Source organism: Pristiophorus japonicus, unplaced genomic scaffold (assembly GCF_044704955.1).
Source record: "Pristiophorus japonicus isolate sPriJap1 unplaced genomic scaffold, sPriJap1.hap1 HAP1_SCAFFOLD_147, whole genome shotgun sequence".
Lineage (NCBI taxonomy): Eukaryota > Metazoa > Chordata > Chondrichthyes > Pristiophoridae > Pristiophorus > Pristiophorus japonicus.
In genome coordinates this window covers 1,057,925-1,130,013 of record NW_027251144.1, presented here as the reverse complement: position 1 = coordinate 1,130,013, position 72,089 = coordinate 1,057,925, and the positions used below count along the sequence as shown (strand labels likewise).

General features: G+C 47.4%; 5 non-coding genes across 5 annotated transcripts; 3 read left to right on the top strand and 2 right to left on the bottom strand.

The window, feature by feature from the left end:
- Positions 1-24,068: 24,068 nt before the first annotated feature.
- trnap-cgg (transfer RNA proline (anticodon CGG)) lies at positions 24,069-24,156 on the bottom strand. The gene is given in 2 exon segments: positions 24,069-24,104; positions 24,121-24,156. It is a non-coding gene; the product is annotated as a tRNA-Pro (tRNA).
- Positions 24,157-37,461: 13,305 nt separating this feature from the next.
- Positions 37,462-37,533, top strand: trnaq-uug (transfer RNA glutamine (anticodon UUG)). Its single transcript has one exon. It is a non-coding gene; the product is annotated as a tRNA-Gln (tRNA).
- A 1,250-nt stretch (positions 37,534-38,783) lies between these two features.
- On the top strand, positions 38,784-38,857 carry trnan-guu (transfer RNA asparagine (anticodon GUU)). The gene has a single exon. It is a non-coding gene; the product is annotated as a tRNA-Asn (tRNA).
- Positions 38,858-53,789: 14,932 nt separating this feature from the next.
- trnak-cuu (transfer RNA lysine (anticodon CUU)) lies at positions 53,790-53,862 on the top strand. The gene has a single exon. It is a non-coding gene; the product is annotated as a tRNA-Lys (tRNA).
- Positions 53,863-55,842: 1,980 nt separating this feature from the next.
- On the bottom strand, positions 55,843-55,916 carry trnan-guu (transfer RNA asparagine (anticodon GUU)). The gene has a single exon. It is a non-coding gene; the product is annotated as a tRNA-Asn (tRNA).
- Between the last annotated feature and the right edge of the window lie 16,173 nt (positions 55,917-72,089).

Here is a 72,089-nt window from a genome sequence, read left to right as displayed (position 1 = left end):
GGTGCTCCCACAGAGCTGTTAGGGAGGGAGTTCGAGACTTTTAACCCAGTGACGATGAAGGAACGACCGATATATTTCCAAGTCAGGATGGTGTGTGACTAAATCTAACAATGGCTGGTGTCACAGGCACAAAACATTTTAAAGCAATGTCCTAAAATGCAGTGTGCAAAATGAGACAAGATAATAATTCATAGAAACATAGAAACATAGAAAATAGGTGCAGGAATAGGCCATTCGGCCCTTTGAGCCTGCATCGTCATTCAATGAGTTCATGACTGAACATGCAACTTCAGTACCCCATTTCTGCTTTCTCGCCATACCCCTTGATCCCCCTCGTATTATGGACAACATCAAACTCGTTTTTGAATATATTTAGTGAATTGGCCTCAACAACTTTCTGTGGTAGAGAATTCCACAGGTTCACCACTGTCTGGGTGAAGAAGTTTCTCCTCATCTCGGTCCTAAATGGCTTACCCTTTATCCTTAGACTGTGACCCTTGGTTCTGGACTTCCTCAACATTGGAAACATTCTTCCTGCATCTAACCTGTCGAACCCCGTCAGAATTTTAAACGTTTCTGAGATCCCCTCTCATTCTTCTGAACTCCAGTGAATACAAGCCCAGTTGATCCAGTCTTTCTTGATAGGTCAGTCCCGCCATCCTGGGAATCAGTCTGGTGAACCTTCACTGCACTCCCTCAATAGCAAGAATGTCATTCCTCAAGTTAGGAGACCAAAACTGTACACAATACTCCAGGTTCGGCCTCACCAAGGCCCTGTACATCTGTAGTAACACCTCCCTGCCCCTGTACTCAAATCCCCTCGCTATGAAGGCCAACATGCCATTTGCTTTCTTAACCGCCTGCTGTACCTGCATGCCAACCTTCAATGACTGATGTACCATGACACCCAGGTCTTGTTGCACCTTCCCTTTTCCTAATCTGTCACCATTCAGATAATAGTCTGTCTCTCTGTTTTTAACACCAAAGTGGATAACCTCACATTTATCCACATCATAATTCATCTGCCATGCATTTGCCCACACATGACATGCAAAGCAGGGAAAGTACTGTCGAAAATGGGGCTGTATAAAATTAACGTGAATATTTTTCTGCCTGACAGGGTTTTGGAAGCAGATATAATAGTAACTTTCCAAAGGGAAATATAGTTGAAAAAGAAACATTTGCAGGGTGCTAGGGAATGGGACTAATTGGAACCTTCTTTCACAGAGCCAGCACAGATAACAACATAAGAAATCGGAGCAGTAGTAGGCCATACGGCCCCTCAAGACTGCTCCACCATTCAATAAGATCATGACTGATCGTCGATCTCAACTCCACTTTCCCGCTCGATCTCCCGATCCCTTGATTTCCCGAGACTCCAAAAATCTATCGAACGCAGCCTTGAATATATTCAGAGACTCAGCATCCACAGGCCTTTGGGGCAGATAATTCCACAGATTCATAACCCTCTGAGTGAAGAATTCCTCCTCATCTCTGTGTTAAATGGCCGACCTCTTAACCTGAGACTGTGCCCCCTCTCCAGATACTCCAGACCGGAGGATAAAACCTCTCAGCATCTATCCTGTCAATCCCCTTCAGAATATTGTGTGTTTCAATGAGATCACCTCTCATTCTTCTAAACTACCGGAGAGTATAGTCCCATTCTACACAATCTCTCAACTTAAGACAGTCCTCTCATCCCAGGAATCAATCTGGTCAACCTCCGTTGTACCACCTCCCAGGCAAGTGTATCCTTCCTCAGATAAGGAGACCAAAACTGTGTGCAGTATTCCAGGTGTGGTCTCACCAGGGCCCTGTACAATTGTAGCAAGACTTCCTTACTCTTGTACTGTGGGCTATATATTCGGTACTATGGGGCAACTGCAAACAGTGCTCCCTGGTAGTCTCGTGGTTAGGGTTTGGTGCTCTCATTGCTGTGGTCATGGTTTGAGTTTCGGTCAGGGAAAGCATTGTTACAGAGCAAGTTGATTAAAAATAATTCAAGTCGGTGAAATACTGAATAATTGTTTCAATCAGCATTAATGCACCTACATAGAAACATAGAAACGTAGAAACATAGAAAATAGGTGCAGGAGTAGGCCATTCGGCCCTTCTAGCCTGCACCGCCATTAAATGAGTTCATGGCTGAACATACAACTTCAGTACCCCATTCCTGCTTTCTCACCATACCCCTTTATTCCCTTAGTAATAAGGACTTCATCTAACTCCTTTTTGAATATATTCAGTGAACTGGCCTCAACAACTTTCTGTGGTAGAGAATTCCACAGGTTCACCACTCTCTGGGTGAAGAAATTCCTCCTCATCTCGGTCCTAAATGGCTCACACCTTATCCTTAGACTGTGTCCCCTGGTTCTGGACTTCCCCAACATTGGGAACATTCTTCCTGCATCTAACCTGTCTAACCCCATCAGAATTTTAAACGTTTCTATGAGGTCCCCTCTCATTCTTCTGAACTCCAGTGAATACAAGCCCAGTTGATCCACTCTTTCTTGAGAGATCAGTCCCGCCATCCCGGGAATCAGTCTGGTGAACCTTCGCTGCACTCCCTCAATCGCAAGAATGTCCTTCCTCAGGTTAGGAGACCAAAACTGTACACAATACTCCAGGTGTGGCCTCACCAAGGCCCTGTACAACTGTAGCAACACCTCCCTGCCCCTTTATTCAAATCCCCTCGCTATGAAGGCCAACATGCCATTTGCTTTCTTAACCGCCTGCTGTATCTGCATGCCAACCATCAATGACTGATGTACCATGACACCCAGGTCTCTTTGCACCTCCCCTTTTCCGAATCTGTCACCATTCAGAGAATAGTCTATTTCTCTGTTTTTACCACTAAAGTGGATAACCTCACATTTATCCACATTATACTTCATCTGCCATGCATTTGCCCACTCACCTAACCTATCCAAGTCGCTCTGCAGCCTCATAGCATCCTCCTCGCAGCTCACACTGCCACCCAACTTAGTGTCATCCGCAAATTTGGAGATACTACATTTAATCCCCTCGTCTAAATCATTAATGTACAGTGTAAACAGCTGGGGCCCCAGCACAGAACCATGCGGTACCCCACGAGTCACTGCCTGCCATTCTGAAAAGTCCCCATTTACTCCTACTCTTTGCTTTCTGTCTGACAACCAGTTCTCAATCCATGTCAGCACACTACCCCCAATCCCATGTGTTTAACTTTGCACATTAATCTCTTGTGTGGGACCTTGTCGAAAGCCTTCTCAAAGTCCAAATATACCACATCAACTGGTTCTCCCTTGTCCAATCTACTGGAAACATCCTCAAAAAATTCCAGAAGATTTGTCAAGCATGATTTCCTTTTCACAAATCCATGATGACTTGGACCTATCATATCACCTCTTTCCAAATGCACTGCTATGACATCCTTAATAATTGATTCCATCATTTTACCCACTACCGATGTCAGGCTGACCGGTCTATAATTCCCTGTTTTCTCTCTCCCTCCTTTTTTAAAAAGTGGGGTTACATTGGATACCCTCCACTCGATAGGAACTGTTCCAGAGTCAATGGAATGTTGGAAAACGACTGTCAATGCATCCACTATTTCCAAGGCCACTTCCCTAAGTACTCTGGGATGCAGTCCATCAGGCCGTGGGGATTTATCGGCCTTCAATCCCATCAGTTTCCCCAACACAATTTCCCGACTAATAAGGATTTCCCTCAGTTCCTCCACCTTACTAGACCCTCCGACCCCTTTTATATCCGGAAGGTTGTTTGTGTCCTCCTCAGTGAATACCGCACCAAAGTACTTGTTCAATTGTATTGCACACTGAAGGAAATACAAATATATTTGCCCAGCGACTGTTGAATTTTAATAACTTTTTATACAACCGTAGAATCAGCAGAAAAACAGGATATTCGCCCATAGTACTTATCTGAGGAAGGACACACTTGCCTTGGAGGTGGTACAACAGAGGTTCAACAGATTGATTCCTGGGATGAGAGGACTGTTCTATGATGAGAGATTGTGTAGAATATGCCGATTCTCTCTGGAGTTTCGAAGAATGGGAGGTGATCTCGTTGAAACGGACAATATTCTGAAGGGGATTGACAGGGTAGATGTTGAGAAGCCCGGCTAGCTCAGTCGGTAGAGCATGAGACTCTTAATCTCAGAGCCCCATGTTAGTCGATTACTGTTCCTTAAAATTTATGTTGCTTTCATGGGAAAACATCATTAATGAACCCATAATCTTCTATTATTTAGAGATATTTAGAGGGCTTCTTTCAATGCTTCACAAAACTATTCCTTTCGTTACAGCCACCCGGGATCGTTTCCCGGATTGGGAAGTAACTTTGATATCACCGTCTGGAATTGAAGTGGAGTAATTTTATGAAGTTCGATGGATGTCCAAAAGCTCTTCAGAGTGGTGTCAAAACAAATGAGTTTGCAATTAAAAACACTGAATGTCAGGAGTGGGATTTGAAGCCGTTGGGTTGAGCGGTCTGTTTCGTCGCCTCACAGTCGAGTTGGGCGGTTGGTTTTTCAGGTGTTGTGCTGGATCCAACTTCGGGGCCATGAGGGATGTCGATCGCTGGAGGTTGGAGCTATTCCCAGCTCCAAGTGATCTTTTTCATCCACCTTCTTACTAATAGCTTTGGACCATCCCCAGCAATGATCCACAAAGGTAACCTCTGCATCTCGCCGCCATGGGACACCTGGACATCCACGCTGCCAACGACTGGGATGTATCGTTTGTGGAGGTGAGCAGTTTCACTTCGATCGGGATCATTTTAGGTCGTTCGATTGGATTGTCCCAGAGTTTCTCAAAGGCCGCCTGATTCATCAATGACTGGCTCACCCCTGTGTTCACCTCCATCGTGACTGGAACATAGTTGAATTCAACTTCCATTTTCACCAGGGAACTCTCGGTGGTGCAGGTAAACACTCCGTATACCTCATCGTCGCTGGACTCCGGATGATCAGCCAACTCTTCATCGACTCGGTGAGTATGATTTCTCTTGCATATTCGCTGGATGTGGCCCTTCATGTTACAGCCTTTGCAAGTATAGTCTTTATAGCGGCACTGGTGGGCCCTGTGATTTCCTCCACAGCGCCAGCATGGGGTTGGCCGGTTGGCCCCATGTGGCGGACTCAGGATTGTGGGACTCGGGGTTCTGTTCTCTCTTCCCTGAGAGAGACTGCGAGCAGCAGCCCTGCCTCTAAAAGGCAACTTTCGGTTCACAGTACTTGCTGGGTTAGAGTCCTGGGGGTGAGACATCCACTTGGAATCACAGGCCGAGATCATGAACGCCTGGCTCACGTTAATTGCCTTCTGCAGGGTGACCGTGGTGTCTGCAGAGAGCAGCCTGTAGAGAAGGCCCTCGTGACCGATTCCAATAACAAAGATGTCCCTTCGTGCTCTCAGGCTGGCTGACACACAAGACAAACTCAAAACAATCACCTAAACATTACTGCAACATTACCCTCAATTCTAAACTAAACCTTAAAATGTAAAATGGTGCAGTCAGCTGCCTTAGACTAAAAATTAGACCTATGTACAACCGCCACCTGTCGCCGGGTGGCCTGGTTAGTCCCTGTCAGGCCCATGCCTTGTGCGGCCTGATAGCTGCCTGGATGCTAGGGTTTCCCTGCAGCCGGTGAGCTGGAGACCATTGTCTCTGGGACAGCTCGATGATGCTGCTCCTGTGAGACCCTCACCGCTGGAGGCGGCTGGCTGGGGGTCCCTACTCTGAGCGGCCTCTGTACTTCTGACCTTCGGCCTTTCCTGTCAGGCTGCCCTTCTCCTAGGGTAGAATCGCTGAGGCTCAGATGCCGGTGACCACGGTATTTTAGGCCGTGGTTTACGGAGGGTCCTTCTCAGGGCTTGGGTTACTGGGGGTGCGTCCGAATCCCAAACGATGGGTGGGATAGCCCCTCCAGTACTGCAATTCACCGTCCCTATAGGCACGGTTTCTGAGCCTGCCACATTCCCTGTGGGCCCTCCACCGTCGGGGGCGGCCAACGGAGGATCCCTGTCCTGAGGACAGTTCACACATCCCGGCTGCCCTCTGTGCTTGGCTGACCCTGGGTTGTTCAGCTTGCACTGGTTGATGTGGAACCACTTAGTACAGCGGGGCAGCTTTATGGCATCGACCATCGGGCTTGCCTTGTCGAGAATGCTGTATGGCCCCATATATAATGCTTCAAAAATCCCGACCCGAGCATGGTTCCTCACCATGACCTGGCCTCCTATCTCCCATTCGTGGTGTTTGCTGGGTTCTAGCAGCAATCGGTTACTCTGATGCTGTCTGCCCATGTTACTAGCAGCCTGCCAGTGAATCTGTTTGAGGTGTTCAAACAGGTTCCTGACAAACCAGTCCCAGTTCACCTCTCTGAACTGACCTTCTGTGAGCACCGGGGCTAGGACATGGGTGGGGTCCGCATGATCCGGCCAGTCATAAGCTCGCATGGGGAATACCCCGTGCTCTTTGACTGGCTGGCTCGGATCCCCATTAGGACCAACGGTAAGACCTCCACCTACTTTTGGGGTGAGTCCCTGTCTCCTTCCGCAGCCTTTCTTTAATGGTGTAGTTTAAAAGCTCCACATTACTCGATGACTGTGGATTGTGGGCAATGTGCCATTTCCCCTCAATGCCGAGCACCTTAAGGGTTGCCTGCAATAACTGCACGGTGAAATGGCTCCCCTGGTCCGACTCCACATACTGTGGGAGTCCCCACCGGGAGAACACTTCCCTTACTAGAATCTTAGCTGTCCCTAGTGCGGTGGCTGTTCGGCAGGGCAAGGCTTCAACCCATTTTGTGAACACGTCCACCAGGACTAGGCAGTATTTGTAGCCTCCCTGGGCGGTGGGTAGGGGCCCGATGGAGTCAATTTGGATTGACTGCCATGGTCCCTCTACCCTCCTGACGTGTCCTAGAGACTCCTTCCTTTTCTGGGGGTCAGGGATGTTCGCAGCACACACCAGGCAGTTCACACAGAACCCACGGACATCCTCCCTGAGTCCCGGCCACCATCCTGCCTGTTCCACCCGTTGCCAGGTGGTCTTAGGCCCGGGGTGTCCCGCTCCTGGACCCTCACAGGCCAGTTTTAGGAATTCCCCCTGGTGCTTCTGTGGCACGACCCATTGTCCCTCTTTTAACAGCATGCCTTCCTTAACGGTAATGGCTGCTGTGCCGTACGGACCTTCTACTCTCTCTCCTCTAGCTAGCGCGTTCTGGACAGCTTTCAGGACCGGGTCCTGTGCCTGAACTGTTTTTAAGTCCAGGGCCAAAGCTATCCCCGTACTCCCTGCTGCCCTGTTCTTATTCTTGACCGCTGCTATGCGGCCAGTGTCATAGGGGTCCCAGAACTTTACCGTGCGGGCACTTTCTTTGGCCAGTTTGTCAGCCTGTTGGTTTCCCTCTGCACGGGGTTCGGTTTTTGAATGGTCCTTCACCTTATGTATGTAGACCTTTCCTTCTTCCCTCACCGCTGTCATGATTTTCTCCAGCAGGGGCTTGATTGCCAGGGGTCTCCCGTCAGCGGACGTGTATCCGCGACGGGACCATATAGCCAGGTACTCTGTACACGAATTGCAGGTGAACATACTGTCCGAGCAAATCGTGTACGGGATAGGGAATTCCTCGGGGTGGGACACCACGTACATTACGGCGGACAGTTCAGCATGCTGGGCGCTCATGATGCTGCGGAGCTTGATTACCCGGGCAATACCTGACCTTGGGTCATCGGCTTCGCACTCAGTGAGTCGTTTGCCAGCAGATACCATGCTGGACCCGTCCACGTAGATGTCCCGGCCTGTAGGGTGTAACCCAGCCCGAAGGCAAATGTTCACCTCCCATACCACTTCTATGGAGCACCTGTGGGCTTTCCCTGGGTAGATTAGGTTGGCTGCGAGCCTTGGCTTATGGGGACCTTCTACTCTGAGGTCCATCTGGGAGAGGAGCAGGGTCCAGCGAGCAATGCGGGCAGTGCTCACGTCCCGTCCTTAATCATCCCATCTAGGAGCATCTGAATAGGTGTGTGATGGGTTAGGAGTGTTAGAGGAGACACTCCCGTGAAGATCAAGGATCTTTTCACTGACAATGTGTGGCTTGGAGGTGTCTCTCACAGTTGGAGTACCCCTTCTCCACATCTATGAGGATCCTGGAGTTGTAAACCACCGGTCTCAGCTGGCCGTGCCGCTCTTGAAGCAGCACTGAGCTCAAACTGTCCCCGCTGGCTGCCACCTCCAGGAAAAACTCCTTTCCTACATCTATCGCTCCTGAGGCTGGTGCGGTCTGCAAGTCCTTCTTGAGCTGATTAAATGCTGCCTCGCAACCCTCATCCCAGTCCCACTCTACCCCCTTGTGTAGGAGCCTGAGCAGAGGGGCTGCGGTGGCTGCATAATCCTCAATGAAGTCTCTGCAGTACCCAGTGAGCCCTAGAAAGGATCTTACCCCTGTCACTGTGTTGGAGGCTGGTAACTCCTGTACTGCCTCCCTTCTAGCCTTGTCTATGGCCCTTTCCCCAGCGCGCACAGTCAGCCCCAGGAATTTGACTTCCTTCTGGCCGATCTGTGCCTTATTCGGGTTTACTTTAAACCCTTCTTCTTTTAGCAGCTCCAGCAGCTCAGCCAGCAGTGGGCCATGCTCCTCCCCCTGATCGGTGAACAGGAGCAGGTCATCCACATACTGCACCAATTGCTGGGGTCTGCTAAAGCCCTTTAAACAGTTCGCCATGCATTGGTGAAAAATGCTGGGCTGTTGTGGAAGCCTTGGGGAAGACCGTTCCACGTGTATTGTTGGCCCTTAAATGTAAAGGCGAACTTGTACTGGTCCTCCCGATTTAAAAGAATGGACCAGAACCCATTTGAAATGTCCAACACCGTGAAAGTGGTCGCGGATGCTGGAATACTCCCTCTGAGGTCCGCTACGGCTGCTACCGTGTGTGCACAGGCAGGGACATTCTTATTTAGCACTCGATATTTCACGGTGGCCCTCCATGAGTTGTCCGGTTTCTTAACCGGCCACAATGGAGAGTTCACATGGGTTGCTATCGGTCTTAACACCCCTTGCTCTACCAGTGATCCCAGCGCCGTTGTCAGGACTACCTCTGCCTCCCTGGGGAAGTTATATTGCTTTTGTGGTTGGGTCATGGGGTCCCCTTCTATACTAACTTCCACCCCCGTTACCCTGCCACAGTCATGTTTGTGGGTGGCGAATGCTGCAAGGTGTGCCCGTACATATGCCTGGTACTCCACTGGGGTGTTACTGACCAGTAATTCCAAGTCATAACCCTCCTTTGGCTTCACGGTACACAACGTTCCCTTGGCCTCTTTTTCTGGGATCACCGCCACCACACCTTCCCTGTCTGTCCCTGTGGCTCCCCATCGACAGTGGTTCCTCAGATCCAAAAGGATCTAGTGGCTAATGATAAAATCAGCCCCGAGGATACATTTTCCCTCCTGCTCCCATTTCATCAGGACACACTTCCATTTGGTTTTGAGTGTCCCTAACTGAATGGTGAGCGCGATGGGAAACGAACCAGTTTGCTCGTTGCCTGTGAACCCCACTAGACTGTACGGGACCCCGTTCGATAGAGGTGAGGTAGCTGGGTTATCTGCATGTACAAGGGTGCAGGAAGCACCAGTATCTAGCAGGTAGGTCCCGTTCACTTTCTCCACCTCCATTGTAACGCACGGTCTCTTCCAGGCATCGTACTCCAGGGAACACAGGTACAAAGGCTGCGCTGGCTCCAGTCATACACATGGGTGGGTTGGAGCAGAGGGATTTACCGTACCGGCTACTGTACCGGTTGCGGTAGTTACTGCTCCCAGTCCGTTTACAAGTGTCTGTAGGGTGGCTACGAGTGTTTCATATGAGTCGGGTGTTCCTGCCCCGGCCTTACGGGCTGGGGCTGAAGTGGCCTTTCCCTTAGTCTCTTTCCATGGGTTCCTACAGTCCTTCCTCCAGTGCCCACTTTTCCCACACCCAAAACATTCACCCCCTTTGTGGGGAGGGTTCCCACCTTCCTGATGCCACTCTCTCTTGCCTTGGCTGGGTTTAATCGGATGGACCTTCCCGTTCCGGTAAGCGAGGGTCAACTGTCCGACCACTGTCTCCTCGGTGGTTCTGGGATCTCTTGGATCGAACCAGACCTGGGCTTTTGCCTTTACTCCAGGTAAGCTGTTTGCCACCAGGCTGCGGAGCCAGTGAGCCAGCTCGTTAGGGGCCAGGTGGGGCCGGTCATGAACCCCACTACAGGCCCTTTCGTAGACCGGCCACAACCTGTCGGCGAAAGCCTGTGGAGTCTCCCCATGGAGCTGTACTGTCTTCTCCACTCGGGAGAAAGAACTCCCGTCGTTCATACCCATGGCCTCTAGAACCTCCTCCTTAACCGGAGGGTACGTGTTTCGCCCCTTTCTGCTGTCTGCAGAGAGGGAATGGCACAGCTTGGTGTCTAGTGAGAGGAGCAACAGCTTAGCCTGCTCTGAATCATTGCACCCGTTAATATCCCCTGTGTGTTCCACTTCCAGGAAGTGTACCGAGGGATCCCCCTGTTGGGTGAGCTTACTGAGGTGGCCTATCATAGCGCTCAGTTTTTGGGTGTCATGGGGCCTATGAAATTGCTTACGAGGAGTCCTGCTGCCCCATTTGCACCAGGTGGGCCAAACGTCTGCTGCCGGACCGAGTGCATTGGCCCTGGTTCCAGCCCTCCTTGTATTGGCTTGCCTGCTTCCCCCTGCTACCGAACCGATTTAAAACTCGGGGCCGCCGGTGTTGGTAGTTCGCAATCGTTACCTGCCCTGCACTCTGGTTGACACCCCCGCTGCTCTGGGCTGTTCCCGGGAACTGCAGGCGGTGACTGCGGGGTTTCTCCTTGCTCTACCAGGTATTCCTGGGCTAAACCCGGGTTTATCAGGCACACCATGCCTTTCGCCCGAGATAGAGCAAGGTTCAAGCCTTGGATTAGCTGCTGGCGGGGGCCATGGTCACCAGCCTCAAATTCCCTGGTACTGGCTACCTTATAGGCTACCTGGATGTCTTTCACCCTCTCCCCATAATCTTTAACTTGCTTGGCGAGGCAGGAATTATATTCCCGCAATGCAAGTTCGCTATTCTTGGCTTCAATAATCTGACACTGTAAAAGGTCCACTTGGGTTTTGTGCCTTTCTTTAGTGAGCTCTCTACTTTCCTTTCACTGTCCCACCTCAGTCCACAGCCTTTCCCCGACTGTGTCCCTTGCACTGGACCTCTCTTCTGCCTTTCTCAATACTCCCTTTAATTTCTCATTCTCCTCATCTAGAAGCCGGATCTGTCGCTGAAGGCAAATTAGCCAAATGGCCTTCTGCATTGACTTTTTATGGTCCTTGCTCTCAGTCCATTGAGCTGCAGCATCTTCTGGACGCTCAGCATACAATAGATCGAGTACCCACTCCTTAGCCACATTTACCCTCTTAAAGACATACGAGGAAATTCCCTCTTCCTTTTTGCTTCTTTTCATGAAACCACTCTCTCTCTTATCACGTCCCTTGCACCAGAGGCCCTTGGTGGTCACCATTATGTAAGGGGTGGTTTTCGGAGGGTCAGCTTTCCCTTCTGACCTTAAATGAATCGCTCCCACACCCTTGGTTCTAGACACTTGAATTATAAAGGGGCTGTGACAGACTTGGGCAAAAAATCGGTTTCAAGGTAGGAAGCAGGTATGGCTTTATTGTGTTTAAAAGGAAGTAAAAGGCACATCTTTAATAACACACACAGAATAGTAATAGCAATAGACACTAAGGGGTACAACACGTTGAATAAATTGTCAACATACAGCCTATGGGGAAAAGAATACAGCTTAAACTCTAAATAGGGTAAAGAGGAGAATGCAGATACATTGACACAAGTTATCCTAGCCTCCCCCGCTCTCAATTCCCCTGAATAACTAAGTTATAGCTCTGGGGGTTCAGGAGCTATGCTCACCAATCGCTTTTGACAGTTGCCGGTGAATCGCGGTTTCGGGGTTCACTGCACTTGGCCTTCTAGGCGAGCCATATCCCGGACGGAGGAGAGGACTTCGGACTGCGTAGTCTTCAGTTGGGGTGATGCGGTAAGTTGCATTTTAGATGTATGGAGTAAGTACCCACTTTCTTTGGTTAGGAATAGTTTTAGTTAGTCCTTTTTGGTAATTTCTCACCCGTTGGTCGTTCAGAAGTAGATTGTAGAGTGGAAATAAATGTCGATTCTTCGGTTTTTGCTGAGTTGGTTTCGGTTGGTCGTTTCGCTGGTTGTGGGGGCCGGGTTGTCAATTTGGTTACTGAAAACCTTCCGTTTCTTGGGCCTCGTGCTGTTTGCATGCTCGGTCGGTCCTTGATGATTTCTTGCAGTTTTCTCCACTACTCCATTTCTTCACTCCCCACCTCCGGCTGCTTGTGTTCTTTTCCTTGTAAAACTGGGAATAGATATATCCCAAAAAGGCTTCCTTATCTCCCACCAAATCTGGCCCAGCTCTTTGTTTCAAGGGAGCTGCTCATTAGTTTTGAGCTCTCTTCTTTGTCAGAATTTGTCGGGCTTGTTCAGCAGTAATTTGATTGAGTTGTGTCATTTAGATAATGGTTGGTAATTTGATTATCTCTTAGGGGGTGAATTGGTGTTGCATGCTACCCCCAGACAGTCTGGGAACCTTAATACACGAATTTGCTTCACAGAGGTTAGCCCCATGTCATGTATTCGGTAACTCTTTTTTCGCAGCCAAAATGTTGTAGAATCTTAAAATTGATATGCTGCTTCCCAGAGATGTTTAGGGGATCTCAGGCTTCTGTAATTTAGGTACAAATTAAATTCTCTTTCTTATGAGTTAAAACACTGTGGGGGCTCCATGAATGCATCCCCTTTTATCCCCTGCAGGCCTCGTCTTCCTCTTTAAACTCATTTGTGTCCCGAAGTTTGTCCTTCCATTTTAAAAGTCCAGAAAGGGATTCTTCTCCTCTGCAGGGGAACAGGTACAAGGAATCTTTGCGAAATATTGGTAAATTCTACATCTCCAAAGCAAGTAAAGCAGTATTAAACATGGAAACCAAAACTGCACGCAGTATTCCAGGTCTTGCCTTACCAATCTCCTTTATAACTGCAACAAGACTTCTCTGCTTTTCTACTCCATCCCCGTTGCAATAAAGGCCAAGATTCCATTGGCCTTCTGATCAATTGCTGTACCTGCATACTAACCTTTTGTGTTTCATGCACAAGTACCCGCAGGTCACGCTGTTACTGCAGCACTGTGCAATTTTTCTCCATTTAAATAATAACTTGTCTTTGATTTTTTCTGCCAAAGTTGCACTTTCCAACATTATACTCCATCTACCAAATTTTTGCCCACTCACTAAGCCTGGCTATGTTGTTTTGCAGATTTGTTGTGTCCTCCTCACACATTGCTTTTCCTCCAATCTTTGACTACGTTACACTCGGTCCCTTCTTCCAAGTCGTTAATATAGATTATAAATAGTTGGGGTCCCAACACTGATCCCTGCAGCACCCCACTAGTTACTGTTTACCAACCAGAGAATGAACCATTTATTCCGACTCTCTGTTTTCTGTTAGTTAGCCAATCCTCTATCCATGCTAATATATTACCCCCAACCCCGTGAACTTTTATCTTGTGCAGTAATCTTTTATGTGGCACCTTGTCAAAATGTCTTCTGGAAGTCCAAATACATCACATCCCCTGGTTCCCCTTTATCCACCCTGTTCATTACATCCTCAAAGAATTCCAGCAAATTTGTCAAACATGACTTCCCTTTCATAAATCCATGCAGACTCTGCCTGACTGAATTATTTTTTTCCAAAAGTCAGAGGAGCAGTGACCGGAGGAGGTGTGAGCAGCGGCCTATAAAGGCCCAGCGGGAGTCCGGGATCGGCGGCAGCCGGAGGAGCAGCGGCAGGAGGAGCAGCGAGCAGCGAGCTACAGCTGGTGCAGGATCAAAAGTAAGAAAGAAGTCACAAGCAATCAAAGGGTGACGTCACAGCCAAGAGGGTAAGTGATTGGCTGGTTGAGTGGTGAGTAGTTTTCTGTTGCTTTGTCTTTCTTCTTGTTCTTAACAGCAAGAAACTTTTGGCATGTTGCCAAATTAAGTAATCTAATGGTTAAGTCATGGCAGGAGAGCTCGGACACGTGTCATGCTCCTCCTGTGCTATGTGGGAAGTCAGGGGCGCTTCCAGTGTTCCTGATGACTACATGTGCAGGAAGTGTATCCAGCTGCAGCACCTAACAGGCCGCATTGCGGCATTGGAGCTGCGCCTGGTGTCACTCTGGAGCATCCGCGATGCTGAAGATGTCGTGAATAGCACGTTTAGTGAGTTGGTCACTCCGCGGGTAAAGGTTACTCAGGCAGATAGGGAATGGGTGACCATCAGGAAGAGCAGTGGAATGAAGGTAGTGCAGGAGTACCCTGGTGTCATCCCCCTGCAAAACAGATACACCACTTTGGGTACTGTTGGAGGAGATGACTCATCAGGGGAAGGCAGCAGCAGCCAAATCCATGGCACCAGGCGTGGCTCTGCTGCACAGGAGGGCAGGAAAAAGAATGGGAGAAATAGAGTGATAGGGGATTCTATTGTAAGGGGAAAAGATAGATGTTTCTGCGGCTGCAATCGAGACTCCAGAATGGTATGTTGCCTCCCTGGTGCAAAAGTCAAGGATGTCTCGGAGCGGCTGCAGTGTATTCTGGAGGGGAAGGGTGAACAGCCAGCTGTCGTGGTACATATAGGTACCAACGATATAGGAAAAAACGGGATGAGGTCCTACAAGCAGAGTTTAGGGAGCTAGAAGTTAAATTAAAAAGTAGGATCTCAAAGGTAGTAATCTCAGGATTGCAACCAGTGCCACGTGCTAGTCGGAGTAGAAATTGCAGGACAGCTCAGATGACTATGTGGCTTGATGAGTAGTGCAGGGGGGAGGGATTCAAATTCCTGGGACATGGGAACCGGTTCTGGGGGAGGTGGGACCAGTACAAACCGGACGGTCTGCACTTGGTCAGAACCGGAACCAATGTCTAGGGGAGTGTTTGCTAGTGCTGTTAAGGAGGGGTTAAACTAATATGGCAGGGGGATGGGAACCGATGCAGGGAGATAGAAGGAAGTAAAATGGGTGCAGAAGCAAAAGATAGAAAGAAGAAAAATAAAAGTGGAGGGCAGAGAAACACAAGGCAAAAATCAAAAAGGACCACATTACAGCAAAATTCTAAAGGGAGAAAGTGTATTAAAAAGACAAGCCTGATGGCTCTGTGCCTCAATGTGAGGAGCATTCGTAATAAGTTGGACAAATTAACTGCATCAACAGCAATTAACAAATATGATATAATTGGGATTACAGAGACATGGCTCCAGGGTCACCAAGGCTGGGAACTCAACATCCAGAGGTATTCAACATTCAAGAAGGAGAGACAGAAAGGAAAGTGAGGTCGGGTAACGTTGCTGGTTAAAGAGGAAATTAACGCAATCGTAAGGAAGGACATTAGCTTGGATGGTGTGGAATCAGTATGGAAAGAGCTGCAGAATACCATAGGGCAGAAAACACTCATAGGAGTTGTGCACAGACAACCACACAGTAGTAGTGAGTTTGGGGACAGCATCAAACAAGAAATTACGGATACGTAAAGGTACAGCAGTTATCATGGGCAACTTTAATCTGCATAGACATTGGGCTAACCAAACCGAGAGGCGGGAGTGCATGGTTGGTGAGGCCTATAAAAGGCCCAGCGGCAGCGAGAGGCGACGGCAGTCCGAGAGGCGGGAGTGCGTGGTTGGTGAGGCCTATAAAAGGCCCAGCGGCAGCGAGAGGCGGCGGCAGTCCGAGAGGCGGGAGTGCATGGTTGGTGAGGCCTATAAAAGGCCCAGCGGCAGCGAGAGGCGGCGGCAGTCCGAGAGGCGGGAGTGCATGGTTGGTGAGGCCTATAAAGACCCAGCGGCAGCGAGAGGCGGCGGCAGTCCGAGAGGCGGGAGTACATGGTTGGTGAGGCCTATAAAGACCCAGCGGCAGCGTGAGGCGGCGGCAGTCCGAGAGGCGGGAGTACATGGTTGGTGAGGCCTATAAAGACCCAGCGGCAGCGAGAGGCGGCGGCAGTCCGAGAGGCGGGAGTGCGTGGTCGGTGAGGCCTATAAAGACCCAGCGGCAGCGATAGGCGGCGGCAGTCCGAGAGGCGTACCTCTGCAGCTGCAGCGGGGAGAGAAGGCAAAAAAGAAGTAGAAATAAATCAAAAGGTGACGTCTCAGCCAAGAGGATGAGTGATTGGTGAGTAGTTTTTCTCTTTTCTTTTTTCTCTTCTATATCAGTGAGTAACTTTTAACATTGTTGTTGCCAATTTAAGTGTATCTAAGGGTTAAGTCATGGCAGGAGAGCTCGGTCGGGTGTTATGCTCCTCCTGTACCATGTGTGAACTCAGGGACGTCTCCAGTGTTCCTGACGACTATATCTGCAGAAAGTGTATCCACCTCAAGCTCCTGACGGTCCGCGTTGCGGAGTTGGAGCTGAGGGTGGATTCACTCTGGAGCATCCACGATGCTGAGAATGACGTGAGTATCACGTGTAGTGAGTTGGTCTTACCGCAAGAGAAGGGTCCACAGCCAGCCAGGGAATGGAGGACCAGCAGGAAGAGTAGTGCAAGGAAGGTAGTGCAGGAGTCCCCTGTGGTCATCCCACTACAAAACAGATACACTGCTTTGGGTACTGTTGAGGGGGATGACTCATCAGGGGAGGGCAGCAGCAGCCAAGTTCATGGCAGCGTGGCTGACTCTGTTGCACAGGAGGGCAGAAAAAAGAGTGGGAGAGCGATAGTGATAGGGGATTTGATGGTGAGGGGAATAGATAGGCGTTTCTGCGGCCGAAACCGAGACTCCAGGATGGTATGTTGCCTCCCTCGTGCAAGGGTCAAGGATGTCTCGGAGCGGGTGCAGGACATTCTGAAATGGGAGGAAGAACAGCCAGTTGTCGTGGTGCACATTGGTACCAACGACATAGGTAAAAAAAGGGATGAGGTCCTACAAAACGAATTTAAGGAGCTAGGAGCTAAATTAAAAAGTAGGATCTCAAAAGTAGTAATCTCGGGATTGCTAACAGTGCCACGGGATAGTCAGAGTAGGAATCGCAGGATAGCACAGATGAATACGTGGCTTGAGCAGTGGTGCAGCAGGGACGGATTCAAATTCCTGGGGCATTGCAACCGGTTCTGGGGGAGGTGGGACCAGTACAAACCGGACGGTCTGCACCTGGGCAAGACCGGAACCAATGTCCTCGGGCGAGTGTTTGCTAGTGCTGTTGGGGAGGATTTAAACTAATATGGCAGGGGGATGGGAACCAATGCAGGGAGACAGAGGGAAACAAAAAGGAGCCAGCAGCAAAAGACAGAAAGGAGATGAGGAAAAGTGGAGGGCAGAGAAACCCAAGGCAAAGAACAAAAAGGGCCACTGTACAGCAAAATTCTAAAAGGACAAAGCGTGTTAAAAAAACAAGCCTGAAGGTTTTGTGTCTTAATGCAAGGAGTATCCTCAATAAGGTGGATGAATTAACTGTGCAAATAGATGTTAACAAATATGATTTGATTGGGATTACGGAGACGTGGCTCCAGTATGATCTGGGCTGGGAACTCAACATCCAGGGGTATTCAACATTCAGGAAAGATAGAATAAAAGGAAAAGGAGGTGGGGTAGCATTGCTGGTTAAGGAGGAAATTAAGGCAACAGTTTGAAAGGACATTAGCTTGGATGATGTGGAATCTATATGGGTAGAGTTGCAGAATACCAAAGGGCAAAACACGTTAGTGGGAGTTGTGTACAGACCTCCAAACGGTAGTAGTGATTTTGGTGAGGGCATCAAACATGAAATTAGGGGTGCGTACAATAAAGGTGCAGCAGTTATAATGGGTGAATTTAATATGCACATAGATTGGGTTAACCAAACTGGAAGCAATACGGTGGAGGAGGATTTCCTGGAGTGCATAAGGGATGGTTTTTTAGACCAATATGTCGAGGAACCAACTAGGGGGGAGGCCATCTTAGACTGGGTGTTGTATAATGAGAGAGGATTAATTCGCAATCTCGTTGTGCGAGACCCCTTGGGGAAGAGTGAACATAATATGGTGGAATTCTGCATTAGGATGGAGAATGAAACAGTTAATTCAGAGACCATGGTGCAGAAATTAAAGAAGGGTAACTTTGAAGGTATGAGGCGTGAATTGGCTAGGATAGATTGGCGAATGATACTGAAGGGGTTGACTGTGGATGGGCAATGGCAGACATTTAGAGACCGCATGGATGAACTACAACAATTGTACATGCCTGTCTGGCGGAAAAATAAAAAAGGGAAGGTGGCTCAACCGTGGCTATCAAGGGAAATCAGGGATAGTATTAAAGCCAAGGAAGTGGCATACAAATTGGCCAGAAATAGCAGCGAACCTGGGGACTGGGAGATATTTAGAACTCAGCAGACGAGGACAAAGGGTTTGATTAGGGCAGGGAAAATGGAGTACGAGAAGAAGCTTGCAGGGAACATTAAGATGGATTGCAAAAGTTTCTATAGATATGTAAAGAGAAAAAGGTTAGTAAAGACAAACGTAGGTCCCCTGCAGTCAGAATCAGGGGAAGTCATAACGGGGAACAAAGAAATGGCAGATCAATTGAACAAGTACTTTGGTTCAGTATTCACTGAGGAGGACACAAACAACCTTCCGGATATAAAAGGGGTCGGAGGGTCTAGTAAGGAGGAGGAACTGAGGGAAATCCTTATTAGTCGGGAAATTGTGTTGGGGGAATTGATGGGATTGAAGGCCGATAAATCCCCAGGGCCTGATGGACTGCATCCCAGAGTACTTAAGGAGGTGGCCTTGGAAATAGTGGATGCATTAACAGTCATTTTCCAATATTCCATTGATTCTGGATCAGTTCCTATGGAGTGGAGGGTAGCCAATGCAACCCCACTTTTTAAAAAAGGTGGGAGAGATAACAGCGAATTATAGACCGGTCAGCCTGCCATCGGGAGTGGGGAAAATGATGGAATCAATTATTAAGGATGTCATAGCAGTGCATTTGGAAAGAGGTGATATGACAGGTCCAAGTCAGCATGGATTTGTGAAAGGGAAATCATGCTTGACAAATCTTCTGGATTTTGTTGAGGATGTTTCCAGTAGAGTGGACAAGGAAGAACCAGTTGATGTGGTATATTTGGACTTTCAGAAGGCTTTCGACAAGGTCCCACACAAGAGATTAATGTGCAAAGTTAAAGCACATGGGATTTGGGGGTAGTGTGCTGACATGAATTGAGAACTGGTTGTCAGACAGGAAGCAAAGAGTAGGAGTAAATGGGGACTTTTCAGAATGGCAGGCAGTGACTATTGGGGTACCGCAAGGTTCTATGCTGGGGCCCCAGCTGTTTACACTGTACATTAATTATTTAGACGAGGGGATTAAATGTAGTATCTCCAAATTTGCGAATGACACTAAGTTGGGTGGCAGTGTGAGCTGCGAGGAGGATGCTATGAGGCTGCAGAGCGACTTGGATAGGTTAGGTGAGTGGGCAAATGCATGGCAGAAGAAGTATAATGTGGATAAATGTGAGGTTATCCATTTTGGTGGTAAAAACAGAGAGACAGACTATTATCTGAATGGTGACAGATTACGAAAAGGGGAGGTGCAACGAGGCCTGGGTGTCATGGTACATCAGTCATTGAAGGTTGGCATGCAGGTACAGCAGGCGGTTAAGAAAGCAAATGGCATGTTGGCCTTCATAGCGAGGGGATTTGAGTACAGGGGCAGGGAGGTGTTGCTGCAGTTGTACAGGGCTCTGGTGAGGCCACACCTTGAGTATTGTGTACAATTTTGGTCTCCTAACCTGAGGAAGGACATTCTTGCTATTGAGGGAGTGCAGCGAAGGTTCACCAGACTGATTCCCGGGATGGCGGGACTGACCTATGAAGAAAGATTGGATCAACTGGGCTTGTATTCACTGGAGTTCAGAAGAATGAGAGGGGACCTCATAGAAACGTTTAAAATTCTGAAGGGGTTCGACAGGTTAGATGCAGGAAGAATGTTCCCAATGTTAGGGAAGTCCAGAACCAGGGGACACAGTCTAAGGATAAGGGGTAAGCCATTTCGGACCGAGATTAGGAGGAATTTCTTCACCCAGAGAGTGGGGAACCTGTGGAATTCTCTACCACATAAAGTTGTTGAGGCCAATTCACTAAATATATTCAAAAATGAGTTAGATGAAGTCCTTACTACTAGGGGAATCAAGGGGTATGGTGAGAAAGCAGGAATGGGGTACTGAAGGTGCATGTTCAACCATGAACTCATTGAATGGTGGTGCAGGCTAGAAGGTCCGAATGGCCTACTCCTGCACCTATTTTCTATGTTTCTATGTTTCTAAATACAGTGGAGGAGAATTTCCTGGAGTGTATTAGGAATGGTTTTCTTGACCAATATATGTCGAGGAACCAACTAGAGGGCTGGCTATCCTAGACTCGGTGATGTGGAATGAGAAAGGACTAATTCGCAATATTGTTGTGCGAGGCCTCTTGGGGAAGAGTGACCACAATATGGTACAATTCTTTATTAAGATGGAGAGTGGCACAGTTAATTCAGAGACGAGAATCCTGAACTTGAGGAAAGGATACTTCAATGGTATGAGATGTGAATTGGCTAGAATAGACTGGCAAATGAGACTTAAAGGGTTGATGGTGGATAGGCAATGGCAAACATTTAAAGATCATATGGATGAACTTCAACAATTGTACATCCCTGTCTGGAGAAAAAAATGAAACGGGGAATGTGGCTCAACCGTGGCTAAGAAGGGAAATTAGGGATAGTGTTAATTCCAAGGAGAGGCATATAAATTGGCCAGAAAAAGCAGCAAACCTGAGGACTGGGAGAAATTTAGAATTCAGTCGAGGAGGACAAAGGGTTTAATTAGGAGCGGAAAAATAGAGTATGAGACGAAGCTTGCAGGGAACATAAAAACTGACTGCAAAAGCTTCTGTAGATATGTGAAGAGAAAAAGTTTAGTGAAGACAAACGTAGGTCATTTGCAGTCAGAACCAGGTGAATTTATAATGGGGAACAAAGAAATGGCAGAGCAATTGAACAAATACTTTAGTTCTGTTTTCACGAAGGAAGATACATATAACCTTTCGGAAATACTTGGAAACCGAGGGTCTATAGAGAAGTAGGAAGTGAAGGAAATCTTTATTAGTCAGGAAATTGTTTTAGGTAAATTGATGGGATTGAAGGCCAATAAATCCACAGGGCCTGATAGTCTGCATCCCAGAGTATTTAAGGAAGTAGCCCTAGAAATAGTGGATGCATTGGTGATCATTTTCCAACAGTCTATCGACTCTGGATCAGTTCCTATGGACTGGAGGGGAACTAATGTTACAACACTTTTTAAAAAAGGAGGGAGAGAGAAAATGTATAATTATAGACCGATTAGCCTGACATCAGTAGTGGGGAAAATGCTGGAATCAATTATTAAAGATGAAATAGCAGCACATTTGGAAAGCAGTGACAAGATCTGTCCAAGTCAGCAAGGATTTATGAAAGGGAAATCATGCTTGACAAATCTTCGAGAATTTTTTTAGGATGCAACTAGCAGAGTGGACAAGGGAAAACCAGTGGATGTAATGTGTTTGAACATTCAAAAAGCTTTTGACAAGGTCCCACACAAGAGATTAGTTTGCAAAATTAAAGCATATGATATTGGGGGTAATGTATTGATGTGGGTAGAGAACTGGTTGGCAGACAGGTAGCAGGGAGCAGGGATAATGGGTCCTTCTCAGTATGGCAGGCAGTGACTAGTGGGATGCCACTGGACTCAGTGTTGGGACCCCAGCTATTTACAATATACATCAACGATTTAGATGGAATCAACGGAATTGATTGTAATATCTCCAAGTTTGCAGGTGACTCTAAGCTGGGTGGCGGTGTGAGCTGTGAGGAGGATGCTAATAGGCTGTAGGGTGACTTGCACAGGTTCGGTAAGTGGGCAAATACATGGCAGATGCAGTCTCGTGTAGATAAATGTGAGGTTATCCACTTTGGTGGCAAAAACGTGAAGGCAGAATATTATCTGAATGGTGACAGATTAGGAAAAGGGGAGGTGCAACGTGACCTGGGTGTCATGGTACATCAATCATTGAAAGTTGGCATGCAGGTACAGCAGGCGGTGAAGAAGACACATGGCATGTTGGCCGTCATAGCTGGGGAATTTGAGTATTGGAGCAGGGAGGTCTTACTGCAGATTTCAAGGGCCTTGGTGAGGCGTCACCTGGAATATTGTGTATCAGTTTTGGTCTCCTAATCTGAGGAAGGATGTTCTTGCTATTGAGGGAGTGCGGCGAAGGTTCACCAGACTTATTCACGGGATGGCAGGACTGACATATGAGGAGAGACTGGATCGACTGGGCCTGCATTCACTGGAGTTTAGAAGAATGAGAGGGGATGTCATAGAAACAAATAAAATTCTGATGGTACTGGGCAGGTTAGAGGCAGGAAGAATGTTCCCGATGTTTGGGGAAGTCCAGAACTAGGGGTCAGAGTCTAAGGGATAAGGGGGAAGCCATTTAGGACCGAGATGTGGAGAAATTTCTTCACTCAGAGAGTTGTTAACCTGTGGAATTCTTTGCCACAGAGAGTTGTTGATGCCAGTTTGTTAGATATATTCAAGAGGGAGTTAGATGTGGCCCTTAAGGCTAAAGGGATCAAGAGGTATGGATAGAAAGCAGGAAAGGGGTACTGAGCTGAATGATCAGCCATGATCTTATTGAATGGTGGTGCAAAACTGATACACAATATTCCAGGTGACGCCTCACCAAGGCCCTTTAAATCTGCAGTAAGACCTCCCTGCTCCAATACTCAAATTCCCCAGCTATGAAGGCCAACATGCCATGTGTCTTCTTCACCGCCTGCTGTACCTGCATGCCAACTTTCAATGATTGATGTACCATGACACCCAGGTCACGTTGCACCTCCCCTTTTCCTAATCTGTCACCATTCAGATAATATTCTGCCTTCTACGTTTCTATGTTTCTATGTCCTGCTGCTGCTTTTTAAATAATGGACGCCAACATTTTCCCAACCACAGACGTTAGGCTAACTGGTCTATAGTTTCCTGCTTTTTGTCTTCCTCCTTTTTTAAATAGGGGCATTAAATTTGCAGTTTTCCAATCTGCTGGGTCCTCCCCAGATACCAGGCAGTGCATGTCCACAGATCCCTGAAAGTAGCAGGCCAGGTCGATAAGGTGGTTAAGAAGGAATATGGAATGCTTGCCTTTATTATCCGAGGAATAGAATACAAGAGATGTGGTCGGTGGGGCAGGTTTGGCCACTGCTGGAGTACTGCGTGCAGTTCTGGTCGCCATTTTACAGGAAGGACATGATTGCACTGAAGAGGATACAGAGGAGATTTACGAGTCTGTTGCCGGGAGTGGAGAATCTTAGCCATGAGGACAGATTGGATAGGCTGGATTTGTTTTCCATGGAACAGAGCCTGAGGGGAGACTTCATTGAGGTGTATAAAATTATGAGGGGCCTAGATATAGTGGATAGAAAGGGCCTATTTCCCTTAGCAGAGGGGTCATCAAAAAGGAGGCATAAATTTAAAGTAATTGGTAGAAGGTTTAGAGGGGAAATTCCTTCACGCAGAGGGTTGTGGTGGTCTGGAACTCACTGCCTGAAAGGGTGGTAGAGGCAGAAACCCTCACCATATTTTAAAAGTGCTTGGATGTGCACCTGAAGTGCCGTAACCTGCAGGGTTATGGACCTAGAGCTGGAAAGTGGGATTAGGCTGGATAGCCTCTTGTTGGCCGACGCGGACACGATGGGCCGAAATGGCCTCCTTCCGAGCTGTAAACTTCTATGATTCTATGATCTCCTTCACAAAGAGTTGAGGTGCGTGTGAGGTGACTTGGGCACATCTTTCCTCACGTGACAACATTTCAAAGGCAACTCAACGACTGTAAAGCACTTTGGGGCATCATGAGTTCCTGACAGACGCTGCAGAAATGCAAGTCCTTCTTTGCAAAAGTTCGATGCAAATTCAAAATTCGCGGCAAAATGAGGGCTCGTCCGGGATTTGAACCCGGGACCTCTCGCATATTTCAAATAACAACCCCGAAGCGAGAATCATACCTCTAGACCAACAAGCCAACTGTGTAGTTTATTTGGAGATAAGGTGTAACCATTATTAAGCATTTTTAGTTTGTTGCTATTCCTGATTGGAGGAGCACATGAGACGGAATCAGTGACTTTGTCTTTTTGACATGTCTTCTGAAGTGCCGCACGGTCCCACTCCTGCAGTCAATGAGCTGTCGGGACGTTAATGTATCCATCATCATCATCATCATAGGCGGTCCCTCGAAACGAGGATGACATGCTTCCACACCAAAAAAGGATGAGTTCATGGTAGTATGGTGTTACTCCTCCCTGTACGATCCCCATGTTTGGCCAGGGAGCGTACAGCACCTTTGGTGCCTGACCTGATGGCCTCTGCATTTCACTCAACAAGTGAGACACCATAAGTAAAGAATAATCGCGAGTTGACAGACAACCAAAAAGTGGGAAGCTATTCTGATCCCGGCAGGAACTTCTATATTTCTGAAAATGTCCCACCAAGGTGGAATTGTGATCTCTAGAATCTTTCTCCCTATCTCAATTGTTTTCTGTTCTCGAGAATCGAAATGTTTTTGTGAGATTACTACAGCTGCTAGCAGAGCGGTAAGATGTTCGGGTAGTGGGGGAATTTCATCGCCAATTGAAGAAATAATCCTGCAGGTTTGTGATGTTTTCTCTCACAGTGAGGTGAACAGTGGAGGGTTCAGGAATGGGGACAATCCGTTCCTGGGTCAGTTGAACTTCTGCCTCGGGTTTAAAGCAAAAACTGCAGTCACTGACCGGACACCAGAAGTGTCCATGTTGGTAGTGGGGCGCACTGGTGGTGACACAATATGTCCCACCCCCGATGTATGCTCCCTGTGGAGGGACATGGTTTTGTGCCATTACCTCCATGGTACAGTTGATAGACTGTGCACCAGCAGCTTTAAACCCACACTGTGGTTTAGAATAGGTGTTCAAGTGCTGGGGACACAGTATTATGTGTGCACCCGGAGAGGTCAGTACCCGTCACAGCGTGTTCCCACTTTATGACATAGGGTGGGACTGCTGTGAAATGAACATGTGCACCTCCTTGAATGACTCCAATGTTCTCCACCCTGTATACAGTGTGCGAAGGGCTGTCCCACCCATGACCGACATCCTTAGTACTATCCCCATGATGGTGTGATTAGAACATCGCGATCGACTGGGACAGGGTAAGTTTCAGAAGCTAGGCCGAGCTGGCACAGGCTTCGTGATTAATGTACGGGTGGAGGGCTGCAAGCTGCTTGTTACTGATCCAGGAGGGGACTAAACCTTGTTTTAAATCCTCCAGGTTGTTGCGGCCCTCGCCCAACAACCATGCCCCGTACAGCACACACACCTCGTTCTGTGCAACCTGGTCAGAAGCATTCCTATCCTCCCGTATGAGTGCATTCCCTGTCTGTGCATGTTTTTCCAGCTCAGCCATGATTTCAATGGATCATCATAGCCTGGTCCTATTGTAGCTCTGAGCCTTCTCCTGTGTTTTCTTCTTTCATGATGTTTCCCAGTTGGTTCTTTCGACCATGTATCTGCATGTGTAGTTCTATATCGTCCAGGCTATTTATCACAGAGGATCCTGCATGATATGCAGTTAAAATGTCGTTCAAGGTGCCCCTTCTAGGTCTTCCCGTGCCCCTGGTGTCCCTAGCGTATAGGATGTATATATCTGTTTTGTCTACATTCTCAAATTCTAACTCATAAAAGTTCTTGAACATTTCTCTGAGTAGGGCCTGGTATAGCTGCTCTGTTTCCTTCGGGCACCAGTCAGGTATATGCACCTCGGTAAAGTTTAAAATATCTGAAGCTACTGCATAATGTAGCCCCTGGTATAACACCTTTTCGGTTGGTACCAATACTAATCTGTTCGCTGGTCACTTGGTGGTGGTCGGACACCTTTCTATTATTGTTCTCACTGACGGGGTCGTGGGCAGGGGTTTCTTAATGTGTGCTATAAGTTTGGTGGTGTTAATTGGGAGTGGGAAGTGTGGGACCACTCACCTGTGTAGGCTGGAATCCCACCCCATCCCTTCCCCCTCATCTTGCCATTGCCTGGCAAAGGCGATTGATATGCCTGCAGGACAGATCTCCTCTGTCCACCACATGAAGACGTAAATTCCCTGTTCAGACTCCCACCACTTGTTCTAACACACCTTGACTCCTCCCCATGTCCCCGTGATGGTACGGTACATGTCATTCCCGAGTCTTTCCCAGTCAGAGTGCTGATCCCCCACATCCTTGCTCAGCTTCCTGAGCCAGCACCATCTACCCAGGGGAATCTTTCCTTTACAAGTCAAACATACACGTTTTCCCTCCGTGACACTGACCCACGCAGCAACGACCCGTATCCTGAGGCATGGAACGGAGGCCCCCAGAGGTAAACCCTTCCTGGCTGGAGTAGTGGGTGGAATGAGACCCCATCCACCCTGGCCACCTTCCCTCGTGGGCGTACACGGCGAGCTCTTCCACACCCGGGGTGTCACCCGCTGCAGTCACGATCGGTGCTCTCTCTCCTGAGACCATAAATGGGGGATTCTTCCACGTCTCCTCAGCTGTCACTGCTCATCCTTATCAGGGTGAGCAGGAACAGGACCCTGTTCATGTTGTTATCGATCTTGTAGTGCCTCTTTTACTGCCGACAAGGTGGGGTCTTTTCCTTTCCCCAATACATATGTCACTATTTAGTCACCGGCTGTCGGCTGAAACTCTTAACTTCTATATTCATATAAACATCCTTATCCTATTCTACTCGTTTCACACCTTCCATACGTGTGGTTTCTTTTCGGTTGTGGTGTCCTGAAATCATTACATGCATAATAAACACTACGCTAGATTCTTACTAAACATACCTTAACACATATCGTATTATTTATGTACATCTGCCACCCATCTCCGGGTGGCCAGGTTAATTCCTGCCCTTCTCTTTTCTTCCCTGGCCTCTGTGTTTCCAGCGGGGCCGGTAGTAGGTCGGACTGTACCGCAGGACCTGGAGTGTCCTGACCGGAGGTGGGTCTGAGTCCCACACTATTGGGGGAATGTCCCCTCCGGTGATACAGCACACCGCTCCTTTGGGGGTGGCTGCCTGGTTCATTTTTTCCCCTGGGGGTTCTGCCTGGTTGAGGGCCGTGGGCTGGGGACCCCCAATTAGTGGCTGGTCCACCACTATCTCTTCTGGGGCTCCCTCGTCGCCCGAGGCTACCGGCTGGGTGTCCCTGCTCGCAGGCTGGTCCCTGATCTTAGGTACCCTTTCACGGCAGGTCCCTCTCCCGGGGCTGAACCACTTAAATTGGGGCGCTGGTGACCACGGTGCCTTAGGCCGTGGCGTGCGGAGAGTCCTTCTCAGGGTTTTGACCCCTGGGGGTGCGTCCAAGTCCCAGCTCCTCCAGTAACTCAGTCCACCGCCCCTCTGGGTACAGTCTATGGGTCTGCCACGTCCCCTGTGGGATTTCCACAGTCGGAGGCTGCTGGCTGTGGGTCCCTGCCTTTAGCACAGTTCCCTGTTCCTGGCTGTCCCTTACGTTTCGCTGCTGTCCCGGGGTTGAAAAGTTTGCACTGGTTTATGTGGAACCACTTTGTACGGCGAGGCATTTTCACGGCACAGATCATGGGGCTTGCCTTGTCGACAATGTGGTATGGCCCCATGTACAGTGCCTCAAAAACCCCTACTCGAGCGTAGTTGCTGACCATAACCTGGTCCCCTATCTCCCATTCGTGGTGTTTGCGGGGCTCGAGCAGCAGTCAGTTGCTCCGATGCTGTTTTCCCATATTGTCAGCAGCCTGCCAGTGAATCTGTTTAATGTGTTCAATCAGGTTCCTGACAAAGCTGTCCCGGCTCGCTTCCCTAAGCTGACCTTCCGTGAGTACCGGGGCTAACACATGGGTGGGGGTTCGCCTGGCTCTGCCGGTCATGAGCTCAAACGGGGAGTACCCCGTGATATTTGACTGGCTGGCCCGGATCCCTATGAGGACCAGTGGTCGGACCTCTACCCACCTCTTGGGTGAGTCCCCTGTCTATTTTCGCAGCCTTTCTTTGATGTTGCGGTTTAAACGCTTCACAGGCCCGGATGACTGCGGGTTGTGGGCGACATGTCATTTCTCTTTGATGCTGAGCACCTTAAAATCTCCTGCATCACCTGCCTGGTGAAGTGGCTCCCCTGGTCGGAATCCACGTACTGGGGTAGTCCCCATCGGGAGAACACCTCCCTGACCAGGATCCTGGCTGTTCCCAGGGCAGTGGCTGTTCGGCATGGGAAGGCTTCCACCCATTTGGTGAATGCATCCACCAACACTAGACAGTACTGGTAACCTCCCTGGGCAGTGGGTCGAGGCCCAATGTAATCGACCTGGATCGACTGCCAGGATCCCTCTACCCTCCTGATATGTCCCATAGACACCTTCCTTTTCTGGGGGTCGGGGTTGTTGGCAGCGCACACCAGACAGCTGGCACAGAACTCGCAGACGTCTTCCCTGAGTCCTGGCCACCACCATGCCTGTACCACCCATTGCCAAGTGGTCTCAGGTCCAGGATGTCCTGCTCCTGGACCCTCGTGGGCCAGCTGCAGGAATTCTCTCTGCTGTTGTTGGGGTACTACCCATTGCTCCCCCTTGAACAGCATGCCTTCTGTCTTCTGTACGGGCCGTCTACCCTTTCCCCTTTTTCTAGCGTGTTCAGGACAGTTTTGGGGACGGGGTCTTGGATCTGAACCGTTTTTAGGTCCGGGGATAATGCTACCCCTACCCTCCCTGTCTTCCCAATCCTGCCCCTGACTGCTGCGATGGGGCCTGGGTTGTACGGATCCTAGAGCTTGCCCGTGCGCGCACCTTGCTTGGCCAACATGTCAGCCTGCTGCTTTCCCTCGCTACGGGGTTCAGTGGTGGAATGTGCCTTCACTTTATGTATATAGATCTTCCCTTCCTCCCCCACGGCTGTCATGATCTTTTCCAGTCGGGGCTTAATTGCCAGGGGTCTCCCGTCTGCAGATGTGTATCCGCGACGGGACCAGATAGCCAAGTACTCCAGACATGAATTGCATGTGAACATACTGTCCGAGAAAATCGTGTGTCGGGTGGGAATTCTTCGGGGTGTGTGACTACATACACCACCGCAGACAGTTCAGCGTGCTGGGCACTCATCGTACTGGGGAGTTTAATCACCAGGGCAATGCCTGTCTCTGGGTCATAAACTCCACAGCCTGTGAGTCGTTCACCCGCAGATCCGTGCTTGAATCGTCCAAAAGGATCTCTTGGCCTCTGCGGTGTAACCCAGCCCGAAAACCTATGCTAATTTCCCATACCCCTTCTATGGAACACCGGTGGGCGGACCCTGGATAGATCATGTTGGCTGCGAGTCTTGGCTCGCAGAGACTCTTTACCCTCAGGTCCATCTGGGAGAGGAGTAGGGTCCAGCGAGCAATGCGGGCACTGCTCTCTGTCCCGTCCTTGATCCTCCCGTCCAGGAGCATTTGGATGGGCGTATGGTAGGTAAGGAGTGTGATAGGGGATCCCCTGTGAAGATCAGTGATCTTTTCACAGCCCAGTCAGTGGCTAGGAGGTGCCTCTCAAAGTTGGAGTATCCCTTCTCCACATCCGTGAGTATCCTGGAGGAGTAGACCACTGGCCTCAGCCGGCCGTGCCGCTCTTGGAGCAGTACTGCACTCAGGCTGTCCCCACTGGCTGCTACCTCCAGGAAAACTCTTTGCCCCCGAGAGCTGGCACGGTCTGCAGGTCTTTATTGAGTTGGATAAATGCTGCCTCGCAACCTTCGTCCCATTCCCACTCCACTCCCTTGTGTCGGAGTCCGAGCAGAGGGTCTGCTGTGGCTGCATAATCCTCAATGAGATCTCTGCTGTACACGGTTAGCCCGAGAAAAGATCTTACTCCTGTCACTGTGTCGGGAGCTGGTAACTTCTGCACTGCTTCCCTTCTAGCTTTGTCAATGGCCCTTTCCCCAGCGCGCACAGCCAGTCCAAGGAATTTTACTTCCTTCAGGCCGATCTGTGCATTTGTGGGATTCACTTTAAACCCTTCTTCTTTCAGCAGCTCCAGCAGTTCAGCCAGCAGTGGACCATGCTCCTCCCCTTCATCGGTGAACAGGAGCAGGTCGTCCACATACTGTACCAGCTGCTGGGGTCTGCTGAAGCTCTTTAAACAGTTGGCCATACATTGATGGAAAATACTGGGGCTGTTGTGGAAGCCCTGAGGGAGACAGTTCCAAGTGAATTGCTGTCCTTTAAAGGTAAAAGCAAACTTGTACTGACCTTCTCTTCTTAAAGGTATGGACCAGAACCCGTTGGAAATATCCAGCACCGTGAAGGTTGTCGCGGAGGCTGGGATACTTCCAATGAGTTCATCCAACGGCAGCAACCGTGGGTGCACAGCCAGGGATGTTACGGTTGAGTATTCGATAATCCACCGTGGCTCTCCAGGTGTTGTCCCGTTTCTTAACAGGCCACAACGGAGAGTTCACTTGGGTAGCTATTGGTCTCAATACCCCTGTTTCACTAAAGAACCCAAGGCTGTTTCCATGTCTGCCTCCGCCTCCCTGGGGAAGTTATACTGTTTCTACGGTCGGGTCATAGGGTCACCATCTATGCTAACCTCGACCCCGTTTATCCTCCCACAGTCATGTTTGTGAGTGGCAAAAGCTGCAAGGTTTGCCCTCACATACTCTTGGTACTCCATTGGAGTGTTACTGACCAGTGACTCAAGGTTGTAACACTCCTTGGCTTCATGGTACACACCGTCCCTTTTCCCCATTTTTCTGGGATAACCATCACATCACTCTCCTGTCCCATACATACTGACCCCGAAAGACAATGGTTTCTTAAATCCACGAGGATCCCATGGCCTCGAATGAAGTCAGCCCCCAGGATCCCTCTCCCTTCCTGTTCCCACTTCATCAGGACACAAGTCCATTTGGTGTGGAGTGTTCCTAAACGAATAGAGAACGGAACGGAGAAAGAGCCAACCTTCTCGGTGCCTGTGAAACCCACCAAGCTCTAGGGGACCCCGCTAGATGAGGTGAGGCGGCGGGGTTATTTACATAGACAAGGGTGCTTGATGCACCGGTATCCAGCAGGTCAGTCCCTTTCACCTTTTCCACCTCCATCTGAACGGTCGGTCTCCCCCACGCATCGTACTCGACGAACACAGGTGGACAGGCTGTGTCTGTTCTGGTCACTGTTTTGGCTGGGATGGGGCAGATGGGATTTTGGTACCGGTGGCAGTGGCTACCCTCCCAGAGCCATCCAGCATTGTTCGCAGCGCAGTCAGAAATGTATCAAACGGGTGGGGAGGGGCTGGCTTCTCAGTCTCGGTCTTTTGGGCAGGGGCAGGAGAACTCTTCCCTGCGCTACTCTTCCATGGGTCTGGAGAAGGGACTCCCATCATTACAGCCCATGGCTTCTCGAATATCTTCCTGGACAGCAGCACATGTCGTCTGCCCCCTTTTGCTCTCGGCAGATAGGAACCTGTACAGCTTGCTGTCCAGTGAGAGGAGGTGCATCTTTGCTATCTCGGCATCAACACACGCGTTAATATCCCCTGCCTGTTCCACTTCCGTAAAGTGGACCGAGGTGTCCCCCTTTGGGGTGATCTTTCCCAGTTGACTTATCATAGCCCTAAGCTGTTGGGTCGTGTGGGGAACCACAAACTGACTTTCCAGGGGCCCCAGACCCCCAGCACCGGTGGGCGGGCCAAACATTTGTTGCTGGACCGGGCACATTGGCCCTGGTTCTGGCCCTTCCTGTTCTGGCTCGCCTGCCCCTCCTCCCTGCTGCCAAGCCAAGCTGAAACTCGGTGCCACAGGTGGTGGTGGTCCGCTATCCCTGTCCGCCCCACAACTCGTTCACCCTCCTGCTGCCGAACCGGTATAGTCACCGGCATCACAGGTGGTGTTTGAACAGTTTCCTCCTTCTCTTCCAGGTTTACCCGGGTCGTACCTGGGTTTATTAGGAATACCTTGCCTTTTGCCTTGGACAGAGCAAGGGTTAAACTTTTGATTTGTTGCTGGCAGGGACCGTGGTCTCCTGACTCAATAGTGCTGGCTACTTTATAAGCTACTGTACGTCTCTTAACTTCTCCTCCAACTCTTTTACTTGAAGGGTGAGGCGAGTGCTTTCCTCCCACAGTATCTTTTCATTATTCTTAGCCTCGGTAACCTGACACTGTAAATAGTTCTGGCTGTTTTTGAACCTTTCCATTCGCTGTGTCTTTCCATGTTTTAGCTTCCGGAGTTCTCTCCACACATTTCTTCTGACATAGCCCTGTCATGTGATGTTTCTGCACATTAACATCGTTCTGCCTGCAGTGACTCGATGTTCTTATCTAGGAGTTGGACCTGTCGCTGCAGGCAGGCCAACCAAATTGCCTTCTCTACTGATTCCTTATGATCCTTGCTGGGTGTCCAGGGCCGCAGCGTGTCCTGGATGCTCAGCGCGCAACAGACCAAGCACCCATTAAATAAGAACATAAGAATTAGGAACAGGAGTAGGCCATCGAGCCCCTCGAGCCAGCTCTGCCATTCAACAAGATCATGACTGATCTGGCCGTGGACTCAGCTCCACTTATCCGCCCGCTCCCCATAACCCTTAATTCCCTTATTGGTTAAAAATCAATCTATTTGTGACTTGAATACATTCAATGAGCTAGCCTCAACTGCTTCCTTGCGCAGAGAATTCCATAGATTCACAAGCCTCTGGGAGAAGAAATTCCTTCTCAACTCGCTTTTAAATTGGCTCCCCCAGCTTTTGAGGCTGTGCCCCCTCGTTCTAGTCTCCCCTACCAGTGGAAACAACCTCTCAACCTCTATCTTGTCTATCCCTTTCATGATTTTAAATGTTTCTATAAGATCACCCCTCATCCTTCTGAACTCCAACGAGAAAAGACCCAGTCTACTCAATCTATCATCATAAGGTAACCCACTCATCTCCGGAATCAGCCTAGTGAATCGTCTCCTTACCCCCTCCAAAGCTAGTATATCCTTCCTGTAGTAAGGTGACCAAAACTGCGCGCAGTACTCCAAGTGCAGCCTCACCAATACCCTTTACAGTTGCAGCAGGACCTCCCTGCTTTTGTACTCCATCCCTCTCGCAATGAAGGCCAACATTCCATTCGCCTTCCTGATTACCTGCTGCACCTGCAAACGAACTTCTTGGGATTCATGAACAAGGACCCCCAGGTCCCTCTTCACCACAGCATGTTTTAATTTCTCCCCATTCAAATAATATTCCCTTTGACTGTTTTTTTTCCCAAGGTAGATGACCTCACATTTTCCGACATTGTATTCCATCTGCCAAACCTTAGCCCATTCGCTTAACCTATCTAAATCTCTTTGCAGCCTCTCTGTGTCCTCTACACAACCCGCTTTCTTCCCAGTAATCTTTGTGTCATCTGCAAATTTTGTTCCACTATACTCTGTCCCCTCCTCCAGGTCATCTATGTATATTGTGCACAGTTGTGGTCCCATCACCGATCCCTGTGGCACATCACTAACCACCGATTTCCAACCCGAAAAGGACCCATTTATCCCGACTCTCTCCTTTCTGTTAGCCAGCCAATTCCCTATCCATGCTAATACATTTCCTCTGACTCCACGTACCTTTATCTTCTGCAGTAACCTTTGTGTGGCACCTTATCGAATGCCTTTTGGAAATCTAAATACACCACATCCATCGGTACACCTCTATCCACCATGCTCATTATATCCTCAAAGAATTCCAGTAAATTAGTTAAACATGATTTCCCCTTCATGAATCCATGCTGCGTCTGCTTGATTGCACTCTTCCTATCTAGATGTCCCGCTATTTCTTCCTTAATGATAGTTTCAAGCATTGATGAGTGACATTCACTTTCTTATACACATCGGAGGAAATCCTTTCTGTCATCTTGGTTCTTTCCTCCAAAACAGCAATCTCTGCATCACATCCTTTACACCAAAGTCCTGCCGCGGTCGCCATTCTCTTGGGGGTGGTGTGTGGGATCAGGTTCATCTCTGACCTTCTGAGCAGATTGAATCGCTCGCACTTCCTGGGTTCTAGACTTTAGATTTATTTGGCGATGTGACAAAGAACAAGAGACAACTAGTTTTGGTGCAAAGAACCTCAATTTTAACAAGGGTAAGAATGTACAATGTCAAGCTTGTAATTACTAGAATAAAAAAACACTTTACCAAACATTCATGGGGTTACAGAATAATAATACACCTCCCACATCCCAATGCCTAACTCTGACTAGGTCAAACTCTCGGGCAAACAGGGATTATGCTCACCAATCCTCTTATTGTCAGTTGGCGGTGGTTCGCAATTTTGGGGTTCACTGGACTCTGCAAGTTCTGCTTGCCATACCCTGAATGTTGTGAAAGACTTCTTGCTGCGTAGTCTTCAGTTGGGTGGTGTCCGCTGATGCGGTAGGGCGCGTATTGGATTTATGGGTAAGTACCCACTTTCTTCTGTCAGAAATTGGTTTTAAATTCTTTTGGGTAATGTTTCACCTGTTGGTATCGAGGAACAGATTGTAGACGGGAAACTTTCGAATCTTTGGTTTCTTCTTGAGGACTGTTTATCTTAGAATTTGTCGGTCGCGGTGTTTTCGATGTTACCACGTTGGCTGTGGTCAGTTGCTGCCACGATGATGATGTCCGAAGTTACTGAGAACTGCTTTCTCTGCTGTGATGATGTTCTTTCTTCTCCTTCGGTAGCAGGTCAGTGTGGTCCAGGAGTGTCGTCGAGGCTGAAGATGTTGGAGCTCAGAAGACCTGCATAGGAGGCTGTGTAGCAAGCTCTCTGGAATGCTTATTACAAACTGCTGCAGTGGTCTCTCTTCTTTTTCCCTCGTTCCCCTTCTCCTTCTTTCGTTAAAAAACAGGGCCCCAGTTATACATTGGGAGCCGTTCTAATCTGCGCGCCAAATGAGCCCCGATTCTTTGATTTTAATTTTGGCGGGCTTGATATCTCTTTGTTATATTTTGGCGGGCCCATTAATGGTAACCTGTCTCGGATGTGTCGATCTTTTGAATTTGTTTCTTGATCGGGAAAATTAGATTTTTGTTATTTGCAATGTCAGCCTCGGCCTGGATTTTCCATGCGGGCTAGATGGGCCATTGTCATTATGTATACGCTGGATGGGTTTCCTGCTCTGAGTGATGGCTGGCTATCTCTGGGTTGATTGTTGCTATGTTAATGTCTCCCGGTGAGATGGGTTTTCGAGTTTACACAATTCCCCAGACAATTTGTTCAGCTTCAATATCCCAGACAGTTTCAATACCCAAACTGGTTTCTTTGAACGATCCTTTAGTTCTCAGCCCTTTCCACACGGAACCAATCTGCCTTGTAAAATCCCAAATTCGAATAAAACTCGTAGTTTCTTCAAGTTAGGATCCCAAACTTTCTGGTTGATAGTTCTAAATTAAATTTCCTTTCCAATGAGTCCAAACACAGGGGACGTTGACCCACGAATTTTTGCCATCCAACTCCTGCACATATTTTCTATGTTTCTATGTATCGATGTTTCTATGTTTCAAAAACTTTGGCATGATTGGTTCCATGGTGTAATGGTGAGCATTCTGGACTCAGTAAACCAGTGATCTGAGTTCTAATTGTGGTGGAACATCAATTCTTGCTGTCCCAGCTGCTGAAAATTTGGGACAAACAAGTGAAAGACACCTGGTGCTGGTGGGCAGTTTTGTTGCCTTTGTCAGTGTTGCTTGGTCTAGTTGTGAAATCATGTGTTCAACCATCAGTTACCTGTTACAAATCAGCGGAGGAGAATCCAGTTTTTTATCTAATGCTGCCTTTACCTGCACAATGTGTGCTGAGATTATCTGTGCAATATGCATTCAGCAGGATGAATAAAAGCAACGCTTTTGAAATGCAGGCACTGCATGTTTTGTACTCGAAAAAATTTGCATTTTCTTTTCATGCCAAGCATTTTACATTAATACATTGCAATGCCAATGCACTTTTTACCTGGCAAGACTGAAGTACAAGCTGTGATGAACAGTGTGAAACAGAAACAGCTACTTGAGAACCCATAGCCTCGACGGTATCTGTGTGAATTGCTCTGCATCGATAATTAGCAGAGCGTAAAGAGGGGAAACTGACGGTGTGGATGAGAAAAGGCCGAGCCAAATTGTAATGTTGCAGATGGTTTTGTTGTTTTTGAGAAATGTTTCAAAGATTTTGTCATGGTTGTTGCCATGGTGTAATGGTGAGCATTCTGGACTCAGTAAACCAGTGATCTGAGTTCAAATCTCAGTCGAACCTGAATGCTTGTTGTCCCAGCTGCTGAAAATTTGGGACAAACAAGTGAAAGACATCTGGTGCTGGTGGGCAGTTTTGTTGCCTTTGTCATTGATGCTTGATCTACAAGTCTAGTTATCAAATCGTGTGTTCAACCGTCAGTTATCTGCTACAAATCAGCGGAGGACAAATCACTTTGTTGTCGAATGCTGCCTTTGTCTGCACAATGTGTGCTGAGATTATCTGTGCAATATGCATTCCGCAGGATCAATAAAAGCGATGCTGTTTGAAATGCAGGCACTGCATAGAAACAAAGAAACACAGAAAATACTTGCAGGGGTCGGCCATTCGACCCTTCGAGCCTGCACCATCACTCAATAAGATGATGGCTGATCATTCACCTCAGTACCCATTTCCTGCTTTGTCTCCATACCCCTTGATCCCTTTAGCCGTAAGGGCCACATCTAACTCCCTCTTGAATATATCCAACGAACTGTCATCAAAAACTCTCTGCAGTAGTGAATTGCACAGGTTAACAACTCTCTGAGTGAAGAAGGTTCTCCTCATCTTGGTCCTAAATGGCTTTAACTGTGTTCCATGGTTCTGGACTTCCCCAACATTGGGAACATTCTTCCTGCATCTAACCTGTCCAGTCCCATCAGAATTTTATATGTTTCTATGAGATCCCATCTCATCTTTCTAAACGCCAGTGAATAAAGACACAGTCGATCCAGTCTTCTTCATATGTCGGTCCTGCCATCCCGGGAATCAGTCTAGTGAACCTTAGCACTCGACAAAACTTTTCTTTTCATGCCAAGCATTTTACATTAATGCATTGCAATGCCAACGCACTTTTTACCTGGCAAGACTGAAGTACAAGCTGTGATGAACAGTGTGAAACAGAAACAGCTACTTGAGAACCCATAGCCTCGACGGTATCTGTGTGAATTGCTCTGCGCCGATAATTAGCAGAGCGTAAAGAGGGGAAACTGACGGTGTGGATGAGAAAAGGCCGAGCCAAAGTGTAATGGTGGCGATGATTTTGTTGTTTTTGAGAATTTTTTCAAAGATTGTTGTGTGGTTGGCTCCATGGTGTAATGGAGAGCACTCTGGACTTTGAATCCAGCAATCTGAGTTCAAATCTCAGTGGGACCTCAATTCTTGTTGTCCCAGCTGCTGAAAATTTGGGACAAACAAGTAAAAGATACCTGGTGCTGGTGGGCAATTTTATTGCCTTTATCATTGATGCTTGATCGACAAGTCTCGTTGTCAAATCCTGTGCTCTGTGGGAGCACAGTCCCGCATTGCTGAACTCTTTGCTTCAGCACGCAGTCTGAAGTTTGGATTAAAAAACAGGAAGATTGAAGTTTGGATGGAAAAGAGACTGTTAGAAAATGTGGTGCCTTCAGCCAGTGAGATGAGTAACTGGTCATTGTCTGGATGATATATATATTTGAGTACCTTGTTACGGTGGGAATAATGGAAATTCAGGACTAAACGATTTGACGATGTCTGTATGTTCTGTATTTGAGTTTTAACTTGTTACTATATAATGAGATCTGTATGTTAAACAAGCAATATTAAGTCTGTCTGTTAAACGATTCAGAAACCAGTTCGTCTGGATTGTCTAAATGCAAAGAATAAGAGTTCAAAGGCTTTTTCAGTATAAAGATGACTGCAGTATGGACTGCAGAGACACAGACATCAGAGACACTAGACATTTGGAAGGTGTGTGTCTCAAGCAGCCACGGAAATCGAAGCAAGCTGCCTTTGTGAAGTGTTCTCATTAACTTTCATATTTGGTTTGCTGAGTATGAATGTTTAACTAAAAGACCCGATCCTGCCTTTCCTACAACGGAGTGTGTGCGGGTAATTCGACGTTAAAAGCAACGAAGCGAAAAGAGCAAGACAGCCGTTTACAACATTTTGGTGACCCCGACGTGATTTTCAAAAGTTCGTTAGCTCATTCGAAGCCCCCGACATGAAGCAGAAAGTTGGCTGAGTTGTTGGAAGAAGTGTTTCCCACACATCAGTTCGAGGGGTGAGCATTCTCTTCGTTGTCGTGATTAAAGGGATCTTCAGTTAGTAATGGGAGGCTCAGGGGATATTCCAGTTGAAGTCCGGTCATTTCTTAATGAGTGGATTGAGTTGAAAGGGGGAACTTATGGGATAATACAGGAAACAATCACAGGAGGATGGAGAGAGACACGGCAGTCCTTAGTGGAGAGTGTCCAGTTAAAAAAGATTAAAGTGTTTGGCTTCCACACATCCACAATGAATGTCCCACCCTTTACTTGGGAAAAGTACAACTGAGAGTGGACAAGTTCCATCCCGGTCAGAGCAATCTGAAGCTTTAACTGACTGACACCCTGGTTTGGGATGTCTTGCAGTGTGCATTTGCGTCAGTCTCTGTGGCGCAATGGGTTAGCGCGTTCGGCTGTTAACCGAAAGGTTGCTGGTTCGAGCCCACCCAGGGACGAAGCATTTAACTGTTTTTCCCCGTGGATTCGGTGCTGCACGATTCCAGGTTGTCATTGTGCGTTTTGGCTGCGCGAATATATTCCACAAACATTGCCAGCTGTGCTGTTATCCAGTGAGTTCCCACTCCAATACTTTTATGAGCATTCAGTTTGAGTGTATACAGAACTGAACAGAGATATCAGAAAATTTAACAAGGTTGTGGGACATTGTTTTTTGTTAATAAGGCTACAGGGAAAGGGCGGGGGAGTGGGACTCGCTGAGAGTCGGCACGGGCTCGACGGGTCGAATGGCCTTCCGTGCTGTGACCATTCCATGATTCTATAAGTTAGTGGCACATTTCATAGTGTGGGTGGAAGCAGAACATTTCAAAGGGACATGGATTGAGTCGGCAAAACTAGAGGCATCTGATTCAGGAGATTCGGGGGGCACGGAAATTCGGAAGTTTAATGACTTTGAAAGGAACATTTTTGTTTTGTGCAGTTACGGTCAGAGAAATGTTTGTGAAAGGAATTTTTTGAACAGAGGAATGCAGCATTTAATCTTCTGCCTTCACACTTCGTCCTGGGTGTCGGTGTCACATTTCCTTTCGAGGTTATTCTTCTCAAAAATGAGTTAGATGTCGTCCTTCAGACTAGGGGGATCAAGGGCTATGGCGAGAAAGCAGGAATGGGGTATTGCAGTTGCATGTTCAGCCATGAACACATTGAATGGCGGTGCAGGCTCAAAGGGCCGATGGCCTACCTCTGCACCTATTTTCTATGTTTCTTGAATTTATATTTCCTTTGGTGTTTCTCAATAACCAGACCTTTGCTCTAAAGTCTTTCTCACTGTTTGCCCAGTCTCCTGTTGATGTTGCCATCAATGAACATTTTGAACCAGACACCGAAAACACACTGTGCAAATTGGGACATGCTTTAACAGTTAACGTGGGGCTCGAACCCCCAAATTCGAGATTAAGATTCTCATGCTCGACCGATTGATCTCACGGGGCTTCTACCAAATAGACGTTTTTGTCGTTGATTGCAGCCAGGTGCCTGTTGGCTCCGCCCCAGATGTTTAAACTTGCTGTCAAGGAACTGACAGGATCTTCTTGAATGGTGGACCAGGCTCGAGGGGCCGAATGTCCTACTCCGGCCCCTAATCCTTACATGTTTATGACCTTATGACCTTTCACAGGAGAACAAACTCGCCCCTGAGCATGCATGAGGAGATAGCTCCAGAAAATATTCCCACCCGGTGAGCTTTCGCGTGTGAGGCGAACGTGTTAACCGCTGCACTGCGGAAACATCGCCACTTTCAGCACCCGGTCAGACGGAAATGTTAAGCGAGCAGGTGAACTGCTGAATCCCACTTTGAAGGAGTTGATCGTGGTGTCAAACAATGAGTTTCACTTAATGATTAAAAATAAGAAATGTCAGATTAAAACACAGACCTCGAGAGAAGACTGAAACCTGAACACAGCAGCTGAGACCGCTCGGCCAGCCTGACTATTTAATGCTGTATGTGGCCATCTGCAGGTTGATTTTGAACTCTTGTATCCTGTCACATGAAATAAATGAGGGCAGCAGGTGTATCTCTGTCTGACACCGGGGAAACAGTGAGACAAATCTTGGAGCAAGGGTCTGGTTATTGGCAAACAGCAAAGAATATATTAATTCTGGAAGAACAATATCTAAAAGTACAGTAACCCTGATGTGATTTAAACACGCTACCTTCGGAACTGAAATAAGTCACGCTACCATTGCGCCACGAGGTCTACGTCATGAGACTCAGATGTTCGTCTAGATGAAGGAGTCACAATACAAGGAGCTTTAAAATCTCCGCCCATTCCCACCTGGTGTCAGAAGCAGCGCTCACCTCCCAGTCACTGTACGTTTTTTTCTTAAACTTTTGTGTTGCTTTCACGGGAAAGCATCATTAATTAACCCCTCACCTTCTTTTGCACAATGAAAGAAATGCTAACTGAGGGACAGTCGATACTTCAATCATTTGTCTTGTGCTTTGGGGAGCGGGCAGGGAAGTGGACCTGAGTCCATGATCACATCGACCATGATCGTATTAAATGTCGGAGCAGACTCGAGGGGCGTATGGCCGACTCCTGCTCCTATTTCTTATGTTCTTATGTTATTCTGCCTGTTGACCCATTTTACAAACTGTATTCTAGGATCTGGTTCAAAATCTTCATTGCCGATGACATCAGGAATCTGGGGCAACTTTTGTCAAATTTAACAGCACCGGTTATTCCGACCATGCACAGAAAATAGAATCAGTAGTGAAGATAAGAGCCCATGGTGCTCATTTTCAGATTCAACGCAGTAGGATTTCAAATAAAGTTTCAGAATTTTACAGTGAAAAGATTTGGAAGTGTTATTGCATTTGTGTCTTTAATTAAAATTTGTGGCGTCTGACTCCCGTTCATGCCACTGCTGAATAAGAAAGGAGGGTTTGACGTTGACCAGACTGCACTGCCCCTGATATTTGTGAGCTCATCCCTTATATTCAGTGGTTTCTTGCCCTTTGATGGGCTGCAGTGTAGCGGATATCACGTTGGCCTCACACACGAAAGGTCTCCGGTGGATCCGTTTTCTCTCACTGAAAGTTATCTATTTATTGAAGTGAAATAAAGAGCACTTAAGGAATAAGGGATCACTTTTGCCAGGAGAATAAATAGCAAATAAAAACAGCAAATGCTGGAAATCTCAGCAGGTCAGGCAGCATTTGCCAGGAGGCGAAACTCGCCTCTGATTGTTCCTCTATAGCAAGTTAAAATATAATGCTCCTTCCCGGGATCGAACTTCATACCTTTCATGTGTAATGCAAACGTGATAAGCACACGTGATAACCACTGCACTACAGAAACCTCTGGCACAGCTGGCACAACAGAGTGGAGCTGACCAGTGAGCTCCCTCTGTGCTGATCAGGAATGTGTTGGCTCACCTGAAACAACTTCTGTCCCACACTGAAAGTTCTCAATCCTTCTCCTCCGCTGCCCTTTACAGAAATGTCACGGATCACCCAGCCACCGTGTTCACTTCCACATCCTCACAGTGGGGCCACAGAGGCTCCTACCGTCTCCCCGCGATCAGCGAACTCGCCCAGTTTACAAAATTAAACCCGGAACACGTGCTCGGCAAAGGGCAGGAGAAGCCAGATCGTCTGTAAGATCGGTCTGTCACAGAAAGTATTGGAATTCATGGTGATGACAGCAATTATTAATCGTCTCACAGAACTCAATTATTTATACGCAATGAATTGATCGACAATTGAAACCACGTTAGTGCACCGGATCTTAACCCCTCGCCCACCAGGGAACAGTTATGATACATGTCGATATATTTATATATATTTATATATGAACCGGAATATCAACGGCTAGCTACCTAGACCTCATGGTGCAACGGTAGTGCGTCTAACTTTGAGTGAGAGAAATTGTTCCACAGTGACACCCATTTCATCTTTTGTTCCCTTTTAAACACTAGAAACTGAGACAGGGGGAATAAATAGAGAAATAAAAGCACAGGGATATAGACAAGAGGAAGAGAGAAGGGGAAAGATACTGTCCCCACCCAGAACTAATGCAGAAACCCCTCTGCTGCGCTCGGGGTGGCCAACCACAGCCTGGATACACTAACGGGAGAACACCAGCGGCAGGTCGGGGCCATAAAAGGAACGGCGAGCGGCCCTGGGAGCAGCTTGGAGGTCCCGGGAGACTACTCCAGGGAGTAGCGCGAGCTGGTGCAGGAGGGCGGCGGCAGCGAAGAGTGACGTAATCAAGGTCCAGGTCGGTGATTGGAGCGTGGGCAGGTGCAGCAGGAGCGGCGAGATCGGGGCGAAGGAGCGGTGAGAGACTGTAGAGGGACGTGATCAGGGCCCGGGGAGGCATGAGTTCGGGGCCAGTGGCCCAGGGTTAGCACGGGCCAGCCCACACTGCGATATATGTGTGCACTGGGTCCGTGCAGCAGAACTGGTCTCCAGTCGACCTGCTTAACCCTTGCCACTGGACCAAGACCAAGCTCTGTCAAGCCCGTTTGATGGCTGAGGTGCAACGGCCATCACAACTGAAAAAAATCCACGCACAGGCATCTTCCACCCATCGGGATGTAGTTCGGGTCCTTCATTAAAACACCTGTGAACTCATCCTTTTTCGGCGTGGAAGCAAGTCATCCTCGTTTCGAGGGACCGCCTATGATGATGATGATGATGGATACATTAACGTCCCAACAGCTCATTGACTGCAGGAGTGGGACCGTGCGGCGCTTCAGAAAACATGTCGAAAAGGCAAACTCACTGATTCCGTCTCATTTGCTCCTCCGATCAAGAATAACAACACACACTAAAAATGCTTCAATGATGGTTACACTTTATCTCCGTGCAGCCTCTACAGTCTAAAGACACCACAACGGTAGTGTGAATACATTCTTCCCATCAAAGTTCTATTTGTGCTACTTTGTTGTGGCAACTCTTGATTGCAGTCACCAAGATATCCCTTGAGATATCGGGTAAAACTCATTCTTTTCCGTTGGCAATGCTTTTAAGAATCTGAGAAGATTTGACTGGAGGTTTATTAACAGATAGCACTTCGTAAGGCCTTTATCTCCATATTTGCTAAGCAGTTGGCTCGTTGGTCTCGTTGTATGATTCTCACTTTGGGGTTGTTACTTGAAATTTGCGAGAGATCCCGGGCGAGCCCGTTTTTTGCCGTGAATTTTGAATTTGCATCGAACTTTTGCAAAGAAGCACTTGCATTTCTGCAGCGTCTGTCAGGAACTCATAACGCCCCAAAGCGCTTTACAGCCGTTGAGTTACCTTTGACATTTTGTCACTTGAGTAAAGATGTGCCCAAATCACCCCACACGCATCTCAACTCTTTGTGAAGGAGTTCATAGAATCATAGAAGTTTACAGCACGGAAGGAGGCCAATTCGCCGCATCGTGTCCACGCCGGCCAACAAGAGGCTATCCAGCCTAATCCCACTTTCCAGATCGAGGTCCATAACCCTGCAGGTTACAGCACTTCAGGTCACATCCAAGCACTTGTTAAATGTGGTGAGTGTTTCTGCCACTACCACCCTTTCAGGCAGTGAGTTCCAGACCCCCACTTCCCTCTGTGTGCAGAAATAAATAGGTGCAGGCGAAGGCCATTCGGCCCTTCGAGCCGCACCACCACGGAGAATGAAACAGTTAATTCAGAGACCATGGTCCAGAACTTAAAGAAGGGTAACTTTGAAGGTATGAGGCGTGAATTGGCAAGGATAGATTGGCGAATGATACGTACGGGGTTGCCAGTGAATGGGCAATGGCAGACATTTACAGACCGCATGGATGAACTGCAACAATTGTACATCCCTGTCTGGTGTAAAAATAAAAAAGGGAAGGTTGCTCAACCGTGGCTATCAACGGAAATCAATGATAATATTAAAGCCAAGGAAGTGGCATACAAATTGGCAAGAAATAGCAGCAAAAACGGGCACTGGGAGACATTTGGAACTTAGCAAAGGAGGACAAAGGGTTTGATTAGGGCAGGGAAAATAGAGTACGAGAGGAAGCTTGCAGGGAACATTAAAATGGACTGCAAAAGCTTCAAAAGATATGTGAAGAAAAAAAGGTTAGTAAAGACAAACGTAGGTCCCCTGCAGTCAGAATCAGGGGAAGTCATAACTGGGAACAAAGAAATGGCAGACCAATTGAACAAGTACTTTGGTTCGGTATTCACTAAGGAGGACACAAACAATCTTCCGGATATAAAAGGGGTCAGAGGTTCTAGTAAGAAGGAGGAACTGAGGGAAATCCTTATTAGTCTGGAAATTGTGTTGGGGAAACTGATGGGATTGAAGGCCGATATATTCCCAGGCCTGATGGTCTGCATCCCAGAGCACTTAAGGAGGTGGCCTTGGAAATAGCAGATGCATTGACAGTCATTTTCCAACACCACATAGATTCTGGATCAGTTCCGATGGAGTGGAGGGTAGCCAATGTAACCCCACTTTTTAAAAAAGGAGGGAGAGAGAAAGCAGGGAATTATAGACCGGTCAGCCTGACATCAGTCGTGGTGAAATTGATGGAATCAATTATTAAGGATGTCATAGCAGCGCATTTGGAAAGAGGTGACATGATCGGTCCAAGTCAGCATGGATTTGTGCAAGGGAAATCATGCTTGACAAATCTTCTGGAATTTGTTGAGGATGTTTCCAGTAGAGTGGACAAGGGAGAACCAATTGATGTGGTGTATTTGGACTTTCAGAAGGCTTTCGACAAGGTCCCACGCAATAGATTAGTGTGTAAAGTTAATGCACATGGGATTGGGGGTAGTGTGCTGACGTGGATTGAAAATTAGTTGGCAGACAGGGAGCAAAGAGGAGGAGTAAATGGGTACTTTTCAGAATGGCAGGCAGTGACTAGTGTGGTACCGCAAGGGCCCTAGCTGTTTACATTGTACATTAATGATTTAGACGAGGGGACTAAATGTAGTGTCTCCAAATTTGCAGATGACACTAAGTTGGGTGGCAGTGTGAGCTGCGAAGAGTATGTTATGAGGCTGCAGAGTGACTTGGATAGGTTAGGTGAGTGGGCAAATGCATGGCAGATGAAGTATAATGTGGATAAAGGTGAGGTTATCCACTTCGGTTGAAAAACAGAGAGACAGACTATTATCTGAATGGTGCCAGATTAGGAAAAGGGGAGGTGCAACGAGACCTGGCTGCCATGGTACATCAGTCATTGAAGGTTGGCATGCAGGTACAGCAGGCGGTTAAGAAATCAAATGGCATGTTGGCCATCATAGCGAGGGGATTTGAGTATAGGGGCAGGGAGGTGTTACTACAGTTGTACAGGGCCTTGGTGAGGCCACACCTGGAGTATTGTGTACAGTTTTGGTCTCCTAACTTGAGGAAGGATTTTCTTGCTATTGAGGGAGTGCAGCGAAGGTTCACCAGACTGATTCCCAGGATGGCGGGACTGACATATCAAGAAAGACTGGATTCACTGGAGTTCAGACAAATGAGAGGGGATCTCATAGAAACGTTTAAAATTCTGGCGGGTTTAGACAGGTTAGATGCAGGAAGAATGTTCCCAATGTTGGGGCAGTCCAGAACCAGGGCTCACAGTCTTAGGATAAGGGGTAAGCCATTTAGGACCGTGATGAGGAGAAACTTCTTCACCCAGAGAGTGGTGAACCTGTGGAATTCTTTACCACAGGAAGTTGTTGAGGCCAATTCACTAAATATATTGAAAAAGGAGTTAGACGTAGCCCTTACTACTCGGGGGATCAAGGGGTATGGCGAGAAAGCAGGAATGGGGTACTGAAGTTGCATGTTCAACCATAAACTCATTGAATGGTGGTGCAGGCTCGTAGGGCCGAATGGCCTACTCCTGCACCTATTTTCTATGTTTCTACATTCCAATAAGATCATGGCTGATCATTCACCTCAGTACCCCTTTCCTACTTTCTCTTCATACCCCTTGAGCCCTTTAGCCATAAAGGCCACAGCTAATTCCCTCTGGAATATTTCAAATGAACTGGCATCAACAACTCTCTGCGGCAGAGAATTCCACAGGTTAACAACTCTCTGAGTGAAGAAGTTTCTCCTCATCTCGGTCCTAAATGGCTTACCCCTTATTCCTGAGACTCTGACCCCTGGTTCTGGACTTCCCCAACATCGGGCACATTCTTCCTGCCTCTAACCTGTCCAGTCCCGTCAGAATTGTATATGTTTCTTTGAGATCCCCTCTCATTCTTCTAAACTCCGGTGAATACAGGCCCAGTCAATCCAGTCTCTCCTCATATGTCAGTCCTGCCATCCAGGGAATCAGTCTAGTGAACCTTCTCTGCACTCTCTCAGTAGCAAGAACATCCTTCCTCAGATTAGGAGACCAGAACTGAACACAATATTCCAGGTGAGACCTCACCAAGGCCCTGCACAACTGCAGTAAGACCTTCCTGCTCCAATACTCAAATGCCCCAGCTATGAAGGCCAACATGCCATTTGCCTTCTTCACCGCCTGCTGTACCTGCATGCCAATTTTCAATGACTGATGTACCATGACACCCAGGTCTCGTTGCACCTCCCCTTTTCCTAATCTGCCGCCATTCAGATAATAATCTGCCTTCACGTTTTTGCCACCAAAGTGGATAACATCACATTTATCCACATTATAGTGCGTCTGCCATGTATTTGCCCACTCACCTAACCTTTCCAAGTCACTCTTCAGCCTCTTAGCATCCTCCTCACAGCTCACACCGTCAGCCAGCTTAGAGTCACCTGCAAACTTGGAGATATAACACTCAATTTCTTCATCGAAATCATTGATGTATATTGTAAATAGCTGAGGTCCCAGCACTGAGCCCTGCAGCACCCCACTAGTCACTTCCTGTCATTCTGAGAAGGACCCATTTATCCCGACTCTCTGCTACCTGTCTGCCAACCAGTTCTCTATCCATGTCAATACATTACCCCCAATACCATGTGCTTTAATTTTGCACACTAATCTCTTGTGTGGGACCTTGTCAAAGGCCTTTTGAAAGTCCAAATACATTACATCCACTGGTTTTCCCTTGTCCACTCTCCTTGTCCCATCCTCAAAAAATTCTAGATGATTTGCCAAGCATGATTTCCCTTTCCTAAATCCATGCTCACTTGGACCGATTTTGTCACTGCTTTCCAAATGCTATGCTGTTTCATCCATAATAATTGATTCCAGCATTTTCCCCACTACTGATGTCAGGCTAACCAGTCGATAATTACCCGTTATCTCTCTTCTTTTTTAAAAAAAGTGGTGTTATATTAGCTACCCTCCAGTCCATAGGAACTGATCCAGAGTCGATCGACTGTTAGAAAATGATCACCAATGCATCCACTATTTCGAGGGTTACTTCCTTAACTACTCTGGGATGCAGTCTATCTGGCCCTGGGATTTATCAGCCTTCAATCCCAACAATTTCCTGAACACAATTTCCTGACTAATAAAGATTTCCTTCAGTTCGTCCTTCTCGATGGACCCTCGGTCCCTGAGTACATTAGGAAGGTTATTTGTGTCTTCCTTCGTGAAATCAGAACCAAAGTATCTGTTTAACTGGTCTGCCATTTCTTTGTTCTCCATTATAAATTCACCTGATTCTGACTGCAAGTGACCGATGTTTGTCTTCACTAATCTTTTTCTCTTCACATATCTATAGAAGCTTTCGCAGTCAGTTTTTATGTTCCCAGCATACTTCCTCTCATACTCTATTTTCCCACTCCTTATTAAACCCATTTGTCCTCCTCTCCTGAATTCTAAATTTCTTCCAGTCCTCAGGTTTGCTTCTTTTTCTGGCAAATTTATAGGGCTCTTCCTTGCATTTAACACGATCCCTAATTTCCCTTATTAGCCACGGTTGAGCCACCTTCCCCATTTTATTTTTTCTCTAGACAGGGATGTACAATTGTTGAAGTTCATCCATGTGATCTTTAAATGTTTGCCATTGCCTATCCAGCGTCAACCTTTTAAGTCTCATTTGCCAGTCTATTCTAGCCAATTCACATCTCATGCAATCGAAGTTACCGTTCCTTAAATTCAGGTCCCTGGTCTCTGAATTAAATGTTTCAATCTCCATCTTAATAAAGAATTCTACCATATTATGGTCACTCTTCTCCAAGGGCCTCGCACAACAAGATTGCTAATTAGTCCTTTTTCATTACACATCACCGAGTCTAGGATAGCCAGCCCTCAAGTTGGTTCCTCGACATATTGGTCTAGAAAACCATCCCTAATACACTCCAGGAAATCCTCCTCCACCGTATTTCTACCAGTTTGGTTACCCCAATCTATATGTAGATTAAAGTCGCCCATGATAACTGCTGTATCTTTATTGCACGCATCTATAATTTCTTGTTTGATACTGTCCCCAAACTCACTACTACTGTTTGGTGGTCTGTGCACAACTCCCACTCGTGTTTTCTGCCCTTTGGTATTCCGCAGCTCTATCCATACAGAGACCACACCATCCAAGCTAATGTCCTTCCTTAATATTGCGTTAATTTCCTCTTTAACCAGCATCGTTCCCCGACGTCTTTTCCTTTCAGTCTATCCTTCTTGAATGTTGAATACCTCAGGATATTGAGTTCCCAGCCTTGGTCACCCTGGAGCCATGTCTCTGGAATCCCAATTATAACATATTCGTGAATTGCTGCCTCTGAGTGAATTCATCCACCTTATTACGAATAATCCTCGCATTGAGGCACAGAGACTTCAGGCTTGTCTTTTTAATACACTTTGTCCCTTTAGAATTTTGCTTAATGTGGCCCTTTTTGATTTTTGCCTTGTGTTTCTCTGCCCTCCACTTTTACTTTTCTTCTTTCTATCTTTTGCTTCTGCCCCCATTTTACTTCTTTCTATCTCCCTGCATAGGTTCCCATCCCCCTGCCATATTAGTTTAACCCCTCCCCAACAGCACGAGCAAACATTCCCCTAGACATTGGTTCCGGTCCTGACCAGGTGCAGACCGCCCGATTTGTACTTGTCCTATCTCCCACAGAACCGGTTCCAATGTCCCAGGAATTTGAATCCCACCCTCCTGCACTACTCATCAAACCATATATTCATCTGAGCTATCCTGCATTTCCTATTCTGACTAGCTCGTGGCACTGGTAGCAATTCTGAGATTACTACCTTTTAATTTAATTCCGAGCTCCCGAAACTCAGCTTGTAGGACCTCATCCCATTTTTCCCTATATCATTGGTGCCTATATACACCACGGCAGCTGGCTATTCACCCACCCCCTCCAGAGTGCGCTGCAGCCACTCCGAGACATTCTTGACCTTTGCACCAGGGAGGCAACATACCATTCTGGAGTCTCGATTGCAGCCGCAGAAACATCTATATATTTCAATTACAATAGAATCCCCTATAACTATAGTTCTCCCACTCTTTTTTCTGCCCTCCTGTGCAGCAGAGCCACCCCTGGTGCCATGGACTTGGCTGCTGCTGCCTTCCCCTGGTAAGTCATCTCCCCCAACAGTACCCAAGGTGGTGTATCTGTTTTGCAGGGAGATGACCGGAGGGGACTCCTGCACTGTCTTCCTTCCACTGCTCTTCCTGATGTTTACCCACTCCCTCTCTGCCTGAGTAACCTTTACCTACGGTGTGCTCAATTCACGACATCCTCAGCATTGCGGATGAATCCGTGCGCAGCTCCAGTGCCGCAATGAGGCCTGTCAGGAGCTGCAGATGGATACACTTGCTGCACATGTAGTCAGCAGGGACACTGGAAGCGTCCCTGACTTCCCACACAGCACAGGAGGAGCATGACATGTGTCTGAGCTCTCCTGCTATGACTTAACCATTAGATTTACTTAACTTGGCAACAATTCCAAAGTTTCTTTGCTGCTAAGAACAAGAAGAAATCAAAGAAACATAAAACTACTCACCACTCAACCAGCCAATCACTTACCCTCTTGGCTGTGACGTCACCCTTTGATGTCTTTTGACTTATTTCTTACTTTTGACCCTGCACCAGCTGTAGCTCGCTGCTCGCTGCTCCTCCAGCCGCTGCTCCTCCGACTGCCGCCGATCCCCGGACTCCCGCTGGGCCTTTATAGGCCGCTGCTCACACCTCCTCCGGTCACTGCTCCTCCGACTTTTGGAAAAAAATAATTCAGTCAGGCAGAGTCTGCATGGATTTATGAAAGGGAAGTCATGTTTGACAAATTTGCTGGAATCCTTTGAGGATGTAATGAACAGGGTGGATAAAGGGGAACCAGGGGATGTGGTGTATTTGGACTTCCAGAAGGCATTTTGACAAGGTGCCACATAAAAGATTACTGCACAAGATAAAAGTTCCCGGGGTTGGGGGTAATATATTAGCATGGATAGAGGATTGGCTAACGAACAGACAACAGAGAGTCGGAATAAATGGTTCATTCTCTGGTTGGCAATCAGTAACTAGTGGGGTGCTGCAGGGATCAGTGCTGGGACCCCAACTGTTTACAATCTATATTAACGGCTTGGATGAAGGGACTGAGTGTAATGTAGCCAAGTTTGCTGATGATACAAAGATGGGAGGAAAAGCAATGTGTGAGGAGGACACAAAAAATCTGCAAAAAGACATAGCCAGGTTAAGTGAGTGGAGAAAAATTTGGCAGATGGTGTATAATGTTGGAAAGTGCAAGGTTATGCATTTTGGCAGAAAAAAATCAAAGAACAAGTTATTAGTTAAAAGGAGAAAAATTGCACAGTGCTGCAGTACAGCGGGACCTGGGAGTACTTGTGCATGAAACACAAAAGGTTAGTATGCAGGTGCAGCAAGTGATCAGGAAGGCCAATGGAATCTTGGCCTTTATTGCAAAGGGGATGGAGTATAAAACAAAGAAGTCTTGCTGCAGTTATACAGGGTATTGGTGAGGCCAGACCTGGAACACTGCGTGCAGTTTTGGTTTCCATATTTAAGAAAGGATATAGATGATTTGGAGGCAGTTCAGAGAAGGTTCACTAGGTTGATTCCGGAGATGAGGGGGCTAACTTATGAGAAAAGGTTGAGTAGGTTGTGCCTCTACTCATTGGAATTCAGAAGATTGAGAGGTGATCTTATGGAAACGTGTAAGATTATGAGGGGGCTTGACAAGGTGGATGCAGAGAGGATGTTTCTGCATACTAACCTTTTGTGTTTCATGTACAAGGACACCCAGGTCCCTCTGCACCGCAGCATTTCTTAATCTTTCCCCATTTAAATAATTATTTGCTTTTTTATGATTGCTACCACAGTGGATAACCTCATATATTAGGTACTATGGGCCGAGTGCCCTGTTTTTTTGCTGATTCGATGGTTGTATAAAAAGTTATTAAAATTGACAGTTGCTCGGCAAACATATTTGTATTTCCTTCAGTGTACTCCTTACTCTTCAAGGGCTAGATTTTCCCCAAGCAGTTTTGTCGGCGCACTGACCTCAAGCGCACCGACTTTGTGCGCTGGAAACAGCTCGGGGAAAAACTCGCCCCATCCTGGCCGCTGTGGACTGTCCCCGGAGTCCTGGCGTGGCGTCGATGGTGAAGTGGGGGGCGGAGCCAAATGCCTGCGTCGAAAACACTGCCGACACCTTCGCGCATGGGCAGTAGGGAGAGAAAACTTGGCACTCTGCCATTTTTAAACAGTGTCAAACCCGATGAAAAGCACAGCAGCTTCTCAGCTTCTCCGGTCGCTCGGCGGGCTCTCCCCCCGTCCCTCCACGATAAAACGCACAGCTCCAGCAGCTGCAACTTCTCCGGTCCACAAGCTCACACTTCTCCGGTGTGTCTTCCCTCCCCTATCCCAGGGATATAGGGACCGAGTGCAATGGAGCCAAGTTTGCAGATGGTACAAAGATGGGTGGGAAAGTAAATTGTGATACAGCAAAGTAAATCTCAATTCCGGAAGAACAAGATGGAAAAGTACAGTGACCCCGACGTGATATAAACATGCAGCCTTCTGATCTGGAGTCAGACACACTACCGTTGCACCACGAGGTCGAAAGTGCAGAGTGCCCATGTTTGTATACATGAAGGTTCCTGAAACACAGTTTCATTTACCCTGCATTGGTGCAATGAAAGGGCTTTAAAATCCCCGGCCACTCCCACCGTGGGTCAGACAGCATCAGAAGCAGTGCCCACCTGTCACTCACCCTCTCACGCCCGCTTTCATCACCTGCTGCCCGCTGACTGCAGCAAATCCAGTTCATCATCATCATAGGCAGTCCCTCGAAGCGAGGATGACTTGCTTCCACGCCAAAAAAGGATGAGTTCACAGGTGTTTCAATGATGGACCTAATATTCTAGGTCCCAAACTGCATGTTGAAGGGTGGAAGATACCTGTGCGTGGATTTTTTTAACGTGTGGTGGCCGTTGCACCCCAGCCATCACACGGGCTTGACAGAGCGAGGTCTTGGTCCAGTGGCAAGTGTTATCCAAGACGACTGGAGACCAGCTCTGCTGCACGGACCCAGTGCCCACATATATCGCAGTGTGGGCTGGCCGGTGCTGCCCCTGGGCCCCTGGCCCTGAACTCACGCCGCCCCTGGGCCCCGCTCACATCCCTCCACAGTCTCTCACTGCTCCTGCTGTACGTGCCCACGCTCCAATCATCGACCTGGACTTTGATGACGTCACTCTTCGCTGCCGTCGCCCTCCTGCACCAGCTCGCGCTGTCCCTCGCCGTGGTACACCACCACGCTGCTCCCAGGCCGCCGCTCACCGCTCCTTTTATGGCCCCGACCTGCCGCTGGTGTTCTCACGCAGGTCGGGGCCTCCACGCTGCTCCCAGCAAATCCAGTTACACCCCGTGTCACCACACAATTCTCAGTTGTGATTGTAAGCTGACTATATTTAAAGCTATCGCAGAGGCTGCAAGCAGTGTTCTCTGGTAGTATAGTGGTTAGGTTCTGGTGCTCTCACTGCCGTGGTCTGGGTTTGCTTCCTGGTCAGAGAAAGCATTTTTACAGAGCAAGCTGACAAATATAATTCAAGTCTGTGAAATACTGAATAATTGTTTCAATCATCATTAATCCATCCATCAGTGTTGCACACTGAATGAAATACAAATATGTTTGCCGAGTGACTGTCGAATTTTAATAACTTTTTATACAACCGTAGAATCAGCAGAAAATCAGGATATTTGGACCATAGCACCTAATATTCCGCCCATAGTGCAAGAGTAAGGAAATCTTGCTCCAATTGTGCAGGGCCCTGGTGAGACCACACCTGGAGTACTGCGCACAGTTTTGGTCTCCTTTTCTGAGGAAGGATACACTTGCCTTGGAGATGGTACAACGGAGGTTCACCAGATCGATTCTTGGGATGAGAGGACTGTCCTATGGTGAGAGATTGTGTAGAATATGCCGATGCTCTCCGGAGTTTAGAAGAATGAGAAGTGATCTCATTGAAACAGACAATATTCTGAAGGGTATTGACAGAGTAAATGTTGAGAAGCCCGGCTAGCTCAGTCGGTAGAGCATGAGACTCTTAATCTCAGGGTCGTGGGTTCGAGCCCCACGTTGGGCGATTACTTTTCATTAAACTTTTATGTTGCTTTCGCGGGTCAATATCACGAATGAACCCATGATCTTCTTTTGCACAATGATAAAAATGCGAACTGAGGGAGAGTTGATAATTTAATCAAATAATGAAAGCAGTGCCTCAGACCGTTCGGCCGTCCTTACTGTTAGATGTTCCAGATACAAGTTATTACTCTGGAAAGTTTCAGACCGGGCGCTTGTTCAGGGCTGCTGGAAGGCCCAGTGACCGGGATACCCTCTCCCCCGAGGTTTTCCTGAGCCTGTGCTCGGTGTACGGGGAGCTTTGGTCCGGGTCCGAGGAAGCTTGTATCCCAGGGATGGACAATAACCCTCTGAGCTCTGGAACTGGGGAAGAGCGAATAATTAATGAGTTGTTTGTGGGTTTCAAATGCAGCTTAGATCCGCTGGTGTAAACCGATAGTATTGTTTCACAGAATGAATGAAATGCTGACAGGGACAGTCAAAACTACAAAAAGTGAAATTTAATAACTCATGAAACTTTAATCCTTGATTAAGTTTTATCCCCGATCTGATTTTGCACAATCTGTATTGGAGGAGACTGGTTTTAAATGTGCATTGCTCATTCAACAATGTATCCAAAACAGCTTTTATTGCAGACAAGTTTTTGTTTGAGAAATAATGTTTCTGCGCAGGCTTGAACCGGGAACTTTTCACGTGTGAAGGAAATGTGATAACCTCCACACGACTGAAACTGCTGCTTAGCTCAGTGCCCAGAGAGAAGTGTTCAGCAACAAGCTGAAATGCTCAATCCTTCTCTCTGCAAAAAGTTCCTTTCACAAACATTTCTCTGACCAGAACGGCACCAAACAACAATGTCCTCCTTTCAAAGTCATTAAACTCCCCAATTTCCACGTCTGCAATTTTAAGGACAAGGACTGAAAGCGCTTTGCGATCAGAAAATTGCAGGAAACCCTTTGCGGTTAATGACAGGGCTTTTGATGGTTGATTTCTGTTCACATCTTGTGTTATGTATTTAACCCTTGACAACCTGTGCACACCATCATCAGAGGGCCTACCTGTCGGAGTCCCAAGGGATCCCAGTATCCCTTGGGAGCACGGTATGTAAGCAGGCCACCCATGAGGTACCTGTACTCTGGAGTCTTATTAAAGGAGCTAAGGTCACACTTACTCAATGTTCACAATACTAAGTTTCATCCTTTATTATGAGCGTATCAATTGGCGACGAGACAATGAACAACCACGCAAAAATGCAAGGAACAGTTGGTCTCCTGGAGAAGTTCTCAGAAGTGGACGATTGCGAAGCCTCTGTGGAGATACTCGACCAATACTTCGTGGCCAACGAGCTGGAAGGGGAGGAGAACGCTGCCAAATGAAGGGCGATCCTCCTTACCGTCTGTGGGGCAGCAACCTATGGCCTCATGAAGAATCTTCTAGCTCTGCTGACACCAACAACTAAATCCTATGAAGAATTGTGTACGCTGGTCTGCGAGCATCTAAATCCGAAAGAAAGCAATCTGATGGCGAGGTATCGGTTCTACACGTGCCAACGGTCGGAGGGCCAGGAAGTGGCGCGCTATGTCGCCGAATTAAGGTGCCTCGCAGGACATTGCGAATTTGAGGGATTCCGAGAACAAATGCTGAGAGACATTTTCATGCTAGGCATTGGCCATGCGATAATTCTTCGCAAACTGTTGACTCTCAGAATCTGAGCAAAGCCATAACGATAGGTCAGACAATTTCCACCAGTTCCTTTAAACACAATAACGTTATTTATTTCTCGTGGACTGGATGGAGGACCATGGTCCATGTAAAAAATTGTTATCGTTTTCCATGAACTAAATGTTCATAAAAGTATTGGAGTGGGAACTCACTGGATAACAGCACAGCTGGCAATGTTTGCGGAATATATTCGTGCAGCCAAAACGCACAATGACAACCTGGAACTGTGCGGCACTGAATCCTCGGGGAAAACAGTTAAAGGCTTCGTCCCTGGGTGGGCTCAAACCACCAACCGTTCGGTTAACAGCTGAATGCGCTAACCCATTGCGCCACAGAGACTAACTTAAATGTAGACTGCAAGACATCCCAAACCAGGGTGTCAGTCAGCTAAAGCTTCAGATTGCTCCGACCGGGATGGAACTTGTCCACTCTCAGTTGTACTTTTCCCAAATAAAGGGAGGGACATTCATTGTGGATGCATGGAAGCAGTCTGGTCCCGCACACTGCAGACACTTCCATGTCACCGCCAACCAGCTCTCCCACAACCGGTGTGACCTACCTTCCAGCCTTCCATTGCCTTGTCTGTGACAAAGTATACTGATTGTCCCAAAGCCAGTCGTCGGTTTTAATTACTTTTCAGCTCCTGACTGCAGATATTCCTGTGAATAAACCTGAACAAAAGGATTACAGGGACAGTTGGATTCATCATTTCTTTGCTTGGTGAAATTTCAAAGATTGAAAGTGACGTACATCAACCCCAAACCTCGTCACCGACTCGCTAACTGCCACACGCTGCTCCCGTGAGATGGAAGCCCAGTTGCTGTTTCAAGCTTGAATACAGGTACAAGCAGAACTCATTCAAAGAAAATCCAAGTCCCTGATTATTTGCACCGAACTCCTTCGCAAAGAGTTGAGGTTCGTTTGGGATGATTTGGGCACACCTTTCCCCACACTACAACACTTCAAACATAACTCAACGACTGTAAAGCGCTTTAAGGCATCATGAGTTCCTGAAAGGTGTTGCAGAAATGCAAGTCCTTCTTTGCAAAAGTTCGATGTAATTTCAAAATTGGCGGCAGAATAGTGGGCTCGGCCGGGATCTCTCGCAAATTTCAATTAACAACCCCGAAGCGAGAATCATACCCCTTGACCAACAAGCTAACTTTTTGACAAACTTGGAGATAAGGTGTAACTTTTATAAAAGCATTTTTTGTGTGTAGCTATTCTTGGCAGAAGGAGCACATGAGATCGATTCAGTGACTTTGCTTTTTCGACCTGTCTTCTGAAGCGCCGCACAGTCCCACTCCGACAGTCAATGTTGGGACGTTAGTATATCCAGGCTGTGGGTGGCCACCGCGAGCGCAGCAGAGGGGTTTCTGCATTAGTTCTGGGTGGGGACAATATTTCCCCTTCTCTCTTCCTCTTGTCTGTATCGTTGAGCTTTGGTTTCTCTATTTATTCCCCTGTCTCAGTTTCGAGTGTTTAAAAGGGAACAAAAGATGAAATGGGTGTCACTGTGGAACAATTTCTCTCGCTCAAAGTTAGATGCACGACCGTCGCGCCATGAGGTCTCGGCAGCTAGCCGTTGATATTCAGGTCCATAAATAAATATATATTTTTATATTTATACAAATTATCGAAGCTGTTCTCTGGTCGAGTGGTTAAGATCCCGAGCATTAACCCTTTTCCATTCTCAATCAGTTCATCGCAGAAAAATAATTAAGGTGTGTGAGAGGATTAATGATTGCTGTAATCGCCGTTAATAACCCCACTACTATCTGTTACAGAACGAGCTTACACACTCTCCCGCTTCTCCTGCCCTTTGCCGGACAGGTGTTCGGGGTTTAATTTTACAAACTGGGCGAGTTCGCTGAACGCGGGGAGACGGTAGGAGCCTCTGTGGCCCCACTGTGAGGATGTGGAAGTGAACACGGTGGCTGAGTGATCCGTGACATTTCTGTAAAGGGCAGTGGAGGAGAAGGATTGAGAACTTTCAGTGTGGGGCAGAAGTTGTTTCAGGTGAGCCAGCACATTCCCGATCAGCACAGAGGGAGCTCACTGGTCAGCTCCCCTCTGTTGGGGCTGCTGTGCCAGAGGTTTCTGCAGTGCAGGAGTTGTCACGTTTACTTTATACGTGTAAGGTCCCTGGTTCGATCCCAAGTGTGAGCATTATGTTTAAACTTGCTGTGGATGAACAATCAGAGCTGACTTTCGTCTCCGAGCAAATACTGCCTGACCTGCTGAGATTTCCAGCAGTTGCTGTATTTATTGATTAAAATATCGACTGTCCCTCAGTTTGCATTTCTTTCATTGTGCAAAAGAAGGTGACGGGTTAATTAATGATGCTATCCCGTGAAAGTAACACAAAAGTTTAACAAATAAACATATGGTGACTGGCAGGTGAGCGCTGCTTCTGACACCCGGTGGGAATGGGCGGGGATTTTAAAGCCCCTTTTATTGCAGAACCTTCATATTGACGAACATCTCAGACTCAGTGTTTCGGCCTCGTGGTGCAGCAGTGGTGTGTCTGCCTCTTGATCAGAAAGTTGCGTGTTTTAATCATGTTGAGGTCCCTGTCCTTTTGGGTAATTACAGAATTAATATTTTCTTTGCTGTTTCGCAATAAACAGACCCTTGCTCCAAGGTCTGTCTCACTGTTTCCCCGGTGTCAGGCAGAGATACGGCTGCTGTCCTCATTTACTTCATGTGACAGGACACAAAAGTTCAAAATCAAACTGCAGGTGGCCACACATAATATTGAGCAGTCAGGATGGCCGAGCGGTCTAAGTTGCTGCATTCAGGTTGCAGTCTGCTTTGAAAGCGTGGGTTCCGTTGTGTAGTGGTCATCACATTCGCTTAACACGCAAAAGGTTCCTGTTTCAAAACCAGCTGATAACGTGCTCAATTAAATATGAGAAGCATTGAATAATGTGCATTTCTGGTTCAGTATTAACAAAGCACAATGTCTCCCAGCCCTGCTATATTTGTTGAATACTCTGTACAGTTCGGTACACATTCAAACTCTACAGTTTCCAGCCCTGACGGTGCAGAAAGCCCCTCTCAATGCTGCACATTCCAGCTGCTTTCAGTTGAGTTGTGAGAGATTATTGACGGATCCTGCAGCTGTGAAAAGGAATGATGTGTGAGAGGGGTCATCAAACGAGGCCATGTGGCTTGAATTAAAGAACATAAAAGGGGCGATCACACTACTGGGAGTGTACTATAGACCCCCGGGCAGTTAGAGGGAGATAGAAGAACAAATATATGGGCAGATTGTTGAGAAGTGCAAAACCTATAGAGCTGAAAGAGTGGAGGTTTAACTACCCGAATATTAACTGGGAAAATGATAGTGTGAATGGCACAGATGGTGGAGAATTCCTAAAATGCATTCAGGAGAACCTCTTTATCCAGTATGCAACAAGCCCATCAAGGGAGGGGCGGTTCTGGACTGGGTCTTGTGATCGAAGAGGGGCAGGTAGAAGGGGTATCAGTGAGAGAGCATTTTGGTGCGAGTGATCATACTCAGTAAGGTTTAGGGTAGTTATAGAAAAGGACAAAGCGGACCAGGAATAAAAGTTCTCAATTGTGGTAAAGCCAATTTTGCTGAGCTGAGATGGAATTTGGCCAAAGTGGACTGAGAACGGCTACTTGCTGGTAAATCAGTGTCAGAGCCGTGGGAGGCATTCAAGGAGGAGATCCTGAGGGGACAGAGCAAGTATGTTCCCTTAAAACACAGGTGGGACGAACAAATCTAGAGCTCCCGGCATATCAGGGGACATACAGGGAAAGTTAACGAAAAAAAGGGAAGCTTATGACCGATACCGATAACTCAATACTGCAGAAACTCTAGAGGTGCAGAGGTGCAATTAAAAAATATATCAGGAAAGCAAAGAGAGAGCATGAGAGAATGTTGGCAATTAAATCTGGGAAAACCCAAAGATGTTTTCCAAATACATTACGAGCACGATGATAACAAGATAAAGAGTGGGGCCTATTAGAGTCCATAAAGGGAATCTGTACGCGGAGGCGGAAGACGTGGGTAGGATTCTTTATGAATACTTTGCATTTGATTTCACAAAAGAGAGGGGCAATGTGGACTTTGCAATGAGGGTGGAGAAGTGTGAAATATTAGATGAAATAAACATAGTGAGAGAGGAAGTATTGGTGGTTTAGCAGCTTTGAAAGTGGATAAATCCCCAGGCCCGGATGAAATGTATCTCAGGCTGATAAGAGCAGCAAAAGCGGAAATAGCAGAGGCTCTGACCACCATTGTCCAATCCTCACTGGCTACAGGTGCGGGGCCAGAGGATTGGAGCACTGCTCACGTTGTACCTTTGTTTAAAAAGGGAGAAAGGGATTGAGTAAATACAGGCTGGCCAGCCGAACCTTTTACAATTATTTGTAAAAATCCTGAGGGACAGGATAAATCTTCATTTGGAAAGTCATGGATTAATCAAGGATAGTCAACATGAATTTGTCAAGCAAAGGTCGTGTCTGACTAAGTTGATTGCATTTTTCGAGCAGGTAACCAGGAGGGTTGATGAGGGCAGTGGTATGATGTAATGCATATGCACTTTAGCAAAGCTTTTGATAAGGTCGCACTTCGCAGACTGGTTACGAATGTAAGAGCCCATGGGATTCAAGGGCAAAGTGGCAAGTTGGGTCCAACATTTGTTCAGAGGCAGGAATCAAAGCCTAATGGTTGATGGGTGATTTTGTGATCCAGTAAGTTTCCGAAGGGCTCAGTGCTGGGTCCCTTGCTTTTTGTGGTATACATCAATGACTTGGACTGAAATGTTGAAGGTATGAGTAAGAAGTTTGCAGATGACACTAAAATAGGCTGAGTGGTAAATAATGAAGAAGGAAGTGGCGGACTACAGGAAGATATCAATGGATGTCTCAAGGCGCTTTGCAGCCAATGAAGTACTTTTTGAAGTGCGGTCACTCTTGTAATGTGGGAGACACAGCCGCCAATTTGCACACGGCAGGCTCCTATAGGCAGCAGTGTAATGATGACCAGATCATTTGTCTCTGTGATGTTGATTGAGGGATAAATATTGACCAGGACACGAATCCTGGCCACATTGATCCTCCCACCACTTCACACTGTTCTCCGAGGGACCAGCGCGATGATACTAAAACAACAAGCGAAGTTGGTAAGCTATCCATGCAGTCCATCGGAATCCAGCCACACCACCTTATACCACGGGTAACATCTCTCCATGGATTCTGGAATCTGGATCAACAAACCATAATCCCATCTTATAAGGGATTCCGGGAGGTGCTTCAAGCTTTATTACATATATGTTAACATTTTTAAGGTATTTAAACAAATACCGACATTTTTGAAATGGGCGTCTGGGTGACGTCATCAAAACCCTGGTCGTCATTTTGGAGCGTGAGCAGGAACATCGGCAGGGCCCAGGTACAGAGGAGTGGGAAGGTCGGGGCGGATGAGCGGCGAGTGTTTGTGACGAGATGCGGTGAATGTTTATGGTGGAGGAGCGGCGACAGATCGTGGAGGAGGTGTGACAGATGGGGGTACGGGGCCCAGAAGAGCCGAGGGCCCAGGGGCAGCATGGGCCCAGACCACACTGCGATATGTGTGGGCACTGGGTCCATGCAGCAGAGCTGGTCTTCTGTCGTCTTGGTTAACCCTTGCCACTGGACCAAGACCTCGCTCTGTCAAGCCCGTGTGGTGGCTAGTGTGCAACGGTCACCCCACGTTAAAAAAATCCACACAAAGGCATCTTCCACCCCCTCAATTGGAGTTCAGGACTGGAACATCGGGTCCTTCTTCGAAACACCTGTGAACTCATGGAAGCAAATCGTCCTCGATCGAGGGACCGCCTATGATGATGATGATCAATGTATTGGTCAGGTGGGCAGAACGGTGATACATGGAATTCAATCCGGATAAGTGTGAGGTAATGCATTTGGGGAGGTTTAACAAGGCAAGGGAATACACATTAAATGGTACGACACTGAAAAGTGTAGAGGAATAAAGGGACCTTGGAGTGCAGGTCTGCAGATCCCTGAAGGTAGCAAGCCAGGTAGTTAATGTGGTTAAGAAGGCATATGGAATACTTGCCTGTATTAGTCAAGGCATGGAATACAAGAGCAAGGAGGTTATGCTTGAACTGTACAAAACACTGGCTACACCACAGCTGGAGTACTGCGTGCAGTTCTGTCACCACATTACAGGAAATATGTGATTTCACTGGAAAGGGTGCAGAGGAGATTTACTAGAATGTTGCCTGGTCTGGAGAATTTTGGCTATGAGGACAGTTTGGAGATGCTGAATCTCTGTTTTCTTTGCAACAGAGGCTTCTGAGCGGAGACCTGATTGAGGTGTATAAAATTGAGGGGCCGAGATAAAATGGATCGGAAGGTCCTGTTTCCCTTGGCAGAGGGGTCAACAACCAAGGGGCGTAGAATTAAAGTAATTGGGGGAGGTTTAGAGGAGATATGAGGGGACATTTCATCACCCAGAGGGTGGTAGGGTCTGGAACTCAATGCCTGTAAGGGTGGTAGAGGGAAGGACCCTCACCACATTTAAAAGATACGTGGATGTGCACTTAAAGTGCCGCAACCTACAGAGCTCTGGACCGAGAGCTGGAAAGTGGGATCAGGCTGGATAGCTCTTGGTCGGCCGGCGTGGACACGATGGGCCGAAATGGCCTCACTCTATGCTGAATCTTTCTGATTCTATGATTCTATTAATATAGATATATATATATATACCATTATCGTCATTTTTCCTTGGTGGTTGGGTGGTTAAGATCTCGAGCCCTAACCCTCTTTCTATTCTCAATCAGTTTATCACATGAAAATAATTGAGGTCTGTGAGAGGATGAATAATTGCATACCTCGGGAGCCTATTATCAGCGAGGGCAGGCATCGACGACGAGGTTCAACACTGCCTCCAGTGCGCCAGTGCAGCCTTCGGCCGCCTGAGGAAGAGAGTGTTCGAAGATCAGGCCCTCAAATCTGCCACTAAGCTCATGGTCTACAGGGCTGCAGTGATACCCGTCCTACTGTATGGCTCAGAGACATGGACCTTATACAGTGGACACCTCAAGTCGCTGGAGAAATACCACCAATGATGTTTCTGCAAAATCTTGCAAATCTCCTCGGAGGACAGATGCACCAACGTTAGCGTCCTCGATCAGGCTAACATCCCCAGCATCGAAGCACTGACCACACTCGACCAGCTCCGTTGGACGGGCCACATTGTTCGCATGCCTGACACAAGACTCCAAAAGCAAGCGCTCCACTCGGAACTCCTGCACGGCAAGCGAGCCCCAGGTGAGCAGAGGAACCATTTCAAGGACCCTCAAAGCCACTTCATAAAATGCAACATCCCCAACAACAGCTGGGAGTCCCTGGATAAAGACCACCCTAAGTGGAGGAAGAGCATCTGGAGGGTGCTGAGCACCTCGAGTCTCATCGCCGAGAGCATGCAGAACACATGCACAGGCAGCGGAAGGAGCGTGTGGCAAACCAGTCCCACCCACCCTTTCCTTCAACCACGGTCTGTCGAACCTGTGACAGAGACTGTAATTCCTGTATTGGACGGTTCAGTCACCTGAGAACTCACTTTTCGAGTGGAAGCAAGTCTTCCTCGATTTCGAGGGACTGCCTATGATGATGATGAATTGCTGTAATCACCGTTAATATCCCCGTTACTTTCTGTTACACACTGAGTTTACAGACTCTCTGGCTTCTCCTGTCCTTTGCGGGACACTTGTTCCGGTTGTAACTTTACAAACTGGGTGAGTTCGCTGATCGCGGGGAGAGGGCAGGAGTCTCTGTGGCCCACTGTGAGGATGTGGACGTTAACATGGTGGGTGGTAATTACGTGACATTTCTGTAAAGGGCAGCGGAGGAGAAGGATTGAGAGCTTTCAGTGAGGGACAGAAGTTGTTTAAGGTGAGCCAACACATTCCTGATCCTCCTCTCTTCTTCTGAGGCAGTCCCCCGGAGTCGAGGATGACTTGCTTCCACATCAGCATCGGTCCCAATCAGCACCGAGGGAGCTCACTGTTCAGCTCCCCTCTGTTGTGTTTCTTGTAACAGAGGTTTCTGTAGTGTAGCGGTTATCATGTTTACTTTACATGTGAAAAGTTCCTGGTTCTATCCCGGGTGGGAACATTATGTTTAAACTTGCTGTGGATGAACAATCGGAGGTGAGTTTCGTCTCCTGGCAAAAAAGTAGATGCTGCCTGTGCTGTACCAGAACTGAACACAGTCCCCCAAGTGAGGGCGAACCAGGGCTTTGTATAGCTGCACATAACATCTGTCCCCTTGTATTCCAGTTATACGAACATAAGAAATAGGAGCAGGAGTTGGCCAACCCGTCCCTTGACCCTGCTCCACCATTTGACAAGATCATGGCTGATCTGATCATTGACTCAGCTCCACTTCCCCGCCCGCTCCCCATAACCCCTTATCCTCTCATCGTTTAAGAAATTATCGATTTCTGTCTTAAATATATTCAATGTCCCAGCTTCCACAGCTCTCTGAGGCAGCGAATTCCACAGATTTTCAACCCTCTGAGGGAGAAATTTCTCCCCATCTCAGTTTTAAATGAGCGGCTCCTTATTGTAAGATCGAGTTCTAGTCTCCCCCACCAGTGGAAACATCCTCTCTGCATCCACCTTGTCGAGCCCCCTCATAATCTTATACATTTGGATAAGATCACCACCCATTCTTCTGAATTCCAATGAGTAGAGGCCAAATCTAAACAACCTTTCCTCATAAGTCAATCCCCTCAACTCTGGAATCGACCAGTGAACCTTCTCTGAACTGCCTCCAGAGCAAGTATATCCTTTCGTAAATATGGAAACCAAAACTGCATGCAGTATTCCAGGTGTTGCCTCACCAATACCCTGTATAACTGTAGCAAGATTTCCCTGCTTTTATACTCCATCCCCTTTGCAATAAAGGCCAAGATTCCATTGGCCTTCCTGATCACTTGCTGGTGATCGAGTTCGCGAGATATGAAGGCCAGCTTAACATTAGTTTTATTTGATTATTTTCTGTACCTGCCCATGACATTTACATAAAACCATGTTGACTCTGTCAAATCATGTTATAATTTTCAAAGTGCCCTGACACCACTTCCTGAACAATGGATGACAGCATTTTCTCGATGACTGATGTCAGACTAACTGTCCTGTAATTCCCGGTTTTCTCTCTCCCTCCTTTCTTGAATAGCGATGTTACATTTTCTACCTTCCGATCCGCTGGGACTGTTGTAGAATCTGGACATCGTGGTGCAACGGTTACGGGTCTAACTCCCGATCAGGAGGCTGCGTGTTCAAATCAGTTAATTTAGCTGTTGTTCTTCCGGAATTGATATTGTGTTTGCTGTTTCACAATAACCAGACCCTTGCTCTTAAACCTGTCTCACTGTTTCCCCAGGGGCACGTTCATGTTACAATGAACATTCTGAATCAGATGCCTGAAGTAGAGTGTGTAAAATGGGATATGGTTTAACAGTTAACATGCAAAGCACAGAACCAATTATTCAATTATCGACTCTCCCTCAGTTAGCATTACTTTCATTGTGCAAAAGAAGCTGATCGGTTAATTCATGAAATTTGCCCGAGAAAGCGGCATAAAATTTAACAATAATGATTCACCCAACATGGGGCTCAAACCCACAATCCTGAGAATAAGAGTCTCATGCTGTATCTACTGAGCTAGCCAGGATTATGTAAAGCCCATGTCCCTGTCGGTGATTGCAGCCAGGCGTCTGTTGGTTCCGTCCCATTTCCCTGTGTTTCCCGATCCTGTCTGTCTCTCTGGCTCTGTTCAATCTGTGTGTGGCCACCTCCAGTTTGATTTTGAACAAATACCTGTGTTTGTGTGTTCAGTAAAAACAGAAAATGCTGGAAACACTCAGCAGGTCGGGCAGTATCTGTGGAGGTGGGGAAGTGGGAATAATCGATGGGTTTGTTTGTGGCTTTGATCTGTTGCTGGGAAGTGAGGCAACGCTGCAGGATGCTTTTTTTCGAGGTGTACGCAGAGGTTTCCGTCGTGTAACGGATATCACCTTCGCTGCACATGTCAAATATCCTCGGTTTGAGCACGGACAGAAACATTATTTTGGAGAATATTGTTCTGTGGAATACATTTTAAAAAGTCGCCCCAGGTTCCTTGTATCATGAGCGATGGGCATTTTAACTCACTCTCCTAAAATACAGTGTGTGTAAAATCAGATAGGGGATAAAACTTCATCAATGATTAAAGTTCCTCAACGCAGTAAAGTTCAGTTGTTGAAGTTTCCATCGATGCATTGCATAAAAATAACTGAGGTGTGTGAGAGGATTAATAATGGGCTTTAATCGTTAATGAGCCCATTACTTTATGCTCGCTTTACATTTCCGTCTGACCTGGTGCTGCAAGTAGAGATGTGTCCACAGTGTAGCGTTTAACACGTTCACCTTACACACGGGAAAGCTCACCGGGTGGAAATATTTTGTTGGAACTTTCTCCTCAAGCATGTTCAGGGGAGAGATTGTTCTCCAGTGAAAGGACATAAGATCATAAGAACGTAAGAATTAGGAACAGGAGTCGGCCATTCGGTCCATTTTAAAGTTTTCAAAATGATTCCACGCGGGGACCTTTGGTGTGTTTGGGGAACATGATAACCACTACACTACAAACACACAGTGGTAGATGTTGTCTAAGGTACATAACCAGAGCTCCAACCAACACAGCTGGCCGATACTTCAGGAGCTGGTTTTACGAGAATAGAATGACGGTGCTATATTTAGGAAAGCTGTGAGAGTGGCAGGAATTGATCTCGTGTTTCCCAGACTTTATATACAGGAACATAGGAACAAGAGGAGGCCATTTGGCAGCGAGTGGTTCGGATCCGGAATGCGCTGCCTGAAAGGGTGACAGAGGCCGAATTAATCTTATCTTTCAAAATGGATTTGGATAAGTATCTGAAGGAAAAATATCTCAGGGGTACGGGTAAAGGCCGGAGGAGTGGGACTAGCTGAGAGTCGGCACGGGCTCGACAGGCCGAACGGCCTACTTCCGTGCTGTAACCGTTCCATGATTCTATATTATGTTTAAACTTGCTGTGGATGAACAATCGGAGGCGAGCTTAGTCTCCTGATAAAAACGCTGATGATGTCTGGCCAGCTGAGATTTCCAGCAATTCTGTTTTTATTTTTTATTTATGGATTGAGTCGGTACAACCAGAGCTTTCTGATTCAGAAGATTCGGGGGGCACGGAAATTTGGGAGTTTAACGACTTTGAAAGGAACATTTTTGACTTGTGCAGCTTCGGTCAGAGAAATGTTTGTGTTATGATTTTTTCACAGAAAGGGATTCAGAATTACATCTTCTGGTTTAACACTTCTCTCTGGGCAGGCAGTTCAGCAATGGTTTCCATTGTGTAGCAGTTATCATGTTAGTTTTTCACACACAAAAGGTCCCCAGTTCAATCCCAGGCAGAGATATCATTTTAGAATATATTTGCTGTGAAATAAGTTGAACATAAGTACCCCAGGTTCCTTGTCTTATGAGCAGTGAACATTTTAAACCAATCTCATAAAATACAGGGTGTGTTAAGTCAGATAGGGTGTAAAATGTCATCGATGATTAAAGCTCCTGAAATTATTTCAGTTCAGTTTTTGAAGTCTCGACTGTAAGTCTGCAAAACAATCCGGTTGGGAATATTAGCCCAAAAATTCAGGTTGGAGGCTTCCCGCGGACAATTCCCTTCCTACCGGAGATGTTTTACGAGCCTACCTGGTGGTCTAGGAGGCACCGTGGATTCCACTGGGGAGGCCTTCTCTTCCCGCGCTGCGAAGCACACTCCCGTCCGGAGGGATCCCACGTGTGACTGCTCAGCCAATCAGGTCCGTATTCCACAGCTTTCCCATTAATAGCAATGAGACTCGCGGAACTCCGGGTTCTCAGTGCTATTCATGAGAACAAAAAACACACACACACTGAGAAATAATAAAAAACAGACCTCACATAATTAAAATTAATTGAAATTAAAGTTAATAAATGCATTAGAAAAAAACAAGGTAGTTCCAATTTTTTTTAAGCTATGTAATTTGGGTTAAAAATAAACTTACCTGAGTTGGCAGAGTTTTTCACAATACATTGTGTTTATTTTATTTTATTTTATTGTGGTTATGAGTGTTTTTAAACACTTGCGCCTGTAAAATTGCGCTATGCGCTTGCTTTTTCAGCTGCAAGGATTTTGAGGATATTTGCTGGGCAAGATATGCGCAAATTCCGCAATCCGTAGAAACTTTGTACGGGCCCAGGACGTTGGAATTTCCCTAAACTTACTGTGGATGAAGAATCGGAGGCAAGTTTAGTCTCCTGGTAAATGATGCCTGACCTGATGAGATTTCCAGCATTTGCTGTTTTTATTTACTATTTATTCTCCTGGCAAAAGGGCTCCCTTATTCCTTAATTGCTCTGTATTTCACTTCAATAAATAGATAACTTTCAGTGAGAGAAAACGGATCCACCGGGGACCTTTCGTGTGTGAGACCAACGTGATATCCGCCACACTGCAGCCCATCAAAGGGCGAGAAACCACTGAATATAAAGGATGAGCTCACAAATATCAGGGGCAGTGCAGTCTGGTCAACGTCAAACCCTCCTTTCTTATTCAGCAGAGGCAGGAACGGGAGTCAGATGCCACAAAGTTTAATTCAAAACACAAATACAAGTAACGCTTCTAAATCTTTTCACTGTAAAATTCTTTCACTTTATTTCAAATCGTACTGTGTTGAATTTGAAAATGAGCACCGTGGGATTTTATCTTCACCACTGATTTCCTGCATTGTTTCACATTGCAACATGAAGTTGTGAAAATACTGGCAAAACTGAGCCCCGGATTATTTTACGTCGGGGTCACATTGCTTTTGGATAATTCCAGAATTAATATTTTCTTTGCTGTTTAGCAACAACCAGACTCTTGCTCCAAGGTCTGTCTCACTGTTTCCCCGGTGTCAGGCAGAGATACGCCTGCTGCCCTCATTTATTTCATGTGACAGGACACAAAAGTTCAAAATCAACCTGCAGGTGGCCACATACAGCATGAAATAGTCAGGATGGCCGAGCGGTCTCAGGTGCTGTGTTCAGTTTGCAGTTTTTTCTGGAAGTGTGGGTTCGAATCCCACTTCTTTATTATCGTCATTAAGCAAAACCCATTTGCTTGGCACCACGACCAACTCCTGAAAAGTGGGATTCAGCAGTTCACCTGCTCGCTTAACATTTCCGTCTGAAAGTGGAGATGTTTCCGCAGTGTAGCGGTTAACACGTTCGCCTCACACGCGAAAGCTCACCGGGTGGGAATATTGAATATTTTCTGGAGCTTTCTCCTCATATATGCTCAGGGACGAGTTTGTTCTCTTGTGAAAAGTCATAAGATCATAAACATGTAAGGATCAGGAGCAGGTAAAAATACATCTCCTCACCCCACATCCCCCGCCCCGGATTTTTCCTTTTACCAATTATCTTATGTCTTTGTCCTCTGGTTACCGACACTCCTGCCCGTGGAGGCAGTTTCCCCATAATTCTGAAAACCTCTATTAAATATCCCCTTAACTGTGATTACTGGGGTTCAATGTGGGGAAGGGTCAGTTCATCCACTTTGCACCGAAGAATGATCGACCAGTGCATGATCTAAAAACATGATGTCAGAGAAGATTTTTTCTGTGAAATAGCCGGTCCTGTTAATTTTAACAAAAGTTGCACCGGTTTCCTGAAGTCATAAGTGATACGCCCTTACTGTACAGTATAAATGCACACGAGGCCCATGCTTGAGAGAAGGTCAGTCTGTGACCTGTCCTTTATTCCTTTGCATTCAAGTGATGAAAGTGGTTGGAGCTTCCCCTTTTATACCTGAAGGTGCAGGTTAGCAGTGCCTCCCACAAGTTCAACACCTCGTGGTAATTGTTCTCACAATGTACAACTTGTCAGTTTATACATGGGTTACAATGCTGGTTGAATACATGACATCATCTCTTACCCCAAAGTCTTTTTGGGATCACAAGTTGAGTCTTTCTGGTGGTTTACGCTCTCTTGTAGAGCGCCTAAGTTGGGGCTCCGCTTGTTGGGCGCTGGCCTGTATGTCTGCTGTTTGCAGTGCCTCAGGCCTATCCGGACTGCCCACAGTGACTGGGCTCTCCTCCCTTCGGTTCCGGTGTTCGGTCACCTGTGCTGGAGTGAACTCTATATCGTGTTCTTCCTCTGCTTCTTCGATGGGGTTGCTGAACCTCCTTTTTGTTTGATCCACGTGTTTGCGGCAGATTTGTCCATTGGTAAGTCTAACTACCAGAATCCTATTGCCCTCTTCGGCAATCACAGTGCCTGCGAGCCATTTAGGCCCTGCAGTGTAGTTGTGGACAACAACAGGGTCGTTTACACCAATATATCGTGCCCTCACATTCCTGTCATGGTAGTTATATTGTGATTGGCGCCTGCTCTCAACAATTTCTTTCATGGTCGGGTGTATAAGGGATAACGGGTTTTGAGCGTCCTTATCATTAGCAGCCCTACGGGTGGAACCCCTGTGAGCGAGTGTGGTCGGGATTTATTGGCCAACAGGAGGCGTGATAATTGGCTTTGTAGGGAACCCCCTTGGATTCTGAGCATCCCCTGTTTGATTATCTGCACTTTTCGTTCTGCCTGGCTGTTTGAGGCTGGCTTGAACGGTGCCTTTCTGACATGGTTAATTCCATAGCCTGCCATGAAGTCCTGGACCATTGTCGCTGACCAAGATGTCTGGTAGACCGTGGGCGGCGAACATTGCCCGTAGACTGTCTACCGTGGCAGAGGATGTGCTTGAATTTAAAATATCACACACAATCCATCTGGAGTGTGCGTCTACTACAACCAAAAACATTTTTCCGATGAAAGCACCTGTGTAGTCATCATGGATGCGTGACCAAGGCTTGGCGGGCCATGGCCAGGGGCTAATGGGGGCTTCCGTGGGCGCATTGCCCAGCTGGGCACACGTGTTGCACCTGCGAAAACAAAGTTCCAGATCTGCATCTATCCCTGGCCACCAAACGTGTGACCTGGCAATTGCCTTCAGCATGACAATGCCCGGATGCTCATTGTTGAGTTATCTGATGAACATCCCTCTGCCCATCTGGGGCATGACTACGTGGGTTCCGCACAGTAGGCAATCAGCCTGAATCGAGAGTTCATCCCTGCCCCTGTGAAATGGTTTAAATTCCTCGGGGCATGCCCTGTACGTGGCTGCCCAATCCCCATTCAGGACACATTTCTTGACTAGAGACAATAGCGGGTCTCTATTTGTCCAGACTTTAATCTGACGGGCTGTCACAGGTGAGCCTTCGCTTCCGAAAGCTTCAACAGCCATCACCATCTCAGCAGCATTCTCGGTAGCCCCCTCAGTGGTGGCTAGTGGGAGCCTGCTGAGTGCATCGGCGCAGTTTTCAGTGCCCGGTCTGTGCCGAATTGTGTGGTCATAGGTGGCTAACGTGAGTGCCCACCTCTGTATGCGGACCGATGCGTTGGCATTTATGGCCTTGCTGTCGGCCAAAAGTGACGTTAGGGGTTTGTGATCTGTCTCCAGCTCAAATTTCCTGCCAAACAGGTATTGGTGCATTTTCTTTACCGAATATACACATGCGAGCGCCTCCTTTTCTATCATCCCGTAGCCCCTTTCTGCCTGGGACAGACTTCTGCAGGCAAAAGCTACCGGCTGCAACTGACCCTTGGCATTGACATGCTGCAACACACACCCGACACCACAGGACGACGCATCGCACGTTAACACAAGTTTCTTACATGGGTCATATCGCGTTAACAGATTGTTGGAACATAACAAATTGTGTGCTCTATTAAAAGCCCTTTCCTGGCTGTCCCCCCAGACACATTCGCGACCTTTGCTTCGGAGCACGTGTAGCGGCTCTAGCAGCGTGCTCAATTTGGGAAGAAAGTTACCAAATAGTTCGGGAGCCCCAGGAACAAACGCAGCTCCGTCGTGTTACGGGGTCTGGGTGCTCTCTGGATCGCTTCCGTCTTGGACGCAGCAGGGCTCATCCCGTCTACTCCTACCCTCATCCCCAGGAATTATACCTCTGGAGCTAGGAAAATGCACTTCGCCTTTTTCAGTCGCAGCCCTACCCGGTCCAGTCTGCGTAGCACCTCCTCCAGGTTGTGGAGGTGTTCTTCAGTATCGTAACCCGGGATGAGGATGTCGTCCTGAAAAACCACCGTCCCTGGAATCGACTTGAGGAGGCTTTCCATATTTCGTTGGAAGAGCGCGGCGGCCGAGCGAATCCCGAACGGACATCTGTTGTACTCAAACAACCCCTTGTGTGTCGTGATAGTGGTCAGCTTCTTCAACTCACTCGCCAGCTCCTGGGTCATGTAAGCTGAGGTCACGTCCAATTTTGAAAAAAGTTTGCCACCGGATAGCATCGCAAAGAGGTCCTCCGCTCTCAGTAGCGGGTACTGGTCTTGGAGTGACACCCGATTGATGGAGGC